Source organism: Ochotona curzoniae, unplaced genomic scaffold (genome assembly GCF_017591425.1).
Source record: "Ochotona curzoniae isolate NIBS_2020 unplaced genomic scaffold, NIBS_Ocur_1.0 contig_1, whole genome shotgun sequence".
Classification (NCBI taxonomy): Eukaryota; Metazoa; Chordata; class Mammalia; order Lagomorpha; family Ochotonidae; genus Ochotona; species Ochotona curzoniae.
Window position 1 is genome coordinate 17399512 of NW_024464918.1, and position 71453 is coordinate 17470964.

At 42.5% G+C, this 71453-nt stretch overlaps 2 protein-coding genes across 4 annotated transcripts; one reads left to right on the forward strand and one right to left on the reverse strand.

The window, feature by feature from the left end:
• Positions 1–12599: 12599 nt before the first annotated feature.
• On the reverse strand, positions 12600–27825 carry MFAP3 (microfibril associated protein 3). Its single transcript, XM_040993545.1, has 3 exons — positions 27777–27825; positions 18419–18886; positions 12600–15956 (listed from the first exon to the last, which is right to left on the reverse strand). The coding sequence occupies exons 2-3, from the start codon at positions 18711–18713 to the stop codon at positions 15163–15165; spliced, it is 1089 nt and encodes a 362-aa protein (XP_040849479.1). The 5' UTR covers positions 18714–18886; positions 27777–27825; the 3' UTR covers positions 12600–15162.
• A 77-nt stretch (positions 27826–27902) lies between these two features.
• Positions 27903–57909, forward strand: FAM114A2 (family with sequence similarity 114 member A2). Of its 3 annotated transcripts, none has more exons than XM_040993739.1 (14): positions 27903–27935; positions 32286–32500; positions 32826–32934; positions 33341–33433; positions 37567–37658; positions 39745–39879; positions 40717–40875; positions 41928–42051; positions 44065–44144; positions 47338–47460; positions 48599–48738; positions 50611–50683; positions 53019–53072; positions 56306–57909. In XM_040993739.1, the coding sequence occupies exons 2-14, from the start codon at positions 32300–32302 to the stop codon at positions 56438–56440; spliced, it is 1518 nt and encodes a 505-aa protein (XP_040849673.1). In that variant the 5' UTR covers positions 27903–27935; positions 32286–32299; the 3' UTR covers positions 56441–57909. The 3 variants fall into 3 exon arrangements, with proteins under 3 accessions (XP_040849673.1, XP_040849582.1, XP_040849758.1); XM_040993648.1 differs by having other exon boundaries at positions 27905–27926; XM_040993824.1 differs by having other exon boundaries at positions 27905–27926; positions 32829–32934.
• Positions 57910–71453: the final 13544 nt, after the last annotated feature.

A 71453-nucleotide genomic window follows, 5' to 3' on the forward strand; every position in this document is an offset into this window, starting at 1 on the left:
AGCTAACAATGCGAGAGGCCCAGACTGCACCAGGGAGAGGAATCAGGAGTTTGATTCCAAATAGATTGAAGTGGAGTTCGGGCTGCAGATGCTGTATGGACTGTGCTTAGGAGATGCCCAACCATGCTGCATGTGTAGGCTCAGAAGCTGCCAGTTAACAGGCAGATGAGATCAGTTAGGGTGGAAGTGAGAAAAACAAAGAACCATTCCAGAGAGCCCTTGGGGACACTGTCAGGCAGGAAGGAAGTAGGTAGAGAACCTGGAGAGTGATGCCCCAGGCAGGAGGGCCTCGGCAACTCTGGGTGAACTGAGGTCAGGCCTGAAAAGTGACCATTAGAGTGACAGTATGGCAGGGAGAGGGACCACCATCACCGAGAACAGGAAAGTGGAGGGACTCGAAGAAATCACACTTTGTAGAGCAGGAGGAGAGGAACTGGAGAAAGAGAATTGTATAATTCTTCCATGAAAGTTTGCTATAAAGGAAGTATGTTATAAATATTAAAAATTAATAATAATAAAGAAATAAAGCACCCAGCTCACATGGATCTGTGACTCTTCCCTTTTCTAATAAATAAAAATAATAATAAAGAAAGGGAGTGTATTGAAAGAACATAGGATTGAGACAGTATTTTTTTTATTTTTTAATATGAGAGAATTATTATGCTATCTTTCTTGGGAAAGATCCCTTGGTGCAGGGAAAAAATAACAAGATTTGTTAATAAAAACAAACATTTATTAAGCACACTTTTATGTTCCTGGCACTGTGTTTAATTTTGTACACATTTATTTTTCTCACAGCATTTCTTCTTCAGTGCAATCCTATAAAGATATTATATCATCTTAAAAAGATTTTTATTTGTTCTTAAAGTGTACCTGAAAGGAAAGACAGAGAGAGATAAAGAGATTTGCTAGGTAACTCCACAAAATGTCTGCAATTCCTACAGCTAGGACGGGTTAAAACCAGGAGGCAGGGATGCAATTAGGGTCTCCTGCATGGTGGCAGGGGCCTGTCTGCTGCCTGCCTGGGTGTACATGAGCGGCAAGCTGGATTCAGGAGTGCAAGTGGGATTCAAACCCAGGATATGAACATTGCAAGTGGCATCAAGTGCCGCGCCAAACTCTGCCTATGGAGAGGTTCTATGCGCATCTTTAATGTATAGACAAGGGATCTGAACTCCAGGGAATGAACTAATGCTTCGAGAGATACCGCAGGATACCACAGGAGAGCAATTTTTCCACCCCAGAACTGCCTGCATAGCTAGAGTCTTTAACCCCTGCTGTGCCCGACCATCAGCCTTCCCACATATGGTATGCCCTATGACACAAATTTTTGATATTCTATGAAAAGGAAAGAAATTACTCAAAATAGCACCAAAGAAATCACCAGCCAATGAAGATGAATCATGACTACAGAACAGCTATAAAGTGTCCAGAAAATCTCTTTATCACTCCCAACAGTGTTGCTGATGTGCGGAACTATTCGCTCGTGGAACTTCCCGGGTGGTCAGCTGACCATGTTTGTCAACAACTCGGCAGATTTCATTAAAGGCCCTTGTCCCTGTGTTGCTGGCCTTGATGCTCAGCTGTACTCCCTTCTCAACGGTCACACCCTTCCCTGCTCTGGGCTTTGTGACTTTTGGAGTGCTGTATCTGCTTAACAGACACTGCTCTAACAATCCATGTCCTTGTTAAAAGGAAATAGCATCTGAATTGGGTCGAATAGTTTCATCAAAAAAATTTTTTTAAAGATTTATTTAGTTAGTTTGATCACAAACTCAGATATACAGAGAGGACGAGAGACAGAGGGAAAGATCTTCCATCCGATGATTCACTCTCCAAGTGACTGCAGCAGCGTGTGTTGCACCGATCCGAAGTCAGGAGCCAGGAGCTCTTTCGTGTCTCCCATATGGGTACAGGGTCCCAAGACTTTGGGTCATCCTTGACTGCTTTCCCAGGCCACAAGCAGGGAGCTGGATGGGAAGTGGAGCTGCCGGGATTAGAACCGGCACCCATATGGGATCCCGGTGCAGTCAAGGCAAGGACTTTAGCCACTAGGCCACTGAGCCAGGCCCTAGTTTCATCAAAAATGTATTGCTCACCTAAAACAGTATTTGCAGGGGCAGTTAGTTAAGTTGACATCCTTTTGGATTAGGGTAAGCTACACTCCAGTGACTGATGTATTTAGAAAAGAGAAAACAGGGCCTGGCGTGGTAGCCTGGTGGCTAAAGTCCTTGCTTTGCATGCACCAGGATCCCATATGGGAGCTGGTTTGTATCCTAGCAGCCCCACTTTCCATCCCGCTCCCTGCTTGTGGTCCATAAAGTCAGAGGAGGATGGACCAAAGCCTTGGGACCCTGCATTGGTGTGGGAAAACAGAAGACACCCTTAGTTCCTGGCTTCAGATTGGTTCAATTCTAGCCACACAGCCATTTAGGGAATGAAGCAGCAGACAGAGAGCTTTCTCTCTCTATCTCCTTCTCTCCGCAAATCTGATTTGCCTTTCCAATAAGAATAAATAAAAGTTGAAAAAATAATAATACATTGAGGAGAGATGCAAAATGATACATCTGGGAGGATCTTTGGAGAGGACATAGTTCATCTGGCTTGCTTTAAGGATCTGTAAAGTCCAGGAAAGGTAAGACACTTATCCAAGGTCACATGGCTATTTAGTTGCAGGCCTTGTCTATGTTTGCATCTCCCGTAACCCGGACTCCTGCCTGGAACCTAGCAGGAGCTCAAAATGAGCATTTGTTGAATGAATAAACTGCAAACGTCTGATCTCCATCTTTAGCCCAGGTTCCTTCAGTGTTCCTGTGACTTGCTATGATTAAAATGAATAGTACTTTAAGTTGGCAATTTTTTTTCCAAGTAAGTCAATGTCTACAATGTTTCATATTGTTGAAAATGTCAAGCCTTCTTGGAGATTTAGCCAGAAAAAAAATTAATATTGAAGCATGATGCTTTGTGCATTTTTCCTCTCCCAAAGGACATTCTTCATGGCTGAAAAGTGCCATCTAAACACACTGGCTCTAGTTATAGCTAGCCTCAGGCCTTAGAGATAAATGCTTGATTGGTAGTTCACAAGGATAAAGGCACTATCACTAATAGACACAATTTATAAAGCCAGATATTTGTTAAGCACTTGATTACATTAAACAGCAAATCTTCACAAATAAAGATTAATGATATCAGGATATTGATTCTTCCTGTGTTGTCCAATTAAGCAGCCACTACTAGCCTTGCAAGATTTTTTTTTCTTTAAAGATTTATTTTTATTATTTTTTCATTGGAAAGGCGGATATACAGAGAGGAGAGACAGAGAGGAAGATCTTCCGTCCGATGATTCACTCCCCAAGTGAGCGCAACGGGCCGATACTATGCCGATCCGAAGCCAGGAGCCTCTTCCGGGTCTCCCACGCGGTGCAGGGTCCCAAAGCTTTGGGCCGTCCTCGACTGCTTTCCCGGGCCACAGGCAGGGAGCTGGAAGGGAAGCGGGGCTGCCGGGATTAGAACCGGCGCCCATATGGGATCCCGGGCGTGCAAGGCGAGGACCTTTAACCACTTGCGCCACCGCGCCGGGCCCAAGATTTTTTTTTCTTGGTGATTTGACATCAGCAGTGACATTCTGCTAGTTTGGCAGACATACAGAAGGATGCTAGTCCGGGTTTTAAAACTTTTAAGACCTCAGCTAACAGATAATGCCCTTCAAGAGATACTTGTTGCAGAAATGTTTGTAAAAATGAAAACATCAGAAATGTCTAAACTGTCTATCAGTAGGGGCTGGTGAAAGGATGCATTGTGTTAAAAGAATGCCAGAAAGCTACTCAAAAGAATGAGGCAGAGCAATAGGTAGTAGTGTGGAAAAACATCCCAGATGCAAGATCTTAATAGTATGGTTCCATTTGTGCCTATTAAATACAAAAATGAAGAACTTGCATGCATGGAAGGGATGTAGAAAATGAAGATGGGATAACATTATTTGTGTAAAATAAAGGTATTTCTGGAGAATATATAGAAAGAAGACTTAAAAATAGTTAAGAAAATAAAAGATGTGTGACTAGTTAACACTCTTGGGGTCTGCAAAGAGGTCGCAAATAAAACAGGTGTGCTTATTTCTGTATTGATGCTCAGAAACTAGGAAAGAGTTGGTTCTTAGCAGGACTTCTACAGACACATGAAAGCTCAGGTTAATGACACACTCAGAATAGACCAGGGAGAGCAGCATTGAGCAGATTCAAAACGGAGTTGGCCAAGCTGTTAGAGGAAAGACGTTCCAAAGCACAAATGTTGGGCAGATGGTTGGCACAAGATGCTTCCCAAAATGTTACGTGGTCTCAAAAGGATTCAGGAAAATATAATACCTAACACAACTTCTTAATTTATAAAGGCCTTCTTTTTTTTTTTTTTCTTAAGGAAACATTCATTTTCAAATTTTTTCTCCTGGTTTAGTGGGTTAATGTGTAAGCCATTAGATAGCAAGCTGTAGAATCAGGAAGTGATTGTAATAATTCTGGATGGTTTTATCTGTGACATATGCTTTAGATCTCTTAACAACCTGGTTGACATAGGGTTTTCATGAATAGGTAAATTAATAATCAAAAAAATTCAGTCCCTTATCCAAGACCATTTTGGTGAGTAAATGGTGGAGTTGAGTCTCTCTGCCAACCTCTGGCTCACTAAGGGATACACCTCTCCGCATTCTAGGGAGGGAGGGAACTCATCTTAGTCCATTCGGAGTGACGTAGGCATCCATCCACAGTGTATGTTCTTTCACCCTACGGACTTCCCAATAAACCATACATAGATATGAAGCACAAGTGTCTCAGATAATGCTGAGCTGAATTAAATTGGGATTCATACTCACAGAATTACATAATAGGATTCTAGTAATAAGGCTCTTTTCTGAAGCCTGCACTATTAAGCCTGAATATTCATTGATGGACTTTTTCACTTTTTTGCTTCACCCAAGGACCACCTGTCAATTCCACAGTGTGTGGAAAGTGGGTCACCAAGTATAACTTAGTCTAAACTAAAATATATGTGAAAACACATGTTTATAAGTCATTCTCTATACTCTGTAAATACAGTATACACTTGGCTATGAATCATTGAAACCATTTAATTTGCTCCTAGAATAAAGACAAACTCCTAGCCTCCTAAGCGGATAGCAAGATAGGGAAACACACTGTGAGCTGGTCCCTGCTGGCTCTATGAGACCATGGGGACCTGCAGGGGTCTTTCGTCTGCTCAAACACACCTGGGCTCTCATCTTCCATCTGCCTGCGCCATTTTTCCTCTGAGCAAGGGACTTAGGGAGTCTTTTCCAAGCCTGTGCTGAGACCTTCCAAAATGCTTGTCACATTTGTACTTACTGGTTGTGGCACGTCTTCTCCAGAAGATTCTGGGCTTGACGACAGGGCTCACATGGATCTTGTTTATCAATCTGTCACAGTCCTCAGCCACCAGTCTGGCACAAGCTATGAAGCCCTGTGTTCGTTGATGAATAAATGAGAGAAGAGAGAAGAACTTTTACAATACACCTCAGAGACTTCAGAAGGCCTAACTTCTATATTTCTATGATTTTAGAGCTCATAACCATTTCACACCCAAATACAACAATCTCTGCTTATAATGATGTCCTTAAGTTATTGACAAAAGGCCCTGTTCATTGTGCTGCCAGAGAGGATGACAGGATGACACTGCAATTCATTTTCCATTAAAATGTTCTGATGGAAAGCAATTTTCTTACAGCATGAATATTAACTTTCCAAAAAAGAGCAAAAACAAAACACTTAGCAAAAAAACCCCTATTGATATTATATAACAGAGGGCTACTCTGACTTAATGTAAATTGTATTTATGAATTTTTATATTGCAAATAGGTACATTTTATTTTGTCCATCTTACTCAGTCCCTGGGAGGTTTAAAGGTATGAAAACAAATGTGTTTTTTCTTCACCAGCTTGTCACTACTACTCTGAAATGGCTCCTTGCCCATATCTTATAATACTTTCCTCATAATAATTGGGTAAGACTTGAGTTTCCCATTAATCTTATTTGTATTCCAGCAGAGTCAAGTAGTATATAACCTTCTTCCTCAAGAAAGGAATCATATTGAAGCAAAATGCTGAAAGATTTCTTTAAAGCTTACACAACCAGTATTTTCCAATCCATCTTCATCATCCATAAACCGGATACTCAATGATTGGCCATGGAGTGCCTGGCCCTATTTAATTGTTGGGAATATAGAGAGAAATAAGAAATTGGCAAGACTGCTATCTTCATGAAGCTGATATTTGATTTGTGGGAAACAGAAAATCAATAATTAAATAAATACATAAAAGATTAATGTCAAATAGTAACCAACACTAAGAAGAAAAAAAAGAAAGAGGTCTGTTTGAAAGGGAGATCTCTTTTCTTGACTCCAATGCCAGCCCTGGGAGTAGCTACTTCAGTGTGGTCAAGGGTTAGTTTAGAGGTTAGGCTTCTCTGAAATGGTGAGAACTGAGCTGAGATCTGAAGGAAATATTTGGGGAGCAGCATTCTAGGCAGAAGAAACAGCAGAACCAAAGGAACTGAGGTAAGACGTGGTGTGTTAGAGGAATCACAGGAGGCCAGGTGGCTGGGACACAATGAGGGAGGTGCAGAGTGGTGAGTGAAGCCATCAGACACAGGGAAGAGCCAGGTGCTTCAGGCCATCTCTAGGAGTATGGATTTTCTTCTAGGGAAGGCAGACACTATGAATTATAAACAGAGAGTGATCGAGTGTGATTTATGCTTTGGGAAGTCCTTGCTGATTAGTAGTGATGAGAATGAAAGACAGGAGAAGAGTAGAAGCAGGCGGTCAATGGGACTGTCAAATAGAAAAGGTGACTGACCTATTGCATGAGAACTTTATGCAATGAGGGATTCCACCTGTTGTAATGGAATCAAAGATGATGCAGGTTTCCGACTTGAGCAAATTAAGTAGGTGGCAGTGCCATGTACTAAAACAAGATGGAAGGAGTGGTGGACAGAAACTGGTGTATTCTTTTGTTGTCAGAGAAGTGAGTCAAAGAGTCTGTTTTGGACATACTAATTTTGAGATACTATTTTGAGATGCCTGGCTAAGCAGAGATGCTAAGTAAGGAGGCGTTAAATCCAAGTCTGGAAGGGACCATGTGGAGTTGGAAATATATTTGGGAGTCACCAATGTGAAGGTGCTACTTAAAACTCTGAAAGTGGGTGATATCACAAAAAAAAAAAAAAAAAAAAAAAAGCGCTGTGGAGAAGGGGACCTTATTTAAAAAAGAAAAATTTATTGGCATTATTTTTTTTTTTTATTGGAAAGTCAGACATACAGAGAGAAGAGACAAAGATCTTCTGGCTGCTGATTCACTACCCAAGCAGCTGCAATGACTGGAGCTGAGCTCCAATCCGAAACCAGGAGCCAAGAGCTTCTTCTGGGTCTCCCATGCAGGTGCAGGGTCCCAAGGCTTTGGGCCATCCATACATTGACTTTTCATCTTCAAGTTCTTCTGAATTTATTATCTAGTGGTAATCCATTTAGCACTTGATACTCTGTTTCTGATGGTTTATTGTAGGAACATCTAATTTTTCAACTGACATATGAATTACTTCTAACCAAGACCCATGACTTAGAGATCCATAGTCCCTGGCTCAGCGTTAGGAATTTAGTTTGCTTTAAGAATCATCTTTTCAGGGAATCCTTCACCCATCTCCAGTTTGATCAGGCTCCTTTGAACTGGAAGCTCACAGAATCATGTTATCACACTTCTCAGTTTTTACTGCATACCCTCTTTGTGACTACTTGATCCATCTTCTTATGCATTTTCAGTTCCCAATGAGTAGACACTCTCTGGTTTGGCTTGTGGTAATGTCTCCAGTTCATGTGTAACAAACATTTGTTAAAAAACTGAAAGAACATGCCTGAGCCCATATTAGGTATTCAAGAGATCAAAGGGCTATAGCCTTAGGAATTGTCCAGTTACTTGCAGTTAATGCAATAGCTATGAAATTCATACTGCAAAATTACCCCACAGAGGGATTTTTTCCTGATAAACCTCCCTTCTGCTTTGTACAAGCTATTTCCCAGAGGGTAGTCCTTCTTGCTGAAGGAGGCCCCTTAAAGGCTGATTTATCATCACTTAGGACACTTGAGCCTCCCTTTTGCACAGCTGAGCGAGACGCAAAGCAGTATTCCCAACTGTCAAGAAAAATAAGCTCACTGGCAGGAGCCATGGATTCTCAGGCAGATGGAGTGACATATGTGTATTTACATTTATATATTTGCTAATCAATAGGTTCCAGCAAAAACATGAAAACTCAAGAACATGATTGGAATTTAAGGGGCTCTAAAGGAGTTTAATTTCTTAAAAGAAAATTAGCACCTTATTTTTTTTTTAGCTGCAGACAGTATTTGGGGAAAAATAGTACTACTGCATTGCATGATTAAAATTTTGCTCATGAAATTGGTAATCTTCTTTTCTAAGTTAGGTTATCTCTAAGATTTCTTCCAAAAATTTCATTTCTAGAACACTAGAAAGTATTGATGAAACCCTGGTCCCCGATTTCTTCCCTGACCAGATCTCTCTTCATTTGCCATATGGCCTATTCCTTTCTTCTCTAACAAGACAAGCACATTACTGCTTTTTTCCTTTGCTTGGACTACTTCTGCTTTGTAGCTTTGAATGTCTGGCTCCTCAGCAGTTGGGTCTTAGCACATGCTCTCTTGGGAGAGATTTTTCTGAGCCCTAATTAAACACACATGATGCTAGTGGCTCACTGTAAAGACCCTGTTTCATGGAGAAGTACTTGGCATACCTCAGGTACGAGGTGAGTATGTTTTGATGAGCAGATAGGCTAGGATAAGCCAATTATGGCCCAGTACAATCCTGTTTCTTGTCTTTCCGCTATCTGAGCCATGCATATTACTTGAGTCTTCCTTTGTTCATGCATGTTGTTATCTTCATGGTTGACAATTTTATCCATATATTGTAGCTCTATAACTCATATGGAAATGATTTTGCTGTGTGTTATCGATTGCCACAACTTCCATGCAGCCCTCTTTTTTTATTTTAAAATTTGAATTTTGGGCCTGGCGCGGTGGCGCAAGTGGTTAAGGTCCTCGCCTTGCACGCCCGGGATCCCATATGGGCGCCGGTTCTAATCCCGGCAGCCCCGCTTCCTTTCCAGCTCCCTGCCTGTGGCCTGGGAAAGCAGTCGAGGACGGCCCAAAGCTTTGGGAACCTGCACCCGCGTGGGAGACCCGGAAGAGGCTCCTGGCTTCGGATCGGCATAGCATCGACCGTTGCGCGCACTTGGGGAGTGAATCATCGGACGGAAGATCTTCCTCTCTGTCTCTCCTCTCTGTATATCTGCCTTTCCAATAAAAAAAAAAAATAATAATAATAAAAATAAATCTTAAAAATAAAATAAAATAAAATAAAATTTGAATTTTATGGTATAATTCTGTCTAGTCTGGGATTTCCCTTACCCTAATCATGTGAGGCTTCAGGAAAGCTTGATAAAAAGGTAAACTCAGTTGCTATGTGTCCTGGCCTTTGACATTTTTTCTCCTTTACTGGAAAGAAAACATGACTTTAGAGGTGAAGTTGTCATGGCAGGTTCTGTGGTGTTTTGCCCTTAGCTTCCTGGCACTCCCCATTTCTACACTGACCATAGTAGGGTGATGACTTAAGAACTCAAATTTCAACTATCAGAATTAGTGACGCTGAGAGTAGCCCTCAACTTAATGACAGATGCGTGTTGGGTAAACTATCCCAGATCTTTGGTTTTCAGGTGGCACATAAAGCATCAGCTTCACACAGTGAAAAAAGATCACTTCCTGAGAGCCCTAGCTGACCACCAGCAATAACCCAATCATGAACACATCTGTTATTAGGTTTCCTCTCAACTTCTCTACCTTTCTGGGAACACTTCAAATAAGCTAATTGCACATGAATCATTGTCTTGGGAAATACTTCCAGGAAACCCAGCTTAAGATATCTTGTGACCAAAAGCTGATAAAAGCTGAATTCTAAGGATGGAGAGGAGTCAAGAGGCCAGTCCTTAAGCCCCTGAGCCAGTGCTGGACTGCCTACCCCTGGATTGGAGAAAAATGTCTCTTTAGGGGAAGGAGTAAAGCACAGCTGGGTTCCTGCATCACATAAATACAATTCTGAGAAATGTAGAAGAATCTTTAGTTGGTTACAAATGCAACCAGTCATAATTTTGATCTTAACCAGATAAAACTGACACTGGGCCCATTGTACCTATGGTACTTCATAGTTAACACAACACTGGCTTATGTGTTGTTGCATTTAATCTTTAAGTTTTTTAAAAGATTAATTATTTTAATAGGAAAATTAGATATATAGAGAAGGAGAAACAGAGAGGAAGATCTTCCACCCATTGATTCACTCTTGAAGCAGCCATAATGGCAGGGGCTGTGCCAACCCAAAGCCATGAACCAGGAGTCAATTCCAGGTCTCCCACACAGGTGCAGGGTCCCAAGGCTTTGGGTTGTCCTCAACAGCTTTCCCAGGTCACAAGCAGGGAGCTGGATGGGAAGTGGAGTTGCTGGGATTAGAATAGGCACCCGTATGGGATCCCGGCACTTTCAAGGTGAGGCCTTTTAGCTTCTAGGCTACTGTGACAGGCCCAATCTTTAAGTTTTGAGGCATTTCTATATGATCAACTCCTTTTCACCGACGCCTAAAGAGGCTGAATCACTTGATGATAGTTGTAAGGCTAGTGGCAGATTCAAGTCCAGGAATCTTTTGCTATACAAAGATAGGGGTTGGGTTTTCATTCTGAGACCATGTCATGTAAATAATGGGACACATCTCCTATCTATTCCCTTTGCTTTTCTCTTGAGATTACTTTTTTTTTTATGCCCATTTCCCATCACTACACTAGAGCCCTGAGTTAGATCTTTCACTTCTACCATAACTACTTTTTCATCATGCCTAACCTCACAGACTATACTCACACATTAATAACATGCAGTAAATCCTCTAGACCTTTCCTTCAGAAGCGGGAAATTATCACAGTGAGGCCAAGGCTGGACAGTCTGGTATCTGCAGTCAGTTGTGGGCAGCATGTTCATTTGCATATGGCTTGCAACATGATGTATATATAGATACTTTGTAAATACATGTAAGGTTGAAGTGTGTAGAAATGATGGAATCCAAATTAAATGCAAAGCTCTTCTTTAACACCTGGGCAGGCATGTAGCTTAGTGGTAAACTTGAAATCTGAGAAATCTGTATCCCATACTGGAGTGCCTGGGTTGAGACCCAGCTCCTATATTCCTTCTTTCTTCTTTTTTTGCAAAGATTTATTTATTTATTCATTTTTTTTTTATTTGAAGGGAAGAGATACAGAATACAGAGAAAGGAGAGAATGAGAGAGATTTTCCATCCATGGTTCACTCTCCAAATGGCCACAATGGTTGGAGCTGGGCTGGTCTGAAACCAGGAGCCAGGAGTCTTCTTCTGGATTTCCAACACAGGTGCAGGGGCCTGGCCACTTGAGTCCTCCTCTGCTGCCCTCTTGGGCCACCAGCAGGGCACTGGATTGGAAGTGGAGCTATCAGGACTCAAACTAGCGCACATGGGAGGCCAGTGCCACAGGTAGAGGCTTAATCCACTATTGCATAGCACCATATACTCTTTCCCCCACCTTGACTCCTCCACTTCTAATCCAGGTTCCTGCTGATGTGCGCCTTGGGAAGTATTAGGTAATGGTTCAAGTACTTGAGTCTCCACCATCCCTGTGGAGAGCTGGATGATTGGCCTGGCCCAATCTTAGCTGTTGCAGACATTCGAGGTATGAATCTGTGGTTGGAAGATCTGTGTTTATCTTTTAAATAAAATGAAAAAAAAAAATCAATAAAATAATTTATAATGAATTCTATTCCATTCAAAAATGAAATATATGGCATAATTTCAGAGAAATTAAATCACTCCATTTTGAACATTATAATTTACATTCAAGTACAACTTCTCTACTAAAAAAGGACAAAATTATATTGCATCTATCTATTAAAATGATGACAACATAAACATCTGAAATCTATAAAGTAATACTTAATCATTTTTGTAAAATACATCCATGACAAACTAGGAGTTACTGTGTACGGCTGAGCATTCCCAACATTCCCAGCCCAGTTGAGTGAACGCTACATTCTCTTATGCATGACTCAGAAAACATAATACACTTGTGTTACACCTGTTAGTGTGTAGAAACCAGACAAGCACCTGGGACAGGGTGGGTTCTAGAAAACAAGCATGCAGTAGTTAGTGTCATTCAGAGACCCAATAAATCTGACATCACAAACAGGGAGAGACAAGGACAGGACAGAGGGACTCAAAGTGGCAGAAGGACTGAAGAGAGCATGTGAGAATACTGCTTTGACTCTAAAACAGGAAGTGAGGCAAAGAAGACAGGAGCCATTATCCAGCGAGGAAAGTTACATCAGAGTAGTTAGTAGGAAATAAAAATGCTCACTGGATCTGACTCTAAAATTCAGCTGTCAAAACATATACAACCTTGACAATAGGTGTAATCAAATAACCCATAAGCACAACTGGGATATCAATTCAAAAGATGTATTTCTGGTTTTACACTGGAAATGGATTTTTAAAGATGCTTAAGTGTTGACTTTTGGTAAATTTATTTAATTTTATAAGGACAATAAGGTTCATTAAATCACAATACAAAGTTGCTAATGAGATGACAACCATTTTAAATATATATATTTTTCTGGGTAAAGGTATTTTTCAACAACTATAAAATCCAGCAAAAACAAAAAGTTAAAAATACACCACAGTTAACACCAAAAATCTTTTACACTGCAGTTTAAGTTCCAAGCATTAAGCATTATACAAAAAAGATAATATGGGATTGTTAATTAAATGTGAGAAGTATTTGATACAAAAAATGCTAGTAAGGGTTGCTTTCTTCCTCCTGCAAACGAGCGTTTCAAAATACTAAATATGACTAAATTTTGACCTAGTTTAATTCCTCCTAAGTGGCACCATAATGTGGAAGATTCCAAGCAAACTGGGTACTCCAGTTACCAAATCAGGCGATTGTTAGCTTTCTAAAATAAGTTATCTAGGACACACTGAAGCATTTAAATATTAAAAAGTATTGTGCAAATAGCTTTTTAAATACTTCCTCTTATGAGGTAAAGCCATTCTGTTGAATATGACAAGTTATATTCTAAGAGATGACCCCAAACTTCCATAGTACAATAGGGTTGAAGATAACATCTGAATATGTGAGCGATCTTCAGGGGCTTGACTGCAGATTAAGGGATTTAAATTTATTTTAAAAAATCTTTCAAAAGACACAATGCAAAATAGGAAAATGTGTTCCATAATCTAGGATATGTTCAAGAGTTCTTGCTCTCATAGCCAAATGTACAAAACAGTTTTCATTAATGAAACAAAGGTCTGTGAGCCAAGGCAAGATTTGGCTAAATGATTGGTAGCTTTTGTTTTGCTCTAGAGGTTTCCATGGAAACAGCCTGAGAGACAGAAAGGCAGCGTTATCATCTTTATCCAGTAAAACTGCACACTGATTCATTCTTGCGATCCGGAGCAGATGTGTTATTTCTCATAAGTCTGGACAAAGGCAGGCATGAGTTCTACTGTCACACTCTTGACTTTCCTATCTTCTTCTAGCTGGAACCTTAAATTTAAATCCTGGTAAAATCTCTGCACATTTCCCTCAGGACACTTGAGGTGAAGTTATCACTTTGAGAAATAGATGCCAAATGAAGAAATGTGGAACACCAAATGGAGTTCCACTGCCAAATTCACCAACCTTCCTGCAGCTGAAGAATCGATTCTGAAGAGTATTTAATTCCATTATATCTGATCTTAGACAAGAAATGCCATCTTAAGTGTTTATTACACATCACATTATGCATCATTTTTCTCCCTCTTTAGGTCTAGATCATTTGTGTGTCTGTATGTTCAATCCAGTAACACATGAAACACAGTTACTTGATTTCAGGCACATGCTTTTCAAAGGCCACAAAAGCAGCCCTAGGTCAGAGTTATGTATCTGAAATGCAGAGAAATTAAAATCTCCACAATAAAATATAAACAAAACAAGGAGGCATGCAACCTTTAGCACCATATTTCAGACCACAAAGGGCAAGAGTACTGACAGAGGTCCAAAGAAGAATGATTCTTGGTTATCTTCTAGAATGGGATCTCAACACAGAACCCACAAGTAGAGTTTAACACTTCTAAGAAAGAGGAAAGCCTGAGAATTCCATTACAGGAATATCAAAATCCATGACTGATTAGAAACAAATGATTTGACTTGTTCTTATTCTAAAACCTTCAAAGACATTATTCCTTAGGAACAAACAGCTCATGCTGGAAGATCAAACTGGAAATCGCTACCAGCTTCAATGACCTAAACAATTCTCTGTAAGTTAAAAAGACAAGATATATTCCAAGAAGGACCGATTCACTCAAGGAAAATAGTTTGCTAATGAGCAGTTACTCCCTGATTTTGATGTGATAGTCGTTGCTACATTGAAGATTCAACTTAGCACATGTAACTGTCAGCTACACATGGCAGAATATCTAAAAAATACCCCACACATGTGCATTGCTGCACTGATGTGGAATCTAGATACTAGAATAAAGTCTCAGCCAGGTCAAAAAAGGGACTGGGAAACCTAGAGGAAGGGTTTCCTTAGAGATGTGCTGAAGATTCTGGTGGTTTATTTAGGGGATGAATGATAAGTTACAGGGCTAGAAACTTCAGATTTCAAGTAATGCAAATTCCTCAGAGTACTGATGGGAAAACTTGAAGCTTCAAGGTAAGGATCAGATCTACCAACAGAAAAAATATGACCAGAAAAAGAAGCCATGAGAGTGTTAGGACTTCTCCCATGGTATTTGTCTCTCAAGCTCCCTTAATGGTTAACATTTATCATCTCATCAGGCCCAAGGAGAGACTGGAATATCAGCTAGGAAAAACTCTGCATTTTAACAGAGGTTTTGGCAACTCATGTTCTAATGTGCATATCAACAAGGGGAAACCCCTCGCCATCTTTTGGTGACAATGTTATGTCCTCCGAGAAGTAGGTCCCTTTCTGAGTGACAGCTGTTACTGTAGGTAGTGAGCCAACTCACACCTGTGAGTTTTCATATACTCCGTCTTTGTAGCTGGAGTTAGAGTTGGCAGATCCTGTATCATCTGGTGGGATGAAATGACTGCTCTCTTGAGAATCTGTACCAATACTTTTAGTTTCTGATTGAAGATGGACAGAAACCTGAACTGCTATCTCTTGGCCTTGTTCATTCAGAGAGCCATCATCTGAATCTCCTCCTGGTGAATTACTCCGGCCCATCTCTGGGTTAATGACATAAATGCCTCCTTGAGCATCCAAGGCAGGTCTCTCTTTAATTCTTTCCCCTATGTCATCAGGGTCATCCACTCGCACAGCCTCAAACATCTCCTCAACAAAGGCTCGGCAGTTTAGAATAAGGGGTGGAAGAGGAATGCTTCTTGCTAGTTCTTCAATATAACGTGCAAACTCCATGGTCTTAAACTGTGTGACCTTGGCGAGCTCTAGGGTCTTGGCAGAGGTGATGATGGGGATGCGTTTGGCAATCTCAAAGGCCTTCTGAAGTTTCTCAGCCCCTTCTGTTCTGAAGAAGTCGTTGATGGCCTTCTCTGTCTTGCGAAGATGGCTGCTCATCATGCACAGCCGTGTGACATTCAAGATGAGAGTGATTGTAAATGCAATCAGGCAAACAATCATGTAGTAGACACTCATGTCTCCTGAGGTGAAGACAATTCGTAGGGTGACAGAGTAGGTGGCACGAACCGGAGATGTGACAAAACATGTATAGAGTCCACGGTCTTCAAAAGCTACGTTGGTAATATTTAGGAAGTTATCGGAAATCAACCATTTTCCACCTGGTAATCCAACAAAAATGAAAAAAAAAATCACAGCATAAAGAATATTGTTACTAAATGTGCCAACCGTCTCATTGGTATACTACCTCTTCATCAAAGTATCTTCACTTAACTCAGATTCTTTTTGTTTCAATTATGTAAAACGGGGCAGAATAGTATGTTCAGAGACAATTTAATTAGTCTAGAACCTAAAAGGAAATAAAAATCTTTGCTCCTGACATTAATAATCACTAAAGCTTGGTTTTCACAGTTAAACAAAACAGCCTTTAAAGGAGAGAGGTATGTCTACATAATTCTAGATGACTAAATCTTAATAAAAAAATTTAATATATATCTATACCACATTCTCCACCTATACTATACTAGAAGGATATACTAGAAGGATATGCTTAAGAAGTTTTAAAAAATGGTTATTTCTGGGGTAATAGATTATGAGTAATTTTTATTTTTCATTTAACTATGTTCATTCTATAATGAAATTATACAGCAAAAAATATATTTTAAAAATCCGTGGCATTTAATACACTTGTTCAATTACTGACTGGCTATTGTGGCTAATGCATGTGCTAATTTGTTTTGTTAGGAATGGTTTGCTGATGGTGATATTTTGGTTTTCTGGTGGGACTATCTGAAGCCTAACCCAAAAGACATACATCACAAGTCAGAATAAATGGAAAAGTTGGCAAGGAGGATAAGCTGTCCTTAGGAAGTGTATACTTCTGTTTTAAATCTAAATCATACCGCCTCTCTTCTATACATAAGATATCTCACTTAGGGAGCACATGTGTAGAAGTACCTAAGTGTGTGAACAATAAAGCATACTGACCACCCACTGTGATTCAACATCTTTTGGCAACTCTGCTTTGCCTACACAATTTGTAGTTCTGTGGCAAATTCTCAGATGGGTTAATTAGATGGTATGGGGGTGTGTATCTTACTGTGTAGAGATGGTATCCCAGAAGAGGCTGGGGACACTATTTAAAAATCTTTGCTATCCCAATATTCTAGAGTTACAGATTATTTTAGTGGCATATATAACAGTAAACACTCTGGGTTATGATCCTTTCATCACCACCAAAGCTTGGCTAATTCTCTAATTCAATTTTTAAGAATTACTAATTCATTAATGCTGAAAAGGAGAATAGAGCCATTATTCCATAAACCTCTGTTCTATGAACTTAAAGCTACAAAAACGACACCCTTTGGAACCAAGGTATAATGAACTATACACACTCCATTCCCCAACCACTGCATTACAACCAAAATCTAAACTCTGGCTTACTTGTGAGTAACAGTTCAAGATTTATGAAGTTCTTATGAGACTGACATGCTCTTTAAAATCCTCTCATTTGAGATTCATAAAATTTAATTCAATTTTCTAAAGCTGCTGCTGAAAGCATCAATGATATATATTAGTGGCTTTCAAAGTAATGGCAAAATAGGAAAGTGGAATTGCCATTCCACTTGGCTGGTCTTGCTGTAACCTAAAGAATTATTTACATAGCTTGTCTATAATGATTACATTGACTGCATAATCAAATCTCAGATGTATTTGGTCAAGTTATGCTACAACCCAGAGGAGATGGGAGTCTAGTTCAGTGAGTTCAAAATACAGAATCTCAAATCATGCTGAAAATACACACTATGGTCAACATTCTAGACATTCTGATCTAATAGGCATGCATTTTCAAAAGGCTGATTAACAATTCAAACTTCTTGGTGACCACTTATCTGTAGAAGGTCATTATGTTTGGGGAAAAAAGCAAAAATGGTTTTCCTCTAACATTTGCAAGAACTCATTTTACAGCAAACAATTTTATATTAATGACACATTTTCTGAAGTCTTGCTAACCCTCCTCCTTTATAAAAAATGTTTGGTTTTGCTTGAAAGGCAGAGTTAGAGGGAAGAGGGAGAGAGAGACAGAGAGAGAGAGAGAGAGAATCTTCCAGGGGCCCAAGCACATGGGCCATTTTCCACGGGGCTAGACAGATTGTAGGGGAATTGGATCAGAAGTGGAGCAGCTGGTAACTGAACTGGTTTGGTGCCCACATGGAATGCCAGCACCATAAGTAGAGACCTAGCCAACAACACCATGGCACTGTCCCCTCAAAAACCCTTACTGATGTATCCACAATGGGGTATCTACACTGAAGTATTCACTCTGCAGTGTAGATGAATGACCACCCACGCAGCTGTATGTAGTAGTCCTGATATGGTCTACCTTCAACAAAGAAGGAAATCATCAACAGAGAAGACAGCTCATTGTAACCATGTGAACGTCTTTACATTTATTACTACTCTTTGTGTAGTTCAATAAGTATAACTGCTTTTTTTTTTTAACTGATAGGTACAATATCCTAGGCCTTTCGAAAGTTTTAAGCTATTCATCTTGGCACCTCATCTTTTGAGCTTTCTTATTGAGTATGAATAATCTTGATTAACTGCCCCCTGACCCAGTTACCTCTGCTGCTGCCATCCAGTTGCTGTCCTTTCGAGTTGTACCAATGGACATCTTCATAGTCACTGATTGTGAGAAGACACTCAATTGAAACGCTTGTTCCTTCTTTGGCTATGATGACATCTTCACCCAAGTGAGAACCTGCTGAGAGTTCAAAGCTTGGGAGAAATGATGCGTTGTGCGAACTACCATTTGTTGCCTGGGGTACTGTTTGGTTGAAGTCAGCATCGTCCAAAACAAAAGCAGCCGGAACAATAACACTCACCACTAAAGTGAATAAGCAACGATGGGGCCTCATGGGAAATGGAAGAAAAAAAATCTTGTTTCAATCTGAAAAATTCAAAAGCTTCTGTATTATTACAAGGATGCAGTATGTAATTTATTGCTGGGTAGGGAACTTTCCCAAAAAAGTGGTAGATCCAGGTACAGTTTGAAGTCTTCAAGATTAAAAAAATGAGAGCGGAGACCAACCTAAAAGAAAGTCCGATAAAAAGTTTAGCCAACGGAGTAAGAATCATGAGGGGCTGTTTTCCCAGAGTTTACACTTGATCTTAGCCAAAAGGCTGAGAAACAATGCTTTACCAGAGTTTAAACACCAGAAATAAACTGGTTAGAGAAAATGGTGCTAATATCAGAGTGTTTAGAGAATACCACCTTAAAAACTCATTTAGAGATGGTAGACAAAACATTAAATTAGGAAGCACTGATCCTGGCCCTAGCTTTGCTACTAACTAGCTATACAACCTTGGCAGGTGGCATTCTCTTTGGGCTTCTGTTTGTTCTTCTGTCAAAACGGAGAGACCAGATGAGATAATCTCTAAGCACTCTTCTAGTTTTAAAAGACTATGATTTTCGGTTCATTCTGCAATTGTATGCAACAGGGAGCCAGTGAAAGCTAAAATATTTAGCTTAATGATCTTTTATTTCAACCTGCACCATTACCATATGTTGTCATATCAATAATGTAAATTAACTGGCATATTATAATCATAATCATGGAGCTCAAAATTTGAATAGCTCAAGCACAGATACATTAAATATAAATAATGCAGGGTACCTGTGGTAGTTTTTGGCCTTAATGTTAGGAAGAAAATTATATTTACTGCATATACATACATAGTTATTGACTTTTGAGGCCATAGAAGCTCCCTTTTGGGCAGGAGTTTTATTTAGGCAAATGAACTTTCCTTTAATGGGTTCTTCAATATTGAGATACAATACAGTATTCTCACCAGTTTGCAAAAATACCAAATTTCTAGCTGTTAAAGTCTGTAGAATTATCTAAAATAGCTAAGAGAATAACTGACATCTTAAGTGTCTAATTGGTAGAAATGCAAATATAAAATTATAGGGAAAGATAGGCCAATTTAAAAGACACAAATTATCATGAATGAAAAGAAAAAAATCTCTTCCTGGTAATTTGATTTTGCTTTTAAATCACCATCTCTCAAAGAATACTTTGAACTACCACTTGTGTAAAATATGGGAGGAATTATCTGGCTTTACTTCTTGCAGAAGCTCAAGATAATCAGTTTTGGAAGTTACATTTATCCTCTTTTATACTTACAGAGAGGCTGTTTGATCACAGAACATAAAAAGCAATGGAAAATTCTATTTTTAAACTCCTCAAAATCCGAATTATAGTAAGTTATAAATGTTATTTAATTTTCATTAGCCCCTGAAAAGATGACTGAATAATGCCAATAATTTTCTACATGTTTTTAACCTGAAGAATGGACTATTTAGAGTAAAACAAAAACTGCAGACTTGGTGTGATTCTGATTTTAGTACATGTGCTGCTGCAGCGAGTACCAAATCCTACCTACAAGTATTCTTCAAACTCCAACCCCTCAATGTCTTCAACTGTCATCTTCTTGAATATAATGGTGGCAATAAAATAGCACCAAGTCCAATTTCCTATCCAGAAAGAATATTATAGTCATCTACCAAGTTTGTTAAATTATACATCTCTGGGTTCCATCTCAGCCCCAGTGAATAAGAATTTCTGGTATTTAATTAGCTCCCTGGGTGATTCTGAGACAAGTGGGTCCATGCTAGCTTCTAAGTACCACTAAAAAAATGTTACTGTTCCTCAAGCAACAACCACGCCTAATCATTCTTCAGACACAACACTTTCAACAGAGACTAATCACTCATATTGCACTCTGGGTCTAGATTACTCTAGAAGAGTGTAACTGATTGTCTCTGATAAAGGCAAGGAAGCAGGTGGGGATGGAGGGTTCAGAGTACAAACTCTGGAGTTAGATTTCCTGAATTTGAATCCTGGCTCTGAGAACCCAACATTGCAAGTTTTACAAAATGATTACTCTCAGGGTCTCAGCCCCTTGATCTTTCAAATGAGAAAAATATTACCTAGCCTAATAGGACTACTATCAAGTCTGAATGAGATGGTACACATAAAAACACAGATTCTGGCAATTCCAAATAAACTCTAACTACTGTTGTTGTTGTTGTTTTTAAGATATTGTGCTAACCTTATAGTTCAATCATTATCAAACACTTTTACTCAGAATCCTTTGCAACCATTTCAGAATCTTAGGGACAAGGATAATACACACCATCACATAATTTCAATACAAAATGTAAATTTCACTTTTCCCCTATTCTCATTAAAAGCAAGTGTCCAAGCTTAGCTTGGACCCCACCAACAAGGTTGTGCTGTTTTTGCACCCTGAGTTTGCAGATCTGAATCTGCTATACAGTTTGCCTGTGGTTCCTGTGTTTCTCGGGTCCGCAAGGAAGTCAATTCACTGACATGAACAAGCAAAGAGGGATGGAATGAAAGAAAAGAGGAGCAAGAGGTTACTGTGGAAAGGGACCCGCAGGGAGAGATATTCGTTCATGCTGTTCTGGCTCTTGACTCCCAAAACAACTGTTTCGTTTGTTGAAGAAATAAGCATTTCTATTTCATATTTCTTCAAAATTAAAACCACAATGATGAAGACTGAACATGTCAACAGGGAAGCAAGTGGGGAAACGGTCAGGTAGAGGAGAAAACATGCAGCTCGGCACCAACGACTGAATCACGCCTGTGGAAGCAATCAGTCCTCACTATGGGTCTGGAACTATTCTCCTTAAACACTGGACTGTGGCCAGCAAACTGCCCACGTAGCCAGGACTGCAGCTCCTGTTATGTACAGTCACAGGACTAACAGTTCAGAGAAACGCATAAAACAGGAACAGAGAAACATGATGAACATCCTTGAGCTGCTCTTAGGTCAAAGCAGGCACAAGTAATCTGGTACAATGATTTCATGTTAGGAAACAGGACTTGTAATTCCCTTTACGCTCAGTCAGCACTAAGCACTTGATACCCCTCCCGGGGCATCCTGGGTTCAAGGGACTCTGACAGGAACTACTAGGAGACACAGCTCCATGACAAAAAACAAAGTAGGGAGAGGAAATACCCTGCATGTATTTCTTAGCACTTCGTCTCCCCTGACTTAAGCCAGGTTGTTCTGAATGACCAGGATCTCTCTGCTCATTGTAGCCTGACTTTAAAACAGCATGGTTGAATTACGGGCCTATCGTGTGCAAAATGAAGTAGCAGGCACTGTGAGCAATGCTCAGGTGAATAAGCACACTGCCCTAGACTATCGGAAGACAGTGTGGACAAAGGCAGGGACAGAAAAAGCTAATTACACACAAGGCAGTGAGAGAAGTAACAAAGAGAAGCATAATTGTGTTGTGAATGTAAAAGAGGAGGAATTTGTGAATTTTAGGAATGCAATGCACTTGAAAGTTTGAGACTTCTTATAATACTATTCCCATCATTGTACATAATATTATGCAGCTGACATTTGAAGCAGAAAAAAAAAGGGTTCAAAAAGAAAATCGAAACACCACTTTCCTGTAAAAACAGAGGGTTCTGGACAAAGTTCTTTGGTGTCCATTTCATATTGCCTTCCTTCAGTACCAAGAAGAATATACCAGGTAAATGTGACACCCAAGGTTAATCCATCTCTCTTTGCATCTTTTAGATATTTAAAAATATAAGCTTTGCTAGCATCATGAATGATCAGAAATGTAGATGCTACCCTACAAAAACCATTTTGAATAGCAACTATTTTAAAAAGAGGAAAGAGAGCCTATATCTGTCATCCCCAACAGATTGCCTTACTACTGTTCTTGCCAACTTGCAAGAGAAAATAATATTTCCATTCTGTTCCAATTCTCAACAGAAGTAAACAAGGAAGTGATGTGGCTGATTTCCGTTCTGGTGGCTCAATATTAAGTTGGCTGAGGAAGCTGTTGTTTTCATAAGAGTCCTGGGATAACTCAAATGGGGAAAAACACTGATGCCCAGATGGCACTGTTTTTTTGCTCCAATGATACTGGGATATTAATATTTCCATCTCCATAACAAACGTGTTCTAGTTATATTTACAGCTCATCCGCTCTTCTCTGCACTGTCATACTTGGAAGGTGGAGGAGTTCCTACACATCCAGCACCCAAACTGATGAAGTGGAATTTTGAATTGGCAAGGGGGAGAAAAGGCAAATGAAGAACAGATTGTTAGCACTACTCTATTCTTTGCAATGAACAAACACACAGTTATTCTGCTCATATTCAATTATTATTGAAAAGGGTTAGTGATACTCAAAATAGAAATCACCATTTTGAGGCTAATTTACTTAGAAGTTCCTAATTAAACCTTCTAAACAGCTCTTATGCTCATACTAGTATTTGGGTGCTGCCATGAACCTCAGAACTAGCATTTGGGCAGTCACATCTCAAACTTCAATAGATTTTCTAGCATACTGAGAAACATTTTTTTCTGCACTTTATTTTTCGTGAGTCTTCTTTTCAACCCAGGATTATTCCACTTATACCTGTGACTTCTGTTCTTTTTGGCATAAGCAATTGTAGAATAGCTATGCAATAGCAGCGTGATTGTGTAACAGGCCAACATTCCACCTGTGGCCCTAGTATCACATATGGATGCTGGTTTGTGTCTGGGTTATTTCACTTCTTATGCAGCTCCCTGCTAATGGCCTGGGAAAGCAGGGAAAGAAGCCCCTGAACTAACCTGGGAGACCTGAAAGAAGCTCCTTGCTCCTGGCTTCAAACTGGTCCAGCTTTGGCTGTGGCAGCCATTTGGGGTGTGAACCAGTGGCTGGAAGATCTAATTTTAACTTTCAAGAAAAATCAACAAATAGATATATACCTTATATATATAAATAGCTACTGGATACAAGTAACCACCACCATAACAAAACCAATGGAATAGGCTTAGATTTATGATCTCTCACCACAATATTTTCCTCTATAGTGTAAAACATCCCTCAGTACTATACTTCAAACTTGGTGTATCTAGGGCCTAGAGCTCAGTTGGCTAATCCTCCCCTTGCAGGTGCTGGAATCCTGTGTGGATGCCGATTTGTGTCCTGGCTATTCTGCTTCCCATCTAGCTCCATACTTATGACCTGGGGAGGCAGAGGAGTTTGGCTCAGGGTCTTGGGGTCCTGCACCCAAGTGGAAAACATGGGATGGGGCAGGGGTTCCTGGCTCCTGGCTTTGTATTGGTTTAGCTCCGGCCATGTGGTTGCTTGGACAATGACCAGCGCAGATGGAGGGTCTTACTGTATCTCCTTCTTTCTGTAAATCTGCCTTTCCAATGAAAATCTTTTTAAGAGTCAAGGTATATAAAATAAGATTCCTCATTCTTACTCCTAGATCTATTTGTCCAACATGTAGATGGGTAATAGTTCCCACAGACTTTTTAATTTTACCATATCAACATCTTAAGACTAACACAGTGATCAGGAGAATGGGCTCTGGAGTTAAAGTGCCTAATTCTAGACCAGAGGGAAGCCCTGAGTTGTTGTGGTCTTAGTTCTCACATCATAAAAAGTTAGCTACCTTGTGGGATAGTCCTGAGGATGAGATGATTTAGTGCTACTGCTAGCCTTCCTCCTGTGTAAGCTCAACACACCCCAAGAAAGGCAAGGCAATTTTAAAATTTAGTGGTGGATTTTTTACTGCCCACTGAGATAACTTAAGATTTTGGTGTGGCATTCCTAATTCGCCAGGACCAGAGTCAGGCTGCTAAAGAGAAGCAAGAATCCCCCAGCGCTGTGCACATGGTAACTTGCTGAAGGAATGAGTGTTGAGGCTCAGTTTGATCTCTAGTTGCATCACTATCCTGAGTTAGCGACCACGTACTCTGTTCCCTCATCTGAAGGCTGGCTGCTATCACCACTGCTTTCTCTGCTTCAGTATTAGAACCGTCCTCACTTTTTCACTGTGGCAGACAGTCTCAACAACACTTCTTTTTCTAGACTCTATAAATAACCGTTATCTTAAAGCACTGGTTCAAGCTGTTCTTTTGCTTTAAAACTTTCTGCCCCATCCATGATTGCCTTCCTGTGGGAATTTCATCCTCTAATGTATAGCTCTAATTTCATTTTATTTAGGAAACATTCTCACAGACTTTTAGTTCTAGATGTATTTCTGTCTCTCTTTCAGCACAGAGCATTTCCTCTCTCAAATTTCCTCCACAAATTTCCTCTCTCACCAATCACTCATCTCTTCAAAAGAATGTAATGCAGGCTGGCACTGTGATGCAGCACATTAACCTGCTGCCAGCAACACAGGGAACCCTTATCTGAGAGGAGCAGCAATGTGAGTGCCAGCCTGGATTCTGATCTGGCTCCCTGTTAATGTTACTGGGAAAACAGCTGAAGAGAGTCCGATTCCCTCAGTCACCGTGCACATGGGAGACATGCATGGAGCTCCTGGCTTCTAGGTTTAGCTTGGCTCAGCCTTGGCTGTTGTGGCCACTGAAGGAGTAAACTAGCAGAAGGAAGATCTTTATTCCTGTCACTCTGCTTTTCAAATATATAAATTTTAAAAATGTGTGATGACTCACACACCTGAAGGTCAGCCTAGTCCTCGCACAGGGCCACTGACGACAGCAAGTACTTCAGATTCTGAATCTAAACACTTGTCAGTTTTATAATCACAAAGGTGCTGCTACCAAATTCTAACTAACTGTCTATAGTTTCAGTCTCTGCAAATTTAATACAGAGATCTGAAGATAAGTAAATTCAGCTTTCTTGATTTTAGCAGGCAGAACACTCTGGAGAACTAAATCTATTTGAGATTTTTCTTAACTGCAATTCTTACATGCAATTAATCTCTAGTGATTTTAAAGATGCAGATTTCTGGGCCCCACTTAGATTTACTTACTCGGTATTTGCCTTTTTTTTTTTTTAACTGTGCATATGATTGCAAGCTCTATAAATCAGACCGAGGTTTTTTATTGTCATGACAATATCCCAATGCAGCAATTCCCAAAATGTGGTACAAGGATTCCGCGGTGTCCCTGGGACCTTTCTCAAAGACCATTTTCACAGTACTACTGAGACATTCGCCCTTCATTCTTTCACAATACAGTGATACCACACAAAAACAGATGCAAGAGATAAGAGAATGCAGCTGTTTTCTACCCAGCCAGATATTCAAAAAAGATTTTAGGACCCAGCGTGATAGTGTAAAATCCTTGCCTTGCACGCACCGGGATCCCATATAGTCGCTGGTTCTAACTCTGGCAGCCCTGCTTCCCATCCAGCTCCCTGCTTGTGGCCTGGGAAACAATCAAGGAAGGTCCAAAGCCTTGGGACCCTGCACCTGCATGGGAGACCCAGAAGAGGCTCCAGTATCCTGGCTTCAGATTGACTCAGCTCCAGTCGTTGCGGCTGCTTGGGGAGTGAAATCATCAGATAGAAGATCTTCCTGTCTCTCCTCCTCTCTGTGTATCTGACTTTCCAATAAAATAAATCTCTTAAAAAAAGTTTTTAAATCTGGAAAATATATCTTTATAAAATGCTTCTTTACGCTACCATGTAGTGAATTGACTTTAAAATGAATAACTTTGCATGTTCAAAGTTATCTAAAAGTTTTGATTTCTAAAAGGGTATAAACCTTGTCATTATTATTAACAATATTTTAAAGACACAGCACAGTAAAGTGGCCTACCAAGATTCACTACTTAAGATCCAAAACTCACACATTTTTCGTTACAGTACAAAAAGGAAACTACTTTATCCTTATGCTTTTTTGATTTGTTTTTTGGAACAGGTATTTTAAACAAGTTCCCAAAGATACTGATGCATCTATGCTTAGAAAATCATCTTAAGGTCCCAGTGTGATAGCCTAGTGGCTAAATTCTCCCCCTGCACGTGCTGCAATCACATACGGATACCGGTTCCTGTCCTAGCTGCTCCATTTCCCATCCAGCTTTCTGCTTGTGATCTGGGAAAGCAATGGAGGGCAGCTCAAAGCCTTGGGATCCTGCACCTGCATAGGAGATGGGGAAGAAGTTCCTGGCTCCTGGGTTTGGATTTGCTCACCCCTGGCTGTTACAGCCACTTGGGGAATGAATCAGTGGATGGAAGATCTTTCTGTTTCTCCTTCTTTCTGTAAATCTGACTTTCCAATAAAAAAAAAATCAATTAAAAAAAAAAAAAAGCAAATCATCTTAAAAGAATCCAAGGAAAATATCTGAGGGTTTTATGAAGTGACATTTGCCCCATCTACAAATAAAGACGATAATTCTGAAGGCTGTCATTACACAGGGCTGGAAAACCTGACTTCCTTAAACACCAAGTCTTTTTCCTCTCTTGGGGATTGGGCTTTTCTTCTTTGCCAAGCAAGGTTGTCTTGTGTGATATTTTTTTCCCTGGCTGTCACTGGGTTTCATGCATGTCCATGCTCAGGGGCAACCGAATTGTTCTGATGAGGAGTCAGAAATAATCTCAAGTCACCCATCAGAGCGCATCCCTCTGGCGTTTGCAGCGAGATTCCAGTCTGTATGCTGCCTTCCAGGCCTTACAAGATTTGCTGCCTCTAAGACTAGACCTCAGCTCCTGCCGTTCTCCTCTTGCTGTTTCTGCCCGGTCACCGTGCTCTCTTTCTTTACCTTGAACTTGCCAAGTCGTGTCCCACCCTATGGCCTGGGCACTTGCTACTCGTCATAGGTGGGCTGCACTACCCCCCAAATCTTCCTAAGGCGTATTGCTCTCCCTCCCTTCCTTCTGTCACATTCTCCCGTTTACACTTTCTTAACGTCCTGTCCCTAACGACGTAGAGTCTAACTCCAGCTCGTTGATTTGATTATGGTCAGCTTATTTGGAAGGTGGCTCCATACCCCCACCCCCTCGTTTACCCGGCTGTCCCCAGGGCCTCTGAGGTGTTTGGAGCTCAATAAACTTCCGAGGACAGACCTTTCTGCACCCAAGGCACTCCTTCAAAAGGATGCTGGACACGCCGCCCTACTTTACGTCAGAGTTGACTACCTTCCTCACAGAGACCACCCCCCCAGAAGACCCCACTCACCCACGGGAGCCGAGCTCCTTTCCGGCCCGACGCGGGGCGGGAGACACTAGACCCGGAACTGTTGTGGTGCCGTCCCGCCTCCGCGTACGCGGACCCGCCTCCACGCCGCAGGCGTACTTCCGGGAGTGTGGCGGCGGCCAGTGGGTGTCCGTGAGTGCGGTGAGGGCCGCGGCGGGCCGGGGGCGGGCTCGCTGGGTTGGGACAGCTCGAGTGTGCGGGGCCCTGGGGCCGGTGCGGACGGCTGACCTCGCTGGGCGTCCCCGGGGCCTGGGAAGAGGCGTGTGGGGGCGGCCAGAGCTCTCGGGTGGTCGATGGGAACGATCGTTGTTGTCGTATGAAACTAGGCTGACCCCGGCGTCTTGCGCCTGGACGGCGTGAGGGCGGCATGGGGTCGGTGCGGGAGCAGCCGCGCTGGCCGCCCGCCCGAGGTGCGGGCGGGGGTCGCCTCACGGCGTCAGGTGCTCCCAGCTGTGGAACCACACCGCCGCGCTTTTGCTAAACGAGAGCACATACGTGTGTACGTGTGTGCTTTTGCTTAGTAAGCCTACTGTGAAGGTTCCAGTGGTTTGGGGGTTTTCGGCATCACTTGTAAAACTCAACTAAAAGTAATGCAGGATGACGTCATTTGCCCAGTGTTACTTTTCAAAAAATGCTTTTCCTGCTAGATTATGAACCCATCGAAGCCTGTGCTAATCATACTAGTAATGATAACTGTAGTAACTTGGCCACTGTCGCAGAATGTACCTTCCAGCCTCGCTCAGCTGTCTGGAACATCCACAGTGCTCATTCAATATTTGTTGCTTATGTTAAAAGGGTGACCTGTACTCACTATTTTCAAACACGAGTTTTTTTTTTTTTAATAAAATTACATGAATTACATTTATGGGATATGTATTTTTACATTTGTGCTTTCCTAGTAGTATTATTTGCTGTCACCCAGATAGCATAAGATAGTTAAAGAAAAAAATCCAAAACTTGTGTATTTGTCTGCACAGAACAGTGATTGAACTTTGTGCAATAATTGTGTGAGCTTTTCCTGTTGGACCTGTGGAGTGAAATTGTGTCTTATCTTAGTTTTCCATTTGAAAGCTTGACGCGTAGTAGGTACAGAGAGAATGCTTCTAAGTGGGTAAATTTACTTTGTACCTTTCAGTTGATAAATCAACTGGTATCTGTATCCACATTATTTTTCTCTGTGTGTCTTGGGAGTGTATAAGGTTACTTAAAGTTAATGAAAAAATGATATTACGATGTAAATTTAGAAATCCTTGCAGGGTTTTCATAATATGTGTTTCCATGACTTTTGAAAAGGCCCCAGCTTATGCTTCAGTTTCAGAATTTTTTGCACTGAAATAAGCTTACTTTGAGGTTAATTTCGCGATCTTTCTCGGTACTCATGTAGTCTGGTCTCCATGGTGTTACTTTATCTTTCCGTCCTCACGCCTCCCCATTGTTGTTCTCCCTGGTGCAGTAACGATTCGAGCGGACTGCCCTGTGCCGTCATACCTGAGCTGTGAGCTTTCCCCTGTGCTATTTCTAAAACCTTTCGTTCTTGTGACATCTTCATCTGTCAGAATCCTGAGGCCGTTTTGAGACAGGTAGACTCAGTGCCTGTAGGCCCATCCTCAGGTAGCATTTGAGTGAAGTAAATTTCGTTGGAAATGGTGGGTAACTGTGGAGTTGCTCTGTTGCAAAGCGCTCGTCATCTATTTGACATGAGATTGTTATTACCAAGTCAAATTTGGATCCAGTATTGCCAGATCTTTCAGTTTTATAAGGAGACATGGAAAGGTATATTTTGTATGATGTCGAATTTTGAAATACTAGCAAGTAATTTTTGTTTTAAAGTTCAGGCACTCTGCATGCCAAGTGAAAGTACCTGTAGGCTGGCACTCAGGATTCTGTTTGTCACCACTGCGCTAGGCCCGTATCAGGTGTCTTAGTCATGAACTGTATTTCCTGATTCAGGGAACAGCTTCTTTCTGCCCCTCTAGCATTTTGTGTGTCTCAGTTATAGTGCTCTGTAGCGCTGCGCCCACTCTGCCTAGATGAAAATTTGTCTTTTCTAGTATATTAAAAATATTTTGATGGCATGGATTGGGACTAATTCTATTCTTAGTTTACAGCAGTATAAGGTGCATACATAACACACATAAGGCATGTGTGTATTTATGTGTGTTTGTACATGTATTTATTTCCCCTCTGGTGATATTTGGTGATCCTTGATCTACTGTCGTGATGACTGTTCTTTGTTTACACAGCGACACGTTTTGGCTCTCACTGTGGAAGCACTCTCCTTACGCTAACAGTTGAATTGGTAGCATTGGTATTTATAAGTCTTTGATGGCTTAAATTTTACAGGATAGAAAAGTAAGGAATAATGAGCAATTTAATACGGCCTTTTGGGTAAAATTTATTTTGCTTTTATTGGAAAGGCAGATATATAGAGAGGAGGAGAGACAGAGAGGAAGATCTTCTGTCTGTTGATTCACTCCCCAAGTGGCTGCAATGGCTGGAACTGCGCCTATCTGAAGCCAGGATACTGGAGCCTCTTCTGGGCCTCCCATGCAGATGCAGGGTCCCAAGGCTTTGGGCCGTCCTCAACTGCTTTCTGAGGCCACAAGTGGGGCTGCCAGAATTAAAATGGAAGCCTATATGGGATCCTGGCATGTTCAAGATAAGGACTTTAGTCACTAGGCTACCGCACTGGACCCTAATGTGACTTTTTAAAAGAAAAGGTTTACTTATTGTTATTAGAAAGGCGTATCATACAGAGAGAAGGAGAGACAAAGATCTTCCAACTGCTGGTTTACTCCCCAAGTGGCCACGACTGCCAGAGCTGAACAGATGGAAGCCGGGGCCTGCTCCAGGTCTGCCATGTAGGGTGGCTTTGGACCATCCTTACTGCTTTCTGAGGCCACATGCAGGGAGCTCGATGGGAAGCGGGGCATCCAGGACACAAACCAGCGCTTGTATGGGATCCTGGTGCATGCAAGGCAAGGATTTAACCACTGAGCCATCGTGCTGCGCCCAATTTAATAAGACTTTTTAAGGATAACCAATAATAAGAAAAATTGATAAACTGAATCTCATTGAAATGAAAGAAAAAAAACTTTTTTCTATGAAAGACCCTATGCATACATTAGAAAAATAAACTGAGCCCGATGCAGTAGCCTAGCGGCTAAAGTCCTCTCCTTGAACGTACCAGGATCCCATACAGGCACCAGTTCTGATCCCTTCTGCCTTGCTTCCTATCCAGCTCTCTACTTGTGTCCTGGGAAAGCAGTAGAGGACAGGCCAAAGCCTTGGGACCCTGCACCCGTGTGGGAGACCTGAAGGAAGTTCCTGGCTCCTGGCTTCAGCATGTTGCAGCACTGACCGTTGCAGTCACTTGGGGAGTGAAACATTGGACAGAAAGAACATCTTCCTCTCTGTCTCTCCTCTCTGTGTATCTGACTTTGCAATAAAATAAAATAAACCTTTTTAAAAAATAAAAATAAACTCCAGACTGGAATGAAATACTGAAGCCACATATCCAAGAGAGGTTGGAGTGTAGCATAAAAAAGTAGCTCTCAAAACTCAGCAGTAAAAAAAAAAAAAAAAAAAAGTTGGCTAGAGATATAAACATTACTCCTAGGGATGTATAGATGGCAGTGAACTCATGAAAGCATATTCAGCATCATTAACTGTTAGAGAAATGTGCCTTCAAACTATGGTGTGGTACCACCACACACCTATCAAACTGGATCAAGTGAACACTAATGACACCACCAACCTGGAGAGAATGCAGAATGAAAACTGGCGTGACTGTTACGGAAAAGAGTATAACAGCTTCTTACAAACTAAACATGCACTTAACCAGATGACTCAGAGATTGCACAGCCAGTCATTTATTCCAGGGAAATCAAAACTTATGTTTTGCAAAATTGTATGGAACTTAAGTAGCAATTTTATTCATAATAGCCCAAAGTGGAAACAGCTCAGATATTCTTCACTGTGGAAGTAAAACAAATTGTGATATGTCCATACTATGGACTACTACTTAGGAGTAAAAGGGAACTACTGATACATGACTGAAGTGGCTCTTGAGGTACTTAATACTGAATTACCTCAAAAGGTAATATATTGTATTTACGTAACATGTTAGAATGGCAAAATTATATGGCCAGCAGATCAGTGGTGGTTATGGGCTGCAGGGAGCAAGGCCGAGGGAGTGATATGCGGGATCTTCGTGTACCATTTTGTGCCTTGACTGTTAATAGTCACATGGATTTGTGTATGTGATAGAATTTACTTAGCTAGTTACAAGTGAGTGCGTACAACTTGTAAAATGTGAACGAAATTGCATCTGTGTTAATATCCTGGTTGTGATTGTACAAATTATAATCCTTGTGGAAAACTGAGTGAAGGTGTGTGGAATTTTTGTTATTATTTCTTTTGCTTGCTTGCAAATTTAAGACTCAGAATGTAAGCCTATATAAAGAATTTTCTTTTGGCTTTATTTTTCAGGTGATGTTCTAATCATGTCTGATAAAGATGATAATGAGAGTCCAATAGTAATTGAAGAAGCCTCTGCCCTTGAAGGCGAAAACTGTGAGCGAGCTGAGTCTGTTCACCAAAGTCCCGAAGCAGAGGGTAAATCAGAACCTGTAGTTTCCACTCGAAGAAGACCAGAGTCTAAACCTGCCAGCGACTTGGTGACTTCCGAAGTTTCCTCTGTTCAGGTATCACAGACTGCAGACAAAGTAGATATGTGTTAAAATACTGGGGCGAATGGATGTTGAGGTTAAAGGAATTTGGAATCTATACAAATTTAGGCTTGTACTTCTTTATTTTTGTTGCTATAAAAGGAAAAAATCTGTTTCTCTCAGTTTCTTGAAGGCCTTTGCCCTGTGATACTTACATGTGGATGACAAACCTCTACCAAGCAATATATTGCTTTAGCCAATAAGTTTGCTCATCCATAGTTTGGCTATAAATTAGATACCTTATCAATGTGCCTTGATTCTAGTATAATTTTTTCTTTTTCTGTTTTTCTTGGGAAAATAGGAGTCTGTTTCCAAAGATGCCCCTCAGAATCCCCAGACTGGATGGGGCTACTGGGGCAGCTGGGGCAAGTCCTTGCTCTCCTCAGCCTCTGCTACAGTAGCCACAGTCGGTAAGGTCATCAGCTATTTCCTTCTGTTGTGTGTGTGGTTTGCTACAGATCCAAGCTGCTGTAATTACACCTCCTTCCATGTTTACTCAAAGGCTCATGGTTTGCAGATATATTACTAATGGTTGGCTGTGTCTTAACCTTAAACTTTGTAGCATTTCTTTATTAGAAAGCTGAAGTCTAAGAATTGTTACTGTAAGCTTGTTCTTCGGTGATAAAGAATCCATTTGGGGTTTTTTGAGGGATTGTTGGTAAGGGGCTTGGTAGTCAGGTAGTCCTGGGGATTGCTTATCTTTTAAAAGAGTATGGCTAGCTATAAACTATTTCTAAAATATGCAGGATTGATTTTGGGTTGTTCTATAGTTTTCATGACCAATAGTAAGAGATGTTACCTTCTTTTTCTCATTAGGACAAGGTATTTCAAATGTCATTGAAAAGGCAGAGACTTCTCTTGGAATCCCTAGTCCCAGTGAAATTTCACCTGAAGCCAAGCATGCAGCAGGTTAGTATATGAAAGCATTGAAATCTAGAATTGAAGTGGAAAAATTGAGCCTATTGTTTATTGTTTATTGAGTATCTGACATTTGGCATCATAAGCTAGTGGTGAGAAAGGGGATTTAGAATCTAACTGCTGGTCTGAGATGTGTGTCCTCTGCTTTTGATTTCTTATGTTTCACATTTTTAAAGATGCTATTTGGTGGTATATGTCCTTTAACCACTCATCTTCACTTTCTACACATGTGAAATATGATATTTTATACGTCAAAAGATTGTTGTAAATGTCACATTAATAAGGCTATAAATGTTCAGTTTAAAAGTTGCTTAACATTTTGTTTGGCATAATTGACTGAGAGATCAATCAGCGTTAGTTGAGTTTTAGTTTCATGGCACAAGAAAAGTATTTTCATCATGTGGTCTATGGGAGGTGTGTTTTTTTGTGATTTGATTTTTATGACAGGGAAATTTGTAGAGGCTTCTCTTGGCCTCATGGAAATCATCTCTCACTTAGAGAAGACTTACACCTTGCGTCAAGAGAAGAGGGTGAACAAAAAATAGACTTTCAAGGTCTGGTTTGCCTTCTCCATCCTTTGGGGCTTTCTTGTTTCTTATTGGTGCTGCTTCTCATTTGTGTCATTTTTTAAAGTGAACTGGCTTTTCTCACTTCCTCATCTCTTTTCTTTTATATCGATTCTTGATTGTATGTGCCCATCAGAAGTTAGTTGATATCATTAGTTCCATTTCTGAATACCTAGGAGAATCAGGTTGGACTAAACTTGGGTCGTGTGCCCATGTGACAGTTGTGGCTGGGGACAAGATGGCATTGTATAATCATGGCTACAAAGGATTATACATATGAATGAGGGGAACTGTTGTTAGTGATGTGTAAATTAGTTAGACTAATTTCATTGCCAATACACTGAGTAAAAGTTATTTTCCACACTTAGGAATTCTAGAAGTAGGCCATTTGAGGGTTTATTAAGTACTCAGTGATTTCAAGGTGCTGGGTTGGCTTTTCTCCTGTTTCCTTTGCTGATTTCTCTATGGTTGTTATGTGTTGATTATAGCTCCAACTGTAGTTTTCCCAAGTAATTGCATTCAAATTTAGGAATGAAATGACTGAACAATTCTCATTTCTTCTGAAGATTTTCTTATCTTTTTTAGAGAGGAAGTTTGGGGAGGGTATTTGGTCTGATAGTAAGCTGCCAGTTGGAATGCTTGCATCCATGTCACGGTGCCTGGGTTCAAGTCCTAACTTCACTCGCAGTTCCACCCACTCTGGGAAGCAGCAAGGTGATGGTTCAACTGGTTGGGCCCCACCATCCTCATGGAAAAGTAGACTGAGTGCCTGGCTCCTGACCTCAGCATGGCTCAGTCCAAGTTGCTGCAGGATTTTGGGGAATGAATCAATGGATGAGAGTTCTTTCTCTATCACTTCTGTCTTTCTCTCAAAAATAGAGGAATGTATTCAACATATTTCTTGTCTCTTGCTTTTGGTTAGAACATGATCACATGTTCAAGAGCAAGAGATGCTGGTGGTAGATTAAGCTTTAGCAGAAAGCTCCTTTATCAGGAAGTGAGTTTAACTGGTAAGGAAAAAAAAATTAGCAATGTCTTCATAACTTCTGAATGATGTGTATCACACAGGATCATGTTTTAGGGACATTGAAAAACTAGGCTGAATGCTGAATTCTAGATTGTGAAAATTAATTTTAGAATAATTTGAGAGTATTATAGAAAGTGATTCTGGAAATCTGGGGGAGGGGGATTGAGACAATGTGCTGTCTTTTAACATGTGAAGATTAACATGGGAAAGAGGGCTTTGTTTTTTCATAGATCGTGAGGAGAGAACGCATGCCAGCCAGTAGAAGTTACGTGGACCTAGATTTTTACTTTAGTTGAGAGTTGAGCAGTGAAACTTTTCCAAAATTACAATGGACTGTCCCTTGATAATAAGTCTCTTTTCCAAAAGAAGGAGGCGTTAACTCCTGTCCCGGAGTTGTAGCTGAGATGCGTCTTTTTAGAACTATGCACTAAGCAGGGAGCGTCTGTGAAAATTGTTATTTAGGGTGAGTTTAGTTTAATCTAAGGACAAGTTTATCTCTACTATTAAGGCCCTCTTCTAAAGTCTCTGCCTAATTCCCAGGAATATTATAATAAAATAGAATAGAATAGAACAGAACTTTATAATATAATAATACTTTATTATTTGGAATACATAGATATTGTCTAATTTATAGCTCCATTGTAGTTCTTTGCCCAGTCTTGTGGCACCTCCGGGAGCCTGAGCATTCAAGACAGAAAAAAACACTTTTGTAGATTCTTGAAAGTCTGTATTTTCCTGGGTAGTCCTCTCCTGTTTTCTGGCCCACAATTCGCAGGTGTGTAGCCTTTCTAGACTCCAGGCTTCAGGTTCTCTTTCACTGATTCCTGTGGTCTGATCGGCTTTCCTCTTCTTGTATTCGAAGGCCATGCCAATTGTAGGGGTCACTTTACTTTTCTCCTGTGCACCATAATTTGTTATTGTTTATTGTTCAATGTCTAAACACAGTGGCTTGTATTTTGTTTGTTTTTTCATTGCTCCGGTAGAAGGGCTAGCCACTACAGCCTTGCTATAATTGAGTATTCAGTATGTAAAGAGACTTCAAAAAGTTAATGGAAAATTAAATTAAAATATAAGTTTATTTGACTCAAGGAATCTTTGAAATCCAAGCATTTTTAAAAAATATTTCCCAAGAACTTCTTGAAGACCCCACTGAGTAGTTAGATCATTTGATGTAGTAGTTGATTGCTTAAACAAAGTTTTTTTTTTTTTTAATAGAAACTTGCCCCTTCCATTAAAAACATTCTTTTATTTATTAGAAAGAGTTGAAAAGAAAAGACATCTTCCATCCACTGGTTAACTCTCCAAATAGCCACAATGGCTAGAGCTGAGCCAGTCTGAAGCCAGGAGTCAGGAGCTTCTGCCAGGTCTCATGTAGATGCAGCGGCCTAATTACCTGGGCCATTTTCTCCTGCTTCCCCAGGAGCGTTAGCCGGGAGCTGGATCAGAAGTGCAGCAGCCAAAGTGAAAACCAATTTCCATGTGATGGCAGCTTTACCCACTAGGTCACAATGCCAGTCCCAATTTCTTAGTTCTTATGAGAGGCAGAGAGACAGAACAATTGAAAGAGAGAGAAGATATGAGAGTGCACATGCTCCCGTCTGCTGGTTTCCCCGGATGTGTGTGTTGACTGTTGCAGAGCTGGGGGTGGAATTGGGAGCTGGGATTCCATCCCGCTGTGGCTGGCAGGGGTCCAGGCCGTTGCCTGCTGCCTCCCGAGGACTGCAGCGTGGGGAGGTGCAGTCAGGAGTCAGAGGTGGGGATCAGACCCAGCTAACTGCACCAGTGTCTTAGCCCTGAGGCCAAATGCCTGCCCTATGTGAGAGATTTTTAAAGTTAATTTTTAAAAAACTTACAAAGCTCTCTAATGGTGTTTGATTCCTGTTAAGAAGCATAATCTTCTAGGCTAAAATTGGGTTATAATTTACATGCAGCTAAAATTTTTGCTTTTTAAATATACAGTTTTCATTTAAAAATCTTATTAATAATAATATTTATTTATGGGGTGTTCTGTGACTTTACTTTGTGTTCCTATAAGTTGCAGTATTATATGTTTTGATAAATGTATACATTTTGTTTATACTTTATAGCCATACTATATTATGTTTGTATGGATAAGTATTTCCTAAATTGAAATAAACTTTCATTACTCAAAAAAGTTTCTTCATGTTCCTCTATGGTCACTTGTTTCTACATACTCCCAGCTCTTGGCGACCACTGATCTGTTTCCTGATTTTTTAGTTTGGCCTGTCTAAAAGGACACCATAGAAATGTAGTTATGCAGTGTGTGGTCTGCTATTGTGTGTATCAGTAGTTTGTTCAAAATACTAGATTTTATTTTTGAAATAAAAAAAACCTAGCTTCTTCTATTAGCTTTTATTTTTAAACATGCAAATAATTTAAAGTAGTAAAAGCAAAAGCCTATATGGCCTGTGTATGGGAAGCAGAGTCTAATTTTTGCAAATTCACATAGTCACTGATAAAGCTAAATAGTTAATGGACCTTCATAATCATACATCCCTTCTCTTGTGCAGGAGAAGCCAGTGGCAAAGAGAATGAAAATCCTGCCGCAGTGGCTGGGCCCTTTGGTGTACTTTCAACCATCTCTACTGCTGTTCAGAGCACAGTGAGTGGAAACATGCAAGTTTGCCCCTGCTCTTTCATTGTTACAATGAGTTTGCCCTCTTTAACTAGAAGAGTTCTAGGGATTGAGTGCTCTTAAGAGAATCTAAATGACTAAAACTCAGTTATTTTGCACCTGATGCAGTAGCCTAGCGGCTAAACTCCTGGCCTTGCGTGCTGGGATCCATATGGGTGCCAGTTCTAATCCCAGCAGAATCTACGGCCGTACCACCCTGAACGTGCTCAATCTTGTCATAATCCCGGCAGCCCCGCTTCCATCGAGCTCCCTGCTGGTGGCCTGGGAAGCAGGCGAGAACTAATTGTTGCCTTGAGACCCTGTACCTACATGGGAGACCCGGAAGAGATTCTGGGCTCCTGGCTTCAGATTGATTCAGCTCTGGCTGTTGCAGCCACTTGGAAAGTGTATCATTGGATGGAAGATCTTCCTGTCTGTCTCTCCTCCTTTCTGTAAAGTAAAATCTTTAAACAAACAAACAAACAAAAACCCAATTATTTTGGTGTTAGAAATACATGAACATAGCTTAAAAATTTGTTTTTAAAAAATAAAGAAAAGGAGCAGATGTTGTGGTACAGTGGGTTAAGCTGCCACTGGAATGCTTGCATGCCACATTGAAGTACCTGGGACTGAGTCCTGGTTACTCTGCATTTCTGATCCTGGGGGGCAATAGAAAATGAGCCAAGTACTTGGATTCTTGCCACCTGTCTGAGTAGACCTGGTTAGAGTTCCTGGCTCCTGGCTTTAGCTTGGCCTAGTCCCTAATTGTTGCAGGTATTTGGGGAGTGAAATAACATATGGAAGCTCTCTCTTCTCTCTCATTGTGCCTTTCAAATGATAAAGCCATAAGTGTTTAAATAGAGAAAGAGAGAATCGATGATGAAGAGTTAGGAAGAGGCAGTGTATACAGTATTTTATGGATCAGAAATTCTTAATTGAGTGGTCATAGAAGAAGCTTCTCTTGGGGCCAGTGTTATGGTGCTGTGGGTTAAGCCACCTATGACACTGGCATCTCATGTGACACTGAGTCCTAGCTCCTCCTGTCCTATCCTATATGGGATCCCAGCATGGGCAAAGCTAGGATTTAGCCACTGAGCCATCATGCTGGGTCTCTCTTGTATTAATTTTTAAAAATGCTTATTTTCATTTGTTTGAAAGACAAAGCGGAGAAAAAAACCTTCCATTTGTTAGTTCACTCTCCAAATGCCTGCAACAGCCAGGCTGGGCAGGCTGAGGTGAGGAGCCTGGCACTCCATCCAGTTCTTGTGCATGGAACTCGAGCAGTTGAACCATCACCTGTGGCCTTCTAGGATGTTAGATTGGAAGCACCGAGTAGTTGGAAAGTGAGCCAGGCACTGGTGGGGGTATCCTGAGTGACAGCGGGCTTCTTCCTGCGTCACACATTAACTTGTTACATAAAATTGAAGTGTTTTTAATTTCCGTAGTATGAGCACACCAAGACTAAGAAACGGAATGATGACGCAGAAGGTGTTTTCCGTTGCTGCCTGCTGGTGGCGCTTCCCCACCACACTTACAGTCCTGACTGCTACGGTCACAGCTGGTTCCCCCCAGGTTAAACTTCATATAAGTGAGATTATATAATATGTACTGTTTTGTGTCTGGCTTCTTCCACACACTATATTTGTACAGTTTATCCATAATGTAGTCTATATGGTATATTCTATTTTCTTTGCTGTACTCAATTTTGTGACTGTCATGTTTTATTTATTAATTCCACCCTGGGCTGCCCTGGAATGGTTTTCAGATTGTCAGGCTGTTTCCAGCAGCACTGCTGTGAACATTGCTGTGCGAAACCTTTAATGAGCCCATGTACATTTCCGTTGGGTATGGAGCCACGAGTGCAGTTCTGGGGCGGGCAGCTGTAATTTGTATTGGCCAACAGTTTTCCCAAAGTGTTTATACTTATTTATATTCCCACACGCAGTGTACAGTTGTTTTAGTTGATCCACATTTCTGCCAGAGCGTGATGGTATCAGTTGCTACTTTTATATAATCAAAACATGCAAACGTGTTTTCTTGGTGTTGTTGTGACAAGGCTGCATGCCTTTTCTAGGGGAGGAGTGTTATCACTGGAGGTTTGGATGCCTTAGAATTCATTGGGAAAAAGACAATGGATGTAATAGCAGAAGGGGATCCTGGATTTAAACGAACCAAGGGTCTGATGTACCGGAATTCTACACTGTCTCAGGTAGTATTTGTCTTAACTTGTTTACTTTCCGTTTGATTTTGATTCGTATTTTCACTTATAGTGGCTTGGGACTTTGTTAGTATTTCTTTCAATTTTCTTTTCCTTAAGACTTTTTTGAGGGGGGCTGAAAGAAGGAGGTGGGTGGTAACATCTCTGCTGTTTTAGACATGTCTAATTCTGTGTAGGTCCAGTGTGGTAGCCTAGTAGCTAGTTTCCTCGTCTTCTACACACTTGTATCCCATATGGGCACCAGTTTGTGTCCCAGAGGTCCGCTTCCCATCCAGCTCCCTGCTTGTGGCCTGGGAAACAGGGGAGGATGGCCCAAAGCCTTGGGACCCTGTGCCCACATGGGAGACCTGGAAGAGGCTCCAGGCTCCTGTCTTTGGATTGACTCAACTCCAGCCGTTGCGGCTGCTTGGGGAGTGAATCAACAGACAGAAGATATTCCTCTCTGTCTCTCCTCTCTGTATATTTGACTTTGCAATAAAAATAAATAAATCTTTTTTTTAAATGCCCAGTTCTTTCTTGTTTTCTCAGCAGAAGGCTTCTGTGATTACAGTGCAAAATGCTAAGCCTTGTCAGATTATTTATGAAGTTAATGTTTAAACATGTATCTTGTTCCATGACCATGTTTTGGATTTGTTATGTGGGATGAAAATATGTTTGATTATTTTTTTCTTGCATATCCTGAGCCCATCAGATTTGAGTTGCAGAGCTAAGAATGAAGAGGCAGTGCTCTGAACTGCAACATGCCTCGCCTTCACTTATCTCGGCTCTCAGAACTCACCCTTGCGCTCTCATTATCTGCTGCAGTGTAATGCCTTCATCTCTTTTTAGGTTTTACGAGAGGCGAAGGAAGAAGAAGAGTTATCGACCTACAATGAGGTTGCCATGGAAACAGATAAGAAAACTCATTATGGGTTACTCTTTGATGAATTTCAAGGCCTTTCACATCTAGAAGCTCTGGAGATACTATCTAGAGAAAGTGAAATAAAGGTAATTCCGTCTCAATTGAAAAAGTCTTCAGAAAAGGAATGCTGCATAGTTCCTTTTCTGTATATTTATTTGGAAGATGAAATATGTCTCCTATGAAGGCTTGAGGCTTGGGAAATACCACCCTGGAACAAACAAAAAAATAACCCTAATGTTTGAATTAATTGTTAAAAAGGAATAAAATGAGTTTAGCACTTGTCTGAAGTTAAAAATAAGACAAATTGGGGCTGGTGTTGTGATGTAGCAGTTAGAGCCACTGCCTGCAGTGCCAGATCTCATATGGGTGCTAACTGAACTCCTGGCTGCTCCACTTCTAATCCAGCTGCCTGCTGATGTGTCCGGAGAAGCAGCGGAAGATGCCCCAATTCCTTGGGCCCCTGCACCCGTGTGGGAGAGACCGAAGAAGGTCCTGGCGTTAGGACTAGCCCTGGGCTGTTGCAGCCAGTTGGGAAGTGTGCCAAGAGCTGGGAGAGCTCTGTCTCTCTCTAACTTTGCCTTTTAAATAAATAAGTAAATCTTTTGTTTTTTTAAGACACATTATTAGCTTTTAATTGATTCAGGACTATTTACCCTTTATTTTTTTATCTTATTTTTTTAAGGTTGATTTATTTGTTTGAAAGCTAACAGAGAACTTCTATTCGCTATTTCACTCACCAAATGACTACAACAGCAAGAACCGGGCTGATCCAAAGCCGGGAGTTTCTGGTCTCCCATCTTCTGCTGCTTTCCCAGGCCATGATCAGGGAGCTGGGTCGGAAGAGGAGCAGCTAGGACTGGGACCCATGCCCAGATGGGATCTTGTACTGCAGCTATGCCACAGTCCACATCTCTCCCTTGATTTCTACGTGCTAACACATTTTGGTACACTTATAACTTACTTTGGGAAGCACAAATTCTCTCCCCACTCCTTTTTTTTTTTTTTTTTTATAAAAGCTAGCCTCTTGTGTTAATATTCTAAGGAATAGCTTCTGTTGACTGACGAACTCATACTTCTGACTTTAATTTGATCAGTACTTTGTTCACTTTAGACTTTTAATTATCTTAAATCCGTGTAGGTGAAATCTATCCTTAATTCTCTGCATGGAGAAGAATTACAGACTCTGAAGCTTGAGTTAGAGAAACTCAAAGAAGCATTTTCCCTAGCAGAGTTTTGTGAGGAAGAGGAAGAAGAGAAAAAAGGTAATATAGAAACTGTGTGTGTGTGTGTGTGTGTGCTCGGACAGTGGGAGGCAAGTGCAGTGTGTTTGTGTGCAGTGTGTTGCCCAGGAAGTAAGTTAGTTTTTTGTTCATTTCACTATTTTTTTTGTGTGTGTGACAATTTTCTTCCAGAATTCAGAGCAGCATTGCTTCACTAGGTGATGTAGACAATCAGCCTTTTGCACTGTAACTCTTACCGTGTTTGCAGTTAGAGAACTGATCTATCAGACTCCTGCCTCATCCTGTGAACTTTTGTATTCTTAGATAATTTACTCATGCCTTCTTACCCCCACAATCCCTGACCACATCTTTGGTCAAGACATGTAAGGTGGGGCCTGGTGCGGTGGCCTAGGCTACAGTCCTAGCATTGAATGAGCTGGGATCCCATATGGGTGCCGGTTCTAATCCTGGCAGTCACACTTCCCATCCAGCTCCCTGCTTGTGGCCTGAGAAAGCAACAGAGGATGGCCCAAGGCCTTGGGACCCTACACCCAAGTGGGAGACCCAGAAGAAGCTCCCGGCTCCTGGTTTCAGATCAGCTCAGTCCAGCCGTTGTGGCTGCTTGGGAAGTGAATCAATGGTCAGAAGATCTTCTCTCTATATCTGATTTTGCAATAAAAATAAATAAATAAAATCTTTACAAAAACTAAAAATCTAATCATTTTATGTCTCTGTAGGAAGTCCGTAATTTTTTTTAGTTTACTTATGTATTTATTTGAAAAGCATAGCAACGGAGAACTGCATCTGCTGGCTCCCTTCCCAACAGCGGCAGCAGGCTGGTCCAGGAACTACATCTGGGTCTCTCACAGGGATAACAAAGTCCATGTATTTGGGCCAGCTGCTGCCCTCCCTGGGTCACTGCGTAGCTGGGAAGTAGCAGGGAAACAGAGCAGTCACTTGGACTAGCACCCCTAGACGGGGCTATCGTGGCAGCTTAACTCTTTAATCCCTGTCCCATAGGAAACAGGGCCTCAGATTTTGGGTTGCAAAGTAGTCTAACATCCCTCCGGAGTTGGCTTCCCATTCAAGATATCTGGTGCCATGAACTTGCTCCTTGATTATCTTAACTTGTCTACGGCCATGCCACCCTGAACGCGGATTATCTTAACTCATCTGTGTGCTTGTATGGTTGTCAAGTGTATGTTCTTTATTGTCAGCCTAATTCTAGCAGTTTCTTTATCATAATTCCAGTGTTCTGTAATGCATTTTCATTTTCCACAAGTATTTCTTAGCTGGATATTGGATTATTACCTCAGCCTTCCTGACTCCCTTTTTCTTTTCTGATTTATTCCTCATTCAGTAGCTAAATGATCTTTGCAAAATTTAAATTTATCACTTCTGTTTCCACCTAAACATTATTCTGCACTTCCTCTTTATAAAGTTTGAATTCCTCATCATGGTTTATTATGCTCTTTGTATTTTTATTAACCCCTCTTTGCCCTTTTATAGTACATACTGTCACCTTACTAAACTTCTTGCCATGTTTTCACCTCTGAATATTTATACTTGTTTTCCCTGCCTGAAAGTCTAGTCTCCTGACTAACTTGTACTTAAGTTTCCTGTTCCCACTTATGTACATGCTTGCACCACTTCTCCATCCGTGCTTCTGACGTGCACTGTACAACACTTGCACAGGGGCAGGGAGTGCCAACATCTGGTTCTATTCTTTGCTAGGAGATCTTGGAGAAGTTACATAACCTTTTAAAGTCCTTTATGTTCATCTCTAAAATGAGTTAAGGCTTTTATTTTTGCAAATCCATGGCAAATATTCATTACGCTATGGCAGTATCTCAGGAAAGTTCATGGAAATGTAGAATTAAAAGATAATGAAAATTTTCCCTGAGCAATTTGAAGTCCTCGCGTGTGTATATATGAATTTTGTAAGCATGAAGCAACGTCCTCTAGGTACTGCTACTTTCCTCCTCCTCCTTAGCCTCCTTCTTATGATCCTCACAATCTTTCTGGAATGTCTTACAATAGGACTTGGTTTTTTAGGGGATGAAGATTTTACCAAAGAGATAACAGAGCTATTTTCCCAGCTGCACGTCTCCTCCAAACCAGAGAAAGTTGCCCGGGTAAGTTACTACTTCTTGGTAATTTTCATTATTTTACTTGTAAAGATGTATTGGATAAAGAGCAGAAGATTGTCAGTTCTTCCGTTCCTAATATAAGTGTCACCACAATTGTGAGCATGTTCTAGGTATACACAAAAGTTTCCACGTTCTACCCACCTCTTGTTCCCATGGGTTAGTATGTTGAACACACATCTGTTCTTTATATGTGTGCTGTCTTTACCTGTTTCTGTTTAGAATCCTTGGCTTGTCTGAAAGCTAATCATTCTCTGTAATACCAGTGGTCATGGCTCTGTTACGATCTCATTGTTCTTATGGCTGCCAGTGGTTCAGAAGTGAGGAGATATGACCTCTGCCCAAGGGAGAGCTGGAGGTGGCTGTTTGCTGAGCCCAGTGGTTCAGGTAGTAAGCACTTGGCTGAGGCGTTGGTTTTCAGTGATGACTTCTGAGCTATCTTTGTACATCTGGAACATGGAAGGACTTCAGCCAGAGTCCAGAGTAGGTAGGGAGGTCCCATTTCTAGCATAGTGCTTATGTAGCATATTTCCAAGTGTCTTATAGGACACTGTTCCCTGGAGCATAGGCTGCTTTCTGCCTCCACAGCCGTGACTTCCAGTCCTAGGAAACCTTTCAGGACCAGTCAGCAGCAGGTATATGTTACTTCCTGGTCAGGGAGTCCTGACAGCCATTATGTAGTTAGCGCAGTCATCTCTCCATCCAAGCGTCTGTAGATTCTCTCCGTGTGTGCGTGTCTGACTCTTAGGCAAGTGCATACACATGGATGGACACACACACATACACACATTACCTTCTTGTAATTGCTTTAGAGATGTAGAAAGCATAGTTTTTTTATTCTTAAATATTTCACTGTATATCTGTTAAGGATATGAAAATATTCCTACATAACCACATTGTAGTTGTTAGCTTCAGAAAATTTGACATTAATTCCATGCTTTTATTTAATCTGTTATGCATTCTCTATTTCAGTTTTTTGTCAGTTGATGCAATGATGTCCTTCATATCGAGTTTTTTTTCTCTAATGTGCAACTTAGCACATGATTATGAATTGTACTCCTATAACCTGTAATAGTTCCTTAGCTTTTTTTTTTATGACATTAACATTTTTGAAAAGAAAGTTCCTTCCTTCTCTTTATAGAAAAAAAATATATATTCCTTACGTGGGGTTTGTCTTGAAGATATCTCATATGAATTCCTAGCTAAGATACTCCAAGTGATGGTGCTCTTACTGATGTGTTGTCTGGCTTCTCTCTGTTCAGCCAAGATTTATTTTTCTATGCTACTGATCAGTTTACTATGAGGAGATACTTTAAGATCATATAAATATCCTCATAATTTTTCATTAATATCATCATAATTTCTCTCCTAAACTTAGGAGCTTTCATGATTCTTGCTATATTAGTCTTTATTGTGAGTGTTGCAAAATGACTTTTCTAGCCCCACCATTCCCTCTGTATTCATCCGTTAGCACTCATTCTGTTCAAGTCCAGAGCATTTCTTCTCCTTCATTTTTTGCCTTTTTTTGGTCATTTGTTAACCAGTATGATTTCATAGCTTTCTACTTCTGCTCATTGATTTGTAATTCATTACTGTCCTCATTTTGATGTTCACTTTTAAACATTAATTGCAGATAAATCAATCCTTAGTTTTTTCTGTCATTTTATTTCTTCAAAGGAACTGCAAAGACATATTCTTTTCATACTGGCCTCTGTTCTGTTTCTCAGTTGACACCAAGCTATTTTTCTGTTTTTTCTTTGTTTACGTGTTTGTAATGGCTGGCTGGCTGAGAACCTACAGATTTCAGCCCAAGTCAAACCCTCAGAGATCTTTCCTAAACACTCAGTCCATGTTCTACACTTCCCCACTTTATTTTTTACATACATGTGTGTTTGTTGGCTCATTAATTGAGTTTCCTTGTTAGAATAAGGAAGACTAGGTTCCTCATTTGTGTTACTCACTGAATCCCCAGCACTTAGCACCGTGTTCAGTACGTATTTGCAATAAAAGATGAATTGTTAAATGCCTGTACCCTGGCCTTGCCGAGTGTATCAGTTTGCTGAAAATGCTTTGTGTTTCTTCTGCTTCTGAGCCTTTAAATACTTACTTCATTCTTTTGTGTGTTCTGAATCTGAGAGATTAAATCAGAGTCAGTTAATTCTTAAAGGTTTTTGTGAGAGACCCTACGTTACAGGGAAAGACCCCTGCAAAGGATGAATGGCTATCCAGGGTCTTGCTGTGTAATAGAGTTTAGATGAGAGAGACATGCAGTGACTCTCAGTGTAGTCTGGTAAGTACTAGATTTAAAAGGTGCCCAAGGTATTATAGGAGTACAGAAGGGTTTTGTTGGTACTTACTGTCCTTGAAAGGCCTTTGATTTACCTAGAGGAGATGTCTGCCCGAAGAACGGGCAGAGAGTTACAGATCCTTGTTACCATACTGTAAAGTGGAAAAGGAGATGCGATTGGCCTGAAAGATGAGAGCGTAGGTCTTGGAGACTGGTTCAGTCATGTCAAGGAGCGTAACGCAGCTGATGACCCACCAGCAACAAGAGGAACGATTACCTCTTGACTTGCGACAAATGATTGGTCAATTTATAGAAGATGAAGATTAATTGTAAATGAGCTATAGTTGAAGCAAGGAGACCAGTTATGAAGAAAATCTGAACTCAAATGCTGGTAATAGAGAAGAGGGGGAAGGTTGGAGAAATATGTGAATTAAAATTAACCAGGTTGGTAATGGATTTAATGGGGGGAAAGGGCCTGGCGTGGTAGCCTAGTGCTAAAGGGCAGCTAAGTGTCTTTGGACAAGGGGAGAGGAGGGCATGGTTTGAACAATAGTGAATAGGAAGGGGCCTGAAAAAGGCCTGCTGGTGGTGATGGGAATATCTCCTGGCTTGATCTGGATTGCAGTTTTGTAGGCATGCACATATTCGTGATTCTCAGGTTATATGCAAAGATTTATTTATTGCATTGTATGTGAGTTCTGGGACAGCTAAAAAGAAAGCCGGTAAATTAGGGAATTTGAAGGGGAATAGAATTCTTATTGGTAAGATTAGGCCTGAAATGCTAGTTCCCCTAAGCTGAGAAAAAGAGCACAGGCAGTGGCTTCTTAGCAGGTGAACAGTAATCTTGGTGGGCTGAATTCAGTTTTTGGTAGACAATAATACTTTCTTTCTTAGGCAAGAAATACTGCTTGTGAATGGATCAGGACATCTCAGACCAAACCTTTAACAGAGAAAGAAGAAGAAGAAAAACGGTTGGAAACAGAAACTGTTGAGCAAGTTAAGAAAAATTCAATAGAGGTAACCAAAGCAACTAAGTTTTTTTGTTTGTTTGCTTTCCCTTAAAGATAAGCTTGAGAAGTGAGTATTATAATCAAGGATCTGGGCTCCTTCTGTTTTGCTGCAATGCTATCTATAATTTGAACCTTTGTCCGCTGTACGACTTGCTAGTTCCAGACTGCAGGATAAAGGGAAGAGTGAAGAAAAAGGTAAAACGTGCATATAACGTCATGAAGAAGTTTCTAGAGGCTGTCACCAGAAACTTTGTTTTTAGGTTGTTTGCTTAAATCTTAGTCATATGATCACACCTGACTTCAGGGGTCAGCCATAGGCCCATCTGTAAAGTTATATTACTTCTGTGGAAAAGGGAGAGAATGTTTATTTAAGCATAGTTGTGAGCTTCTAGTACTTTTAAAATACTTGAGCGGCATGGAGTAACAAGCTAAGCTGTCCTGTGTGGCACTGGCAGCTCATATGAATGCCAGTTCGAGTCCTAGCTGCTTTACTTGTGGTAATAAATCCTGCTAAGGTACCTGGGAAAGCAGCAGAGGATGGCGGAAGTCACCCTTACATTCACATGGGAAACCAGGAGGAAGCTCCTGGCTCCTGGCTTTGAACCAGCCCAGGTCTGGCCATTGTGGTCATGTGGGGAGTGAGCCATGAGATGAGGGATCTGTCTCTCTTCTCTTTGTAACTCTGCCTTTCAAATAAAAGATGATTTTTGGGGTGGCCTGGTATAGTAGCCTAGTGGCTAAAGTCCTTACATTGCATGCGCCAGGATCCCATGGGGGTGCCAGTTTGTATCACGGCTGCTCCACTTTGCTTCTAGCTCCCTGCTTGTGACCCAGGAAAGCAGAAGAGGATGGCCCAAGGCCTTGGGACCCTGTAACCACGTGGAAGACCTAGAGGAGGCTCCTTGCTCCTGGCTTCAGCTCAGCTCAGCTCAGCTCTGGCCATTGTGGCCACTTAGGTAGTGAACCAGTGGATGGAAGATTTTTCTCTCTGTCTCTTCTTCTGTAAATCTGTCCAATAAAAAGTCCTTAAAAAAAAAAAAACAAGATAAATCTTTTAAATACTAAGGATGCTTGAAACCTTCAGAGAAACAAGATGGTACTATTTCTACCCTGCAAAAACTAATCCTTTGTTTTATTTTATCCAGGATATCCATGCATTTGCGATCCGAAGCCTAGCCGAATTAACTTCCTGTTCAATTGAACTGTTCCACAAGACAGCAGCTTTAGTCCTACATAGCCAGAAGCAGGAAGTGACAGCCATAGAAAGGAGCCGAACTCTTTCCCAGTAAGTGTAATCAGTTGCCCTCTAAATGAGGCAGGTTGCTGAAAGGTTTTTCTCAACTTATTTCTCAAGTTGTAGAAAGTTCTCTCTCAACAAGATGCTGTTCTGTGGACCCACTCACATATTATGAGCTTGATTGGTTGGGGTGTTTTTCTTTTCTTTAAGCCATGGTAAGTATACATATATTTGCCCTTTAATTAATGAGCTTGTGCTTTGAAAACTACTTTATAAACTTGTGGACTAGTGATATTAAAAAGAATGGAATTTGGCATGAGTGAAAATAGAAAATAATGTTAAGAACCTAAGTTTTTTGCTTTTTATTCTCAAAGCTTATTTATTTGAAAGGCAAGGAGGTTCACTGCCCAATGGATACGATAGCCAAGACTGGGCCAGGCTGAAGCCAGGGTCCTTAAACTCCATTCCCGTCTCCCACATGGGTGGTGGGGGCCCAGACACTCAGACTGTCTTCTGCCGCTTTTCCAGGTGCATTAGCAGGAGCTGGATTGGAAGTAGAGCAGTGTGGACTCAAACCAGCCTTCAGGATGGGATGCTTGTGTTGCAAGCAGTAGCTTAGCCTGCGACGCTATAGCACAGGCCCCAGAGTCTCAGCTGTAAGCAGTAATTCATTATTGAGTGCTGCTTAAATGTCACACACCATGCTGAAATGTTTACATGTATCATTTCTAATTTTTACAACTATCCTTAAACTAAGCATAGCTTTAAAGAAAGAGAAGACCCAAAATTAAAGAATATCTTTCATGTTGTACAGCTCAAGAGTTAAATGCAAATCTAAATCCAAGTTCTAAATGTGTTCTGTGTTCTGAAGGCTCATTAGGAGAAAAGACACACAACTGCACAACAGCCTGTTGTATGGAAAAGTGGCTAATCCTGTTGCATGGAATGCTGTACTAGTTGTAGCACACTCCCTCAGTGAGTTCAGTTCTTAGCTGCTACCTTTTCAGGGCTGCCTTTCTTTGCCACACAGTTTGAGATAACATTGCCCACCATTCTCTAATTGCTATTTAGTTTCTTAGTTCATATCACCATACCTGTGTGCTGTGTGAACATCTATACATACACCTATACTATAGGGTGGGTAAGTGTGTGGTGTATGGTGTCTCCTCCTTAATTAGCCGGTTAGAATCCATGGAAACTGAGACTTTGTTTGACATCTTCAGTGCTTAGAGTAGTTCCAGGCACATAAAAAAGACGCAAATACTGCAGAATGTGTGGATGAATACATATTTAAACCATGTAAGTGAAATGTAAACATTAGGTACTTTTATCTCCTTAAAATGCATTTTAATTATTACCTTTAACTTGAAAACTTAGTACTTTCTTGAGATTTGTATAGAAAAATGCTTTTTGAAAGAGTGAGCTCCCTTCTGTAACATGGTCCCTTAAATACAGTAGGTAACTGATTTAGTTAACATATTTTCTTCCTTTGAAATCTTCCTGGGCCGAGTGTTGTGGCATAGCAAGTAAAGCCATTGTTTGTAGCGCTAGCATCCTGTGTGGGCACCAGTTCAAGTCCCAGCTGCTCCGCTTCAATCCAGTTCTCTGCTAATATGCTTGGACAAGCAGTGGAGGAAGCACCAAATACTTGGGGACCCTGCATCCATGTGGGATACCTGAAAGAAGCTGCTGGCTTTGTATAGACCCAGCTCTGGCCTTTTGGAGAGTTAACCAATGGATGGAAGATTGTTCGATCTCTTATTCTCCCTCCTTCTGTAACTCTGCCTTTCAAATAAATATGTAAATCTTTTTTATAAAAAGATAACTTCATTCATTCGCATATTATTTCCAGGAGTGATTAGTTTTCTTCTAACTGTGGTTAAATATAGCTTATCCTAACTTTTCTCCCTCCTTTTCTAGGATGACAGTTATGTTGTGTAAAGAGATGTCTTCTCTGTCTAAGGAGTTCACCACCTGCCTTACAACTGCTGGGGTGAGAAGTAACGCCTCTTACTGGGCAAATGTCCAAATGTTTGTTTGTTTTTAAAACAGGTTTGTTAAGCCATAGGTAGCATTCAATAAAATTCTCTGATTTCTAGTGTACAATTGGATAGTGTGTAGTGTTTTTATTAATATCTATAACCATTACCTAATATAGTAAAATTTTAGAATAGCTTTACTATCTTTCCAAAATTCTTATGACATAGTGGTTAGTTCTCATTTCCTTCTGTTCCATACTCCTCCAGTATTAAGCACTAGTCTATTTTAGCCTCTGTAGATTTGCTTACTTTGACTATATCTTATAATTAAGACATTTACTTAGCATAATATTTTTGAGATTTATGCATGTTGTGCCATATATAATACTACTTTTTAAATTGTCAAATAATATTACATTTTTCAGATATTTGTCACATGTCGCTTATATCTTCTTCAGTTTATTGAACCTACTTTTTGGTCATGGTGAATAATGTTGCCATGAACATATGTGTTTGAGGTTTGTCTGAATGTGAACTTTTATTTCTCTTGGGTAGATAGCCAGGGGTGGAATGCTGTGCTATGTGAGTGATATGGATCATCAAGGAACTGCCAAATTGCTTTCCAAAGCAGTTGATTTTCTTTAGTTGTTTTTTTTTTTTTTAAGATTTATTTATTTATTTGTTTGTTTTATTGGAAGGTCAGTTATACATAGAGAAGGAGAGACAGAGAGGAAGATCTGTCCACTGGTTCATTCCCCAAGTGGCTGCAATGGCTGGAGCTAAGCCAGTTCAAAGCCAGGAGCTTCTTCTGGGTCTCCCACTTGGGTGCAGGGTCCCAAGGGTTTGGGCCATCCTTGACTACTTTCCCAATCCACAGGTAAGGAACTGGATGAGATGTGGGGCTGCCGGGATATGTACCGGTGCCCACATGGGATCCTGATGTGTGTAAGGTTAGGGCTTTAACCACTAGGCCACCGTGCCGGGCCCAGCAGTTGATTTTCTTAATGGCAATAAATGAATGTTCTGGCTTTCTAACATCTTTTTCAACACTTATTGTTACCTGCCTTTTTTAACCGTCCTGCTGGATATAAAAGAAGTGTCTTCTTGTGGCATTGATGTGCATTTCTCTGATGGCTAATGGTATTGAAGATCTTTTTCAGAGCTTCTTGGTTTTTTATATAGCATCTTTGAAGAAATATCTATCAGGTTCTTTCTCATTTAAAAAATATTGATGAATTAGATTGTTATTTTCTTTTTTCTTGCTAATGTAAAGCAAACACATTTCATATAGTTTCTAGATACTAAGACTATAATAATGCTTCCTTCCATCCTTCCCAGCTTCTCTTTTTTTTTCATTTTTAAATTTGTGCAGTAGCATGATTTTTAAAGACTTATTTTTTTGGAAGGCAGCTACAGAGAGGGAGGGACAGTGAGAGGAATCTTCTATTGCTTTAGTCCCCTTCTTGCTGGAGCAGCCAAGGCCTGGGCTACCTCAGAGTCAGGAGCTTTACCTGAGTCTCCTCCATGGGTACAGGTACCCAGATACTTAGGTTGTCTTCTCATACTTTCCCAGATGCATTAGGGAGCTGGATCAGAAGTGGAACAGCTGGAACGTAAAGCTGTGTGCGTAAGCTGGCACTGCCCGCTATGCCAGTGGAGGTCCAATATAACGTATTTTTACACTTCACAGCCCAGGCTCAATGCTCCATTAAAAGTTCAAAAAGTGAAAAGAGGAAAAACCACACTTCAGTAGGAATGTCATTTTAGTTTTGACTGATAAGCATTGTTTTTTACAGATACAAGTCGCTCATCTGGTATCTGATGTACATGCTTTCTCTCCATGCAGGAGTTGAAAAAATAAAAGCCTCAATTTTGACTTCCAACTCTGGTTTTGAAGAGCAGATGCTTATTTAGATTATGGCAGTGATTTTATTATATAGTCACCAACTATTGTGGGGGAAAGCTGTCGCTACAGCTAAAAAATTTTTTTTTTAATTTGGAATTGCAGAAATGTAAATAATCCATCTTAAAAACTGTTGCATTTTTGAATACCTGTTCTATAACTACATATTTTGTTTGAAATTATTCTAATGTTTTGCGTTTGGGTGTACATTTTCCATTTCTTGTATAAAGTGAGGATACTTTTTGTAAATAATAAAAAGTATAATAAAACAGTGCACTCTCAATTTGGATGACACAGAAAGATAAGAAGTTTATAATATTTCACATCTCTTGGGACATCTATGCTGTTGTTCATGGGCCTTTGTGTGTGTGTTTGTCAAAGTGAGGTGCTTCTCACTCTGCTTCTCACTCTGCCGCATTGAAGTAATACTGTATCTTTTGTTGTAGGTCAAAGAAAAGGCAGATGTCCTTAACCCATTAATCACCGCAGTGTTTCTAGAGGTCAGTCCAAAATGTTTTTACTTCTTTGATTCCTAAGGCATTGGATATTAGTGAACATTATCTTTGTGTCTTCGGTCTTTGATGTTTTAAATTTTTCTTCACCATATTGGTACATTAGCAGTGTAGTACATTTATTACCAAAGTGTTATATATTTAATGTGTTTCCTGCTCCTTGTTTACAAAGCATAAAGTTGAAGTTGCAGAGTGCAGTGCAATGCAAGCAGCAGGAGGCTGTTTTTACTTAGTCATAGCCCTTGACAGCTTAATGGACAGTTCTTAGTAGTGAAACACCTTCTGAGACCAGCTGGTAAACAGGAAGTGCTAAGAATTACAAAGAGGCAAGCGCTGCTTCCTGAAGGACCAAGGTTTATGCAAAGATGCTTTACGAAACAGTCTGTCATTTCTTTGCCAAGAAATCTTGCTTTGTTTTGGCAAAGAAATCACTGTGTTTCTGTAACTCTGGTCAGTCTGTTAGATTTAAGGATGGATGATTTCCAGTTCATGGAAGAGGAGGTGTCAGATGATCGATCCTACAGGAATACCTGAGAAAGTTCATGGCAAATGGAGTGAAGGGATAAGTTTGTTTTAGTGCAGAAAATTTGAAATCCATGTCTAGCTTTTTCATAAAATATCTCCTAGAACCTTTCTTTGAAAAATTTTTCTTTATTTTATTTTTAATTTTATGGTACAGTTCCATAGGCTGTGGGATTTCTCCCACTTCCTTAATTCTGTACTCCCCAACTTAATTCCCCCATTTTATTATAATAGTATGGTACTATATAAACAGTCGTAAGTCCATCATTGTTATTTAAGTCAGACAGTCCAGCATCCTATTGTCAAGCTATATCCAACAGCTTCAATGAAGTCCATCTTTGATGTGGAAGTAGAGATGCATACTGCATTGTATCTTCACAACTTGATATGACAGTCTCTATTACACAGTTACTGTATATTCCCTTAAATGAGAAGCCATGAGGCAAAATCAACAACAGGAATAAAGATAAAACAAAAGATTTACAGCACCATGAAGTTAAGTAACATGCTACTGAATCACCAATGTGCCAACGAAGAAATGAAAAAGAAAACACTTTTTTACCCCAATTAAATTTGTAAGGATTGTCAAAATTAAAAAAATAATTAAAAAAAAAAAACACAGCATGTCAGTTACTAAATAAAGGAGCATTATTTTCAAAAAAAAAGAAAAAACACAAAAGCTTCTTGGAGAAAATGATGCTACTATGTGATCTATGAGTCAGTGAATACTTTAATAAGAGAAAAACTATTTTGAAGAATGAAAATAAAAAACTATCAAACCCATGGGTTGCAGCAAACATAGTTCCTATTGAAAGGGTTATTGATCTTATAACTTGAATTAAATTTGCCTTATCAGAGAGAACATATGATTTTTGTTCTTTTGGGATTGACTTATTTCACTGAGCATAATGTCTCTAGTTAGGATCATTTGGTTGCAGAGTGAATAATTTCATTGTTTTTAATGACTGAATAATATTCCATGGAGTAGATGTACCACAATTTCTTTAACCACTCCTCTTTGGATGGGCAGCTGGGTTGCTTCCATGCCTTTGCTACTAGAGATTGTGCTGCTGTAAATGTAGGATTACAGATCCCTTTCTCATATGCAGTTTTCATTTCATTTGGGTTTATTTCTAGGAACGGCATAGCTGGGTCCAATGTCAGGTTTATTTGCATTTTTCCATGCACTCTCCATACTGATTTACACAGTGGTTGTACTAGCCTACACCTACACCAGCAGTGGAGGGAGGTACCTTTCTCCCCACAGCCATGCCAGCAGGTATTGTTAGTAGAGTTCTGAATGTAGGCCAGCCTCACTGGAGTTAGGTGGAACCTCAGTGTGGTTTTCATTTGCATCTCCCTGACAGCTAGAGAGTCTGATCATCTTTTCATATGTCTGTTAGCCATTTGAATTCGTCCTTTTGGAAAATGTCTATTCATTTCCTTTGCCTCCTGTGAACCTTTTTGAAAAAAATTATTTTCTTTCCAGTTTGATGCTCTCTGTATTCCATGTTTTAAGAACTCTATCTGGTAAATTTGTTGTGCAGACAGATTAGGCTTTTGATGGTTTGTTTAAAATGCACTTATGTAAGTCTTGGGAACAGAAAATATATTGATTTTTTTAAAAATATTTTTTGAACTACTTGCTCATCTCATTTAAAGTTACTTAAAAGTTAACATTAAAGAAACACCTTAACTTTTGATTCTTTAACAGCATAATTTTCCCTGAATAGAGAAACTCTTTTGATTATTTGAACAATTTCTAAAATAAATGTTTATGATTTAGTAGATGACAGAGTGGGAATGTTGAACAAAATTTATAAACCAGGAGCCTCATCCTGTCCTGAGTTTTCCCTGGTTGGTGTGTGACTGGGGATCAGGCATTTACTCTCTCGGAAATCTCATTTTGAAGCACAAAATACACATTTAGCTTGATGATTTTTTGAGATGTTTTTTGACTGGGAAACTTACTACCAGTTGTCCCGTTGAAGTTTAAATGGGAATGCTTGTTGATAAGTCCAAGCAGTAATATTGCTTGATAGGAATTCCTTTTTGTTACTTTCAGTTAATGGCTATTAATAGCAGATTTGAAACACTCTTGCCTTTGAAATTACACATTCTTATCTTAATATCTGGTCATTCTTCTGAAAAGTTAGAGCTTATTAGATACAATTGACATTTGGCAAACTCCAAGCATAGTGGTTTCATAATGCTTTTTATAAAGATGTGTATTACACTGCATAGTTCTACATACTGTACTGTCTTTGAAATGAGGGCTCCTTGTTTATGTTAAAAGCAACTGTCTTGTTTCCATTGATTGCGTTGAATCCATCAAAACAGGTTCCAATGCCTTTTGAAAGCGTCCCACTGCCTACAATTCTGTAACAGGATCTGTCCAGTTCAAGGGAAGAATACATAAGCTTTGAATGCCAAGTTCAAGCAGGATGCTAGAGTAGCTAACCATTTGTTAAAGACAAGTCAAAAAAATTACTAATACTCTTTTTCAGTCACATTGTCTTAAGAGCTAGATCCTTCTCCCTTTATATAGAGTTTATTGAAGTGGTCAAGTCTGTGCTTTTATTTGACACACCATTAATTCAGCAAGATTATGCAATTACTTGTTCGTTCGTTTTTCTGTAATGTATTTTCACCTTAAGTAACTGATCTTTTTCTCTGTCTTGTTTATTCGATCCTGCCAGGCATCCAACAGTGCCTCCTACATCCAGGATGCCTTTCAGCTCCTCTTGCCTGTGCTGGAGATCTCTCTGATCGAAAATGAGACTCGCTCACCAAAGCAAGAGCTGCAAGTGGGAACACATGTGTCAGCACAATAAAGAGCGGAGGATGTTTGACTTGGAACTTACGATGTACAAAAAAATGCCACTTTCTTCAGAGCTCCTGAGGAAGTGGAGGAAAAGGGTTTATTCTGCAGGGTTGAAGAGGAAGTTTGCCGCTTCACTTGGCTGAAGTGTGCAAGTCCTCACACAAGTCTTCTTAGTTATAATAAATTATTTGACGAGAAAGTTTTTAGGAAGTCCAGAAATAATAGCTCTAGATAAGGGTTAGGCCAGAATATTGGTTTTTACTTAATGTATTGCCAAAACACTAACAGTTTTTCATTGATGTCATTTGTAGTCCATGAGTGTAACTGGTTGTGAAGCAAGAGAAAATAATTTCATCTGGCATTCTGGAATTCACCACTTACTCAGTTTATTAATGCCATATGTTCTTTCCAGAATAATTGCTGTAAGAAAACTGAGTGTGTGTAAACTGTAATGATTATCCTTTATCATACGAATTCTTGGAAATGGTTCAGAAGTTTCGTCTGCAGTTTAATTGTCAGTAGATATTTGGCATTGAGGAGAAACTTGGAAAATTTTATTTGTAGCCACCTGCCCTCTGTCGTCAGATTCCTCCCTACCCTAGCTGGGGCAAGCTTCAAGTTCCCCAGACCCCTGCTCAGCTGAATTCAAGACCAATAAGTGCAATTTGGAGAAGCAGCTTTGTGTTTGTTGATGTTCTGGGTCCCCTGAATGTTGTTCATATGTTCCCAACATGCAGGATAAATTCCTCAGCAGCCATAATCAAAGGAGTGTTGAAGCTCTTTTAGTCATGGGGTTTTTGTTTGAATGTTGTCGAATTGAACAGTGCAGTTTGATGAAAATGACAGTCATTTATAACTGGATTTCACCTCTAAGAACAATATATTTTTCCTCTTTTCTGTTTGTTTTAATGTGTTCGATGTGCTTTCAGATATAATTTTATCATCCAGTTCTTAAGCTTTGTTTTGTTCTCTTCTATAGCTTAAGGGTCTATTAAGTTATTATCTTCCCATTTTGATAACTTTTTAAAAAGTTCTCAAACTTAGTAGTTTTTAATGATTCAGGTAACTTTTGTGAGCTTTGCCCCTCATCTTCTGCAACCTGAAAAATAAAATAATTATTCCCACAGTGGACACTCAATAAGTTTAGTGTTTCGTAAATTTCCAACTTTAAAATATTTTATTGTGTCTTAATATGTCCATTTTCATAAAAGACAAAACATTTGAGAAATGAAGTTGTAACAATAATAGCCTTTGGGTAAATATGTCTTCAAAGATCTGACAAATAGATGAGAATTTGGACAACTTGCTGATAGGTGTGACTTTCTGTGTCCTGTTCCTCAAGCACCATTGCATTTGTTTCCATTGAACTTGGGGTCCTCTCTTGCTTAGTATTAATCGACTAGTTAAATCTTAAAGTCTCTTCATGTCTCATTTTCCCAATCATCAGGAAAAAATTTCTTAAATGTATGAATATTCTATCAACTTATTTTTCTTGGGGTGATAAGAAATGGAAGGTTGCTAATCCCATCACACCCACAAATCAAGTCTGAGCTTTGCAGAGCTTTCAGATCCTGTCTGGGCCACCCTGGTAAGGCATGGCTGCAGACTGCTGGTTGAATGGAGCCATCTTCTCTGTCTGCTTGTCAGGCCCACGCCTGTCCTTCTGGCCATGCCTATGCTCTCAATCTGATGCAGAAGTAGAATCATTTTTTCTTTTTTCTTTCTTTTTTTTTTAAAGATTTATTTCTGTTGCAAGGTCAGATATACAGAGGAGGAGAGACAGAGAGGAAGATCTTCCATCTGTTGGTTCGCTCCCCAAGTGGCCGCAATGATTGGAGCTGAGCCAATCCGCAGCCAGGAGTCCAGATTTTCTTCCAGGTCTCCCATGCAGATGCAGGATCAACAGCGCCCATATGTGATCCTGGCATGTTCAAGGCAAGGAGGACTTTAACCACTGGGCTACCGTGCCGGGCCCAGAAGTCATTTTTTTCGTGTTGACTGTCAATGCACCAAGATGCTTAATTTTTAAAACCACATTTGAAAATTGCAGGTAGTTTGTCACAGTTTGTTTCAGCTACTCCAACCTGGATACCCGTTTCCGTGGCCTCTATCATTTTAGCCAAGCTTGCATCAATGTGCATTTCTGCATAATAAGTCTAGGTATTTGTGTCCGATAGGAAGGACTGCTCCTAAGTATTTAGTACAACAAGGTCTTCCTGTACCTCTGGCATGTGCATCACTGAGAACAGTCAATACACAGTGTGTGCTGCAGCACAAGTTCCAAAGTGAGGTTGAATGTTCTTAGTGCATGTGTGGTACTCAGTGAATTGGCCAACACTTGATGCTTTTTTCTGTATTACTCACCATAAAGTTCTTAGCCTTTTCCACAAGGCTGGCACGTGATAAGACACTATATAGAGCAACGGAAAGCAAAGGGAGGAGGGGGTGGAGAGGGAAGAAAGTAAGAGGGAAAATGTAAAATGGTGATTGTAGTGTGTTGCTACCAGCAGAGAACATAGAAGTCAAAGGGACTCTACATATCACCTGTTTAAACACCTCATTTCACGGTTAGGGACACTGACGCCTCATGAGAGCAAATGACCCCCCGAGAAGCAGCCGGGCAGGCAAGAGGCTCTGGGGCTTCTGATCCTAGCCTCAGCTCTGCTTCAGCAAAACCTCACTAGGTTTTTTGCAAGTTTACTGCGAGACTGCTCCCTCCCTGCCGCTGTGTGAAGTGCTGGGGAACAGAATGTGGAGTGTGGTTCCTGTTGGCAGGGGCTGAGTGATGCACGTTGTGGCTGTGGAGCCCTCCAGAAGTCAGCTGCTTGGCTGTAATGAGTCATACCTGTTAGACCGGTCTCAAATCTGGTGTAATGATCAAGTCCACATTGCAGAAGTTTCCAGATCTATCTGATGGTTTTTTATTTGAAAGGCAGAGCTACAGTGAGAGGAGACAGAGCTTTTCCATTCACAGATTGACTTCCAAAATGGCCACGGTAGCTGAAGATGGGCTGTTGTGGCCAGGAGCTTCTTCCGGGTCTCCCATGTATGGTACAGAGGCCCAAGCACTTAGGCCATCGTCTGCTGCTTTCAGAAGTCGTTAACGGAGGGCACAGGAGGTGGAGCAGCTGAGACACAAGCTGGTCCCATATGGAATGCCAGTGCTGCCGGCAGAGGCTTAGTCTGCCATGCCATGGTGTTAGTCCCATTAGATATATGCTGTTTTTGTGTTGATGGTTTGTGCCTTTGGTTCACGCACCTGAAAGGCAGAGCTGCAGAGATCTTCCAACTGTTGATTGACTCCCAAAATGGCCACAGTAGTCTAGTCTGGACTAGGCCGAAGCCAAGAGCCAGCAGCTCCATCTGGAACCCCCATGTGGGAGCAGCTGGCTGAGAGTTTGCTTTCCCAGCGCACATTAACACAGAGCTGGTTTGTAAGTGAAGCATCTGGAATTTGAACTGATGCCCATATGTGGTGCTGGTGTTGCCTTGGTTTATCCTCAGTGCTGGCTCAGTGGCTTGTGTCTTCAGGTGACAATTTCTGCTGTGTGTGAAACTACGGGCAGCTGTTGTTCAGTAACCACCAAAAGTTGAAGATAGTGATGTGTGGTGCAGTTGAATCCCATGGGATACCCCTTTTCTCTGTAATCACAGTTGCCTGTTCAGCCAGGAGAATGGCGTTTCTAGTTTGAAGGACAATTTCAAGTTTTAAGAGCTGCAGGATGGGGCCCAGCGCAGTGGCCTAGTGGTTAAAGTTCTTGCCTTGAATGCGCCTATGTTGGTGCTGGTTCTAATCCCGGCAGCTCCACTTTCCATCCAGTTCTCTGCTTGTAGCCTGGAAAAGCAGTCAAGGATGGCCCAAAGCCATGGGACTCTGCAGCCACGTGGGAGACCTGGAAGAAGTTCCTGGATCCCGGCTTCGGATCAGTGCAGCACCGGCCAGTTGCGCTCACTTGGGGAGTGAATCATCAGACGGAAGATCTTCCTCTCTGTCTCTCCTCTCGGTATATCTGACTGCAATGAAAATAAATCTTAAAAACAAAACAAAACAAAAAAACTGCAGAATGATGCAGACAAACTCAGAAACATTTCCAGCCCTTTGGGCATGAACCAATGACTGACTTCCTGAAATTCAGTTTTGAGAAATCAGTCTCAGATGTTTCTGTCCCGCAGCGACGGACTTGATGCATGGAGGCGATAATGACACGTGTGGACTACTGACTGCTGGTCAATAGCTGAAGTTTATTAGTGGCATCAGACTCTATTATAGACCAAGGGTCATATGGGATAAGGAGGAAGAGCTGAGCTTTTCAACGAAACCCATCAACTGTTTATAGCCAGGAGCTTCTCGGTCTGCTATGTGAGGGGGAGATCCCAGGGCTTGGAGTCAGCCTTAGCTGTGCTCCCAGGCTTAAGTAGGGAGTTTAATGAAGAATGGAGTGGCCAGGACAGGAACTGTTGCCCTTATGGAATGCTGGTGCCAATAGCATTCCATAATGGCCCCTAAACTTTATTAATTGCTTTACGATGTTCCGTATTAGGGAAACATGATATAGTCCACCAATTCCCTATTGTTGGACGCATCGATTGTTTCCAATTATTTCTGAGTCACTGAAAGGTAGTGTTAGTACTTCTTTTATAAGTGCTACAACTTTTGTCTCGCCTTGTCTGTGTAAATCTGCCTATCCAATAAAAGAAATAAACACTGGCGTGTCTAGATGAGATTAGGAAAAATTCTAGAATTAGACATCTGAAAATAGAATAAAATGGACACTTAGAAACTCCTGATTTGGACAAGTGCTAGTTGAAATCACTTTCATCTATAAAACAACTATTTTATGTAAGCAATACTACAAACCCACAGCCTCTGACCATGAACTTGACTGGTGAAGGTCCTAGCCACTGCCTGAGTGACAGCACACACACATTCAGGGAGCCATGTGTCTGCCGTGTGTCCTACTTGGTTGGTGAAAATTTCATACATAGCTCTTCAGCCCAAAACTTCCTGGTTCTCCAAAAACGGATTGTCCTAATCAGACTCTCCATACTTTAAAAAACAAACATTTTTCCTGCAAGAGCACAGGGTACAGCGTCGGTGGCCTGTGCACAAACACGAAGACGCCTAGTAAGGCTGTGAGTTAAGAGTACAGTTAACAAGTACAGCTATGAGTCTGCCGGGCTGTGGTGGCTGGAAGTACGTCCCCGCTGGCTTTGCACTTGCTGTGTCCTGAGGTGACCGTGCAGGCAGTCTTAACTCAGAGACCCTGTGAACCCCACAGCAGCTCTCATGAGCTCCAGCTCTTCTACCAAACCATTCCATCACCCTGCTGATCCCCTGTCACCGGCCTGAAGCCTGAATCGTGCCACCTGACAGCGGGGACCGCGGAGAAACCTCTCCGAGCCATCTTCTGACATCTCTGCAGCTCCTTTGGGGTTAGTGAAAGCGGCTGTTTCATGGCAGGACAAGGTCTGAGGCCCTGAAACCAGCTCCAAGAGCAGAACTGCCGCTGAGTGGCAGTCCGTGTTCTCTAGTAAGGAACTAGACTTTGGTTTTGGGGCTTTCCTCCACAGCCCCACCTCCAGGGTCAGTCACAATGCCCACTCCAAGCTCTTTGGGGCCTGTGCCCAGAGGCCACCTGCTCGGGCATAAGTCTAGATTAGATTGGGGATGGGGAGGGTTGGGGCAGAGTTAGCCCTAGTGTCTTTGCTGCAAACTCAGGCTTATCTGTCTTAGCATTCAGCTTGTGCTTCTCCCAAGGATTCGATAAATGAACACAAATAATATTTAGGCAATGAAACAAGCAAGTGCTATCTGTGGCTTAGCTAACATCATTCAGCCTATTTGACGATGCTCCAGAGAGCTGATAACACCTTATAAGCATCTCTGAACAAATGTGTGATTATTTCCTTGACGTGTTACTGGACCTGAGGATGGAGCATTCTTAAAATCAACATCGAATATCTCCACATTTGATGGGAAGTGCAATTCTAGGGCTTCAGACACAGGCTTGGGGACAATTCTATGATCTCCATGCACTGCCTGCCCCCTAAATTGTTTACGGAAACTGTGTTCCATTACAGTCCCGATTGCTGCAGGTTGGAGAATTTATGAATTAAAAGTGATTTGTCTTTAGGATGCCCTTATGCAATGCAAACACCCAGGGAAGATCCATGGTTTGTAGAAAGACAGAATCCCAGCCATTCAGAGGTAGAAGGGAACATAGAGCAGTTCTTAGCTGCTCATGTTGAGTCAGAATCTTACATCAGAATCTCCAGGAGGCTTGAATAGGTGGATTTATAGTCTGGGAGTGTGGAAGATCATTGCAGATGTCACACCAGGAATCACAGCAGAGCGAGGTTGGGGCCTGGGGTTGCTAAATCCCAGAGCAGAAGTGAACAGAGTTGGGAGGTATGGTACAAGCTCTGGTCCAAACGTTGATGCCTCTGCATGGTGGCAGGGTGAGCACCCAGTGCCACACCAACCGTCGGAACAGAGTTGGACCTGGGTCCCCGTACAGTGTTCCTGATCTTGAGCCAGGAACCTGTGTCAGAAGGAAGTCTACCTACAAAGTGGACAATCCGATGCTGGATGGCAGGCGCTGGTGTGGGCTGCAGGACACAGGCTGGAGCTCGGTTCCAGTAGCCTGCAGGGCAGGGTCAGAGGCACTGGTGGGGATTGAGGAATGGAGCAAAGCTTTGGGATTCCAGGGCTTTTGGCGCCATCTCCTGGTCAGTTCCGATCCCTGCAACTTGTTTGCCCTTTTGCCATCCACAGATTGTTAAGGCATTTTGAAGCTTCTGGAATAGAGGTGGAGTGGGGATTGCACGAGAGTCGTCCTGAAAAAGCTGAAGCACGGCGGTGGTCTCTGCTACTGCTTGGTGCTCTGTAGCTGGCGATTGAGTGGTGACGCAGGAAGAGAGCCAGCAATTCAGAGAAGCCCCAAATGCCAGAGTGCAGAGACGTCGGAGACCACAGGGCCTATCTTCCCCAGTTCCTCAGGGAACCTGAGGCCTGCAGAGAAGCAGGGCCTTGCCCCAGGTCACACACCTATACTCCAGGATTCCTGCTTCTTGAACCCATGATGCTCCCCTCTCTGCCTCCACTGCCCCCTCTTTCTCCAAGGTTTCCATCACAGCCATGGAGACAGGGCGGGCAGGCAGTGGGTGTGAGGGTCCCTGTGAATTCTCTTTAGATGAATCTGAGTCACTCAGCCCACATGGCTACGGAGCCTCAGAGGTGGGAGTCATTTGAAAGGCAGGATTTCATCCCCTGGCCCAGAAGGCATCCTGGAATCCCTCCTGCCGCTCCAAGATTTTATTTTATTTTAGTTTTTAAAGATTTATTTATTTTTATTGGAAAGTCAGATATACAGTGGAGGAGAGACAGGGAGAAAGATCTTCCGTCCGATGATTCACTCCCCAAGTGGCCACAACGGCCGGTGCTGTGCTCACCCAAAGCCAGGAGCCAGGATCTTCTTTCAGGTCTCCCACATGGGTGCAGGGTCCCAAAGCTTTGGGACATCCTCGACTGCTTTTCCAGGCCACAGGCAGGGGGCTGGATGGGAAGTGGGGCTGTTGGGATTAGAATCAGTACCCACATGGGAACCCCGGGCGTGCAAGGCAAGAACTTTAACCACTACGCTATCGCAGTGGACCCCATCCCAGATTTTAAAAGCCTTTAAGGTTGGTGGGGGGATGGCCTGGTGCGATGGCTCAATGGTTAAATCCTCACCTTGCAAGCGCCAAGATCCCATATGAGTATCAATTTGTGTCCTGGCTGCTCTACTTCCCATCCAGTTTCCTGCTTGTGGCCTCGGAAAGCAGTCGAGGATGGCCCAAAACCTTGGAACCCTGAACCCATGTGGGAGACCTGAAGGAAGCTCCTGGCTCCTGACTTTGGATCTGGTCAGCCCTGGCCACTGTGGCCTTTTGGGGAGTGAACTAGCAGACAGAAGATCTGTCTCTCCTTCTTTCCTTAATATGATCTATCTTTTCAATAAAAATTAATAAATCTTAAGCGGAAAAAGTAAAGCCTTGGAGCTGTGCTGGAAGAGAGACCCAGAAAGAGGCAGGGACCAGAGCTGTTCCCTGCTTGGGCCTTGAGCTGCCCTGGCAGTCTTGCTTCAGATTGCACTTCAGAGTGCTGGAGAGAGGTTAGAGGGCAGGGAGAAAAGCAGTGTTTTTCTTGCATGCCCCCAGAGGTGGGGAGATCACTACTGTCCCTAGGAAGCCCAGTTCCCAGGAGGCCATTGGACCTGAGAAGTCCCGCTCAGCACTTCTCCGTGGCAGTTCTCAACACTTGCATCAGAGTTACAGGGCTGGGACACGCTGCACCTGTTCAGCTGAGAGAGTCCTGGGAGATCGCGGATGGTGCAGCCCCCAAGGGTGAGGCACCATGAGCCCCAGGAAGCATTCATCCCTCTTGGTGGCCTCCTGGGGCCACTGCCCCCTTACCATGGAAACAGTTCTACCACTTGCTTCTCCCAGTATGTAGGGATCTTCCTCCTTTCCCACATTTGTTCTCCCTGTCTCCATTTCTGTTTTGTTAAACAAATGCTAAAGGATTAGGGGATAGCTATTCTAACAGAATATCCGGTTCAACCTCTCATCTTTTTTAAAAATTAATTTATTTATTTTGAACAAGTTATAATGAGAGAGAGAGAGAGAGAGAGAGAAGAAGATTTTCAACTACTGATTCACTGCCCAGATGGCCACATTGGCCAGGCTGGACCCAGGAGCCAGAAATTCCTTCCAGGTCTCCCATGTGGAGGCAGGGACCCAGGCACTTGGGCTATCTTACGTTGCTTTCCTAGGCCATTAACAGGGAACTGGGTTGGAGGTGGAATATCCGGGACTCGGACCAGTGCCCATATGGGATGCTGACATCACAGGCAGCTGTTTTACTCTCAATACAACAAAGTTCTGCCCTCAAGCCTCTCATTTTACAGATGTGCTATTTGGCGCTCAGAATGAGAATGGCCTTGTCCCAGGTTGCACAGCATAGCTAATGAGACCCGATCCCTGACTTCTCATGAAGTGCTCTGTGCTGCTGCCAAAGCCATATTTGGGGTGACTGTCCATGCCAGGGAACAGAGGAGAATCAACTTAGTGTCACAGGACTCTCCCTGGATTTGGCTGAATGGACTAGGAATGATTCGTGCAGGCCGGAGACATAACCTCTTCCTTCCGAGACCCCAGTTCCCAATCCACCCAGTCCAGCAGGGGGCGCTGGAGAGGAGCCCATCCGCGGAGGTGGCTCAATCTGTCACTTCTGGCACCTGCACATGAACAGATTCACTTTATTCTACATCAATAACCGCCTATTTCCTGTGACTACAGCCCACCCTGGGACCTTCCCTGAGCAGTCTTCCAGCTCCCGTAGAGCCCAGTTCCTTAGCTCAGCTGCGCACCTGGGCACCTGAAGGACTTTGCAAACCCTTTCCCCCCCTGAAATGCCCGTGCTGACCACGAGTGGATGCTGCTCCGGCCACACCCAGCTCGCCACTACACGCCTCCTGGAAGCCTTAGCACGGGCATGCCAATCCCGCCCTCTGAAGTTCATCCTTTTGGTAGATTTTGCACCGTGGAGTAGCTTCTCCAGCCATAAGCCCATGAAACTCAGTGTGGGGATGGCGAAGGAACTCAACTCTATTGGTATGGTGTAAGATTGTAGGAGCTATTACTTAACAACCTCAGGGATCATCTGGATGCTACGGATGCGCCAGGTGCTGAGCTAAACACCCATTCTGAGTCACTCGGTGGTCTCTTCGGTGCTGGACAGCGCAGGGACCTGGTGCCCAGAGAAGCGAAGGGACTTCATCCCATCTTCGTCAATGACAGCGGGTACAGCAGCTCCCACAGCCGGGTTCCTCCTCCTTGCCATGTGTGAGTGCTTACACTGGAACTGTACACTTCTATCTCAAGGTTCTTTTGGGCCAAAGGAGAGGCTGTGGAAGAATGGAGGCAGCACAGGCCTCCACCACCTACTCTGGGTACAGTTCCCTTCCATTCTCCAGGTGTGACCAGGAGCTGAACAGGCTGGCAGGCAAGTGTGTGAAAAGGCTGTGTTTGTGGGCTAACTGCTCCGAGCCTTAGCATGCTGGGGGTGGGAGTTGTGACATTGCCTGTGGGCTCTGTTCTTGCAGATCACCTCTCAAAATCAGACTGTCTTTGAGAAAGCCTTGTCTGAACCAGTGGGGTTGTGCTGTTGGTTGTAGACGTGGGTGTGCTGTGACTTTGCTGTGTGACCCACTTCCCCAACTCCTAGTATTCTCCTGCCTGGGTGTCCTGTCCCCAACCTGCTGCAGTTACACGGTCATGGTCTTGAGGCAGGTGGCTGTGCCTGACTTGGCTGAACCTCCTCATCTCACTTATTCACCTATTAAAAAAAAAGATTTATTTTTATTGGAAAGTCAGATTTACAGAGAGAAGGAGAGTCAGAGAGAGCAGTCCTCCAACTGCTGGCTCACTCCCCAAGTGGCCACAATGGCCAGAGCTGAGCTGATTCAAAGCCAGGAACCAGGCCCAAGGCTTTGGGCTGTCCTCTCCTGCTTTCTCAGGCCACACGTAGGGAGCTGGATGGAAAGTGGAGCAGCTCGGACACGAACTGGCACACTAGGGTTTTTTTTTTTTTTTTAACTTCATTTATTTTCATTTTATTTCTCACACACACCCCGATCTGCTAGTATCACTCCTTCAAACACCTGCAATAGCATAGAGCAGGGCTAGGCTGAAGCTAGGACCTAGAAATTCCACCCAGGCCTCCCAGGAAGGTGACAGAGTCAGAGCCACTTGAACCATCCCCTGCTGCTTTCCTGGGAACCGGGGAGCAGGAAGCCGGATTGGGAGCCGAGGAGCGAAGACTCCAACCAAGCACCCGGAAGTGGGAAATGCAATAGGGATTCCCAAGGTGCGAGTGAATGGCTATACCAAATGGCGGCCCTACACTCATTCCCTTGAAAATGTTAGCAGCGGACACTCAGGGCGGGGACGCACCCACTTCCCGGTGCCTCAGGGCCCAGGGCCTGCCTGAGGTGGCGTTTCTCCCAAGCCTCCCCGGCCTCGGACCCTCGGCCTCCACCTGAGCGAGGCCCGGGGCTCTGGCAGGGCGGCCACGCGCCCCCACACCTGCAGGGGGGCCCAGAGTCCTGCGCGGAAGGAAGTGAGCGCTAGGCGGCGCTTCCTGTCCCGCCTCCTGTGGCGCTGAGGCCTGCCCACGGTCCCCACCCAGGAACCCACCCAAGGGGAAGCCGCCCCTGAAATCACGCTATTTTCCTACAGACTCTTAACACTCCAAAGCCTGGAAGGTTGGTTGTGGCGGAATGACCGACTTGGGGGTTCATGGCGGAGCGCCGGCAATGGGACAGCCCAGGGCCTGCGCCGCACGCGCGACGTCTTTGGCCAAGATTTCTTCAGCGTCTCGGCTGCGTCTTAGGACGAGCCGGGGGTCTGGGGTCCTGCTTGCTTCGCATCCCTGTCAGGCTGTGTGGACCGTGGGAGCCCGGGCAGGATTTACTCAGGCCTTTTCCTTCCCACACAGCGGTGAGCTTGTCGAAGTCCCGGGTTCGCGAACTACCCGCCATGGCGCCCCAGACCCCGGGCCGCGGGATCCCAAGTTGTGGCAAAGTTTCGGTTCTCTGTGCCTCCTGTGGCCCCGAACCTGCCTCTTTGTACCGGGTTTTCCTGCTTTCAAGCGCGCCGCCCTGTCCTTTCAAAGGCACCGGCTCAGCTCTCCGGGGCTGGGTTTCCTCGTCTCTGTGACTGGCGTTCTTGCGGTTTTGAGGGTGCGGTAACACATAGGCGTGCGTGTACAGGACATGCATGTGGCTTAGGTGTGTGGCAGGGCTGACTCGGTGTCTGGAGGACGTGCCTGTGAGCTGTCTGCAGAGTAAGAGCTCCCATCCGCCGCTTCCCACATGGCAGCAGTGGCGGTGGGGCGGCCGGGGCTGGGTCTGTCCCCAAGCGGGGACCAGGAGCATCTTGGGGTCTCCCATGTGAATGCTGGGGCCCAAGGACTTGGGCCTTCTCTGTTGCTTTGCCAAGTATAGTAACAAGGAGCTGAATTGAAGCGGAATTCCAACCCCGAGTTCATAAAAGGGATGCTGGTATTGCAGGCAGTGGCTTGGTGGGCTGTGCTGCAGTGCTGGTCCCCCAAGGCTGTTTGTCACCCCGGGGGGCTTACAGGGGTTTTTCTGGAGTCTGGAAGAGTTGAACTCTGAAGGGCTGTGGAAGGTTCACCCGCATGCAGGAGTGGGGATGGACTGGTGGGGTGGGGAGAGGTTTGGAGCAGAGGCAAAAAGGAGGGGGGCCATGGCAAGGCTTGCTCAGGGAACCGGGGGAGGCTGTTTTGGTTTGTACTATGTGCTTATCTAAGAAATCAGACACAAACATGGAAGAAGAGGCTGGCACCCTGGGCTTGTACAACATGGGGTTGGAAAGGACCCAGGGGTTACCTCACCAATTCCTTTGCCTGCATGGCTTGGGAATGGTGAGACAGCCTGTTCTGGACTCAGCCCTGTGGTGTGTTCTCGAATAAATCAACACCCCCCCCCAACCCCAGCCTCCGTCCAAATTTCTCCTCTGTGCCTTGCCTGCTGTGGAACTGTTGTGAGATGTTGTGGGCTTCATCAGGGGACTCCTCAAGAAGTGCTAGGCCCGGCCCTTCTCTCCACCGGCAGGACGGAGGCCCGCAGTGTGCTGTTGTGGGGAGAGGGACTGGGAGGCTGGCCAGGTTGGAGGTCCCGGGATGGGAAAGGTAGGGCTCCGGGAGAATGGAGGGGCTCCTGTGCCAGGCCTCACCCAGGTTGCACTTGCGTCCTGGCCTCTCAGCATGGACCAGCCTCTCGGGGTGGCTCCTGGCACTACCCTTTGGCTTTCTGACCCCTGACCTCTCTTGGGGAACTAGCTCTGCCTCGCCTGCCTGTGCAACCCTGGCTCTAGGATGTCCTGGCCATTTCTGGAGGGGCCTGCGGGAGCCCTTCCCATTGTGGCCCCAGGGGCTGGTGAGGGACATTCCTCTGTTCAGACCACTCCTACCTCTTGCAATGTCTACAGCCCCTTGTGTCGCTGTCCCGCAGCGACAGACTTGGTGCACGGAGCCGATAATAACACGCGTGGACCCTGACTGATGGTCAAAGCCGAAGTTTATTAGAGGCATCAGACTTTATACACTGAGAGTCCGTACTGGGTAGGGGAGGAAGTATCGAGCTCATAAACAAAACCATCAACTGTTGTCGCACTCTAGATTAGAATTCCTTTAGTCTTTACATCACGCTAGGTGTTCTCATTTACATGCTGTTTACTCAACCCGTGGGAACTATCTCCCAACAGGTATGCAAGAGATAGCCATTTGGTCATTTTCATGCAAATACTGCCCAATGAACTGTAAACCTGTGCTCGCTGGCCTTCCAGGCTCACAATGTCCTCCTACACCTTGGACCTGTCCTAGCTGGCAGGACTCCAGCGTCGTGTCTTGTATCTCTGAGCAGCAGTCAGTGATGGTGACCCAAGGCCAAGGGGGAAGACCCCTGCCTTGCATTCTGCCTTTCGAACCCCTGGGGTGGGGTGGGGTGTGGTGGGAAGAGAGATCCTGCGGGTGCAATAACCTTTGTTGAGGCTCAGCTGTGCTGTCGCACATGCATTAGCATCTTACAGCAAGGGGCATTGTTCCCATTGCATAGATGAGGACGCTTAGACTAGGGGAGGTTTAGTAGTTTACCAAAAATGTCAGCTGATTAAGTGAAAAAAAAAAAGGGATTTGAAGTTGAGTGTCATTTTTTCCTGAGGTAGACCCCTCCAACCCACACCTTTTCAATGGAAGCATCACCATACCCCGTCAGTGCTTATTCTTGCAGCATAGCCCTCTAGATCTTTCTAGCCGTCTTTTCTCTTGCAGAACTCCTCGGCTACCAGCAGGTGGCAGAGCTGGACTGAGTATCTGGATAAGGCACGCGCGATGCTAATTTGAAGAATAAAACCTTTTGTTTTGCGCCAGGAGCCATCCTCCTGTGTTAGGCTCGCATTCACTGAGCTTGCTGTTGTTTGCTCCCCCAGGATCTTCCAGGCTGGGATGCCCCAGGAATATCTGGAACCGTCCCGTGACAGGCTAGGACACAGGTGGCCTCTGTAGTGGACCTTGGCGCCCTGCTATCTGCGTTTGACCTCATATAAGCCTCCTGGTCCCCCAACACCGTGCTAGGTTAGGTAGCATGTGTCATTTCACCCCTTAGCCCACGAGAGGACACGCGAGCTTCTAGAATCTTGGTTGGCTGAAGTCAGGGAACTGGTAAAGTCGCGGAACTGGGCTCAGCCCAACCGTTCTCAAGCAAAGGTGGGGAAACTGCTGTCTGTCTGGTCAAAGCAGCGATTTCCTCCCAGCCCTGGGTGGCAGTGCTGGAAGCTTTGTTGTAATTCTCACCCGGCCTGAAGGGGGCCCAGGGCAGCAGAAGGAGCCCACTGCTTCACTCTCCCCAGGCGCAGGCTCGCTGGCCTGGCTCCAGGCAAGCTGTGCTCAGGACTGGCTGTGCCAACAGATGCCAGCCTGGCCTTGAGTGCCAGGCTGCAGGCTCAGAGCCTCCCTCCTCGTCCGGGCTGGAGGTGGGTGAGTGGATGGGCCACTTGTCTGGACTGCCACGATGTACCCCTTGCCCCCGGCAGGTCTGGGCATAGCGGTGGTAAACCACGTGGCTGGTTCTCTCTCAGGCTCTGCCCTGGCCCCTCTGCGAGCGGGTTCCTCCTCCTTCAGACTCCCCACAGACCTGCTGGGAGCAGGACAGCACAGGTTCCCTGCTGCTTCTGCCCTGCCTTCACTCTAGCCGGTAAGAGCCTCGGGGACAGCCTCCCAAGTTTCTGCCTTTGCTTCATGGCGTTTAGTGAGAAGCGACATACAAAGCACACCATTTGTGAAGCCATCTACTGTTTTGCCCAAGTAGTACATATTCATTGTTGCACAATAGAAAATAAGCCAAAGGAAGAAAATTAAAATCACCCTCATGATAATAGGATCCTTTTCTTCAATGATATCT

Excerpts from the sequence above, each read along its gene's own strand:
- FAM114A2 (XM_040993739.1), top strand. The coding sequence starts at position 32,300 with ATGTCTGATAAAGATGATAATGAGAGTCCAATAGTAATTGAAGAAGCC. Across the intron at positions 32,935-33,340 it reads TGCTACAGTAGCCACAGTCG|GACAAGGTATTTCAAATGTC; the intron begins GTAAGGTCATCA and ends TTTTCTCATTAG. Across the intron at positions 44,145-47,337 it reads AACCAGAGAAAGTTGCCCGG|GCAAGAAATACTGCTTGTGA; the intron begins GTAAGTTACTAC and ends TTTCTTTCTTAG.
- MFAP3 (XM_040993545.1), bottom strand. The coding sequence starts at position 18,713 with ATGAGGCCCCATCGTTGCTTATTCACTTTAGTGGTGAGTGTTATTGTT. Across the intron at positions 15,957-18,418 it reads ACTGGATGGCAGCAGCAGAG|GTGGAAAATGGTTGATTTCC; the intron begins GTAACTGGGTCA and ends TTGGATTACCAG.